General features: G+C 45.1%; 5 protein-coding genes and 1 pseudogene across 10 annotated transcripts; 3 read left to right on the forward strand and 3 right to left on the reverse strand.

Moving 5' to 3' along the window:
- Positions 1 to 5,105: 5,105 nt before the first annotated feature.
- Positions 5,106 to 7,412, forward strand: LOC133912318 (protein HOTHEAD-like). The gene is made up of 5 exons (XM_062354988.1): positions 5,106 to 5,193; positions 5,334 to 5,981; positions 6,094 to 6,512; positions 6,594 to 7,171; positions 7,273 to 7,412. The coding sequence occupies exons 1-5, from the start codon at positions 5,106 to 5,108 to the stop codon at positions 7,337 to 7,339; spliced, it is 1,800 nt and encodes a 599-aa protein (XP_062210972.1). The 3' UTR covers positions 7,340 to 7,412.
- A 1,750-nt stretch (positions 7,413 to 9,162) lies between these two features.
- On the forward strand, positions 9,163 to 13,697 carry LOC133911422 (hydroxymethylglutaryl-CoA synthase-like). Its single transcript, XM_062353654.1, has 13 exons — positions 9,163 to 9,386; positions 9,453 to 9,605; positions 10,550 to 10,656; positions 10,966 to 11,098; positions 11,295 to 11,438; positions 11,588 to 11,746; positions 11,849 to 11,922; positions 12,005 to 12,080; positions 12,252 to 12,307; positions 12,425 to 12,512; positions 12,594 to 12,734; positions 12,841 to 12,990; positions 13,161 to 13,697. The coding sequence occupies exons 2-13, from the start codon at positions 9,534 to 9,536 to the stop codon at positions 13,353 to 13,355; spliced, it is 1,395 nt and encodes a 464-aa protein (XP_062209638.1). The 5' UTR covers positions 9,163 to 9,386; positions 9,453 to 9,533; the 3' UTR covers positions 13,356 to 13,697.
- Positions 13,698 to 14,363: 666 nt separating this feature from the next.
- LOC133911423 (uncharacterized) lies at positions 14,364 to 17,402 on the forward strand. 2 transcript variants are annotated; one of them, XM_062353657.1, is made up of 4 exons: positions 14,364 to 14,975; positions 15,839 to 16,687; positions 17,170 to 17,185; positions 17,219 to 17,402. In XM_062353657.1, exons 1-2 carry the CDS (start codon positions 14,429 to 14,431, stop codon positions 16,684 to 16,686), a joined length of 1,395 nt encoding a protein of 464 aa, XP_062209641.1. In that variant the 5' UTR covers positions 14,364 to 14,428; the 3' UTR covers position 16,687; positions 17,170 to 17,185; positions 17,219 to 17,402. The 2 variants fall into 2 exon arrangements, with proteins under 2 accessions (XP_062209641.1, XP_062209639.1); XM_062353655.1 differs by having other exon boundaries at positions 17,170 to 17,402.
- Positions 17,403 to 18,271: 869 nt separating this feature from the next.
- LOC133911424 (uncharacterized) lies at positions 18,272 to 23,326 on the reverse strand. Of its 5 annotated transcripts, none has more exons than XM_062353659.1 (5): positions 22,398 to 23,325; positions 21,217 to 21,473; positions 20,932 to 21,118; positions 20,376 to 20,464; positions 18,272 to 18,737 (listed from the first exon to the last, which is right to left on the reverse strand). In XM_062353659.1, exons 1-5 carry the CDS (start codon positions 22,587 to 22,589, stop codon positions 18,710 to 18,712), a joined length of 753 nt encoding a protein of 250 aa, XP_062209643.1. In that variant the 5' UTR covers positions 22,590 to 23,325; the 3' UTR covers positions 18,272 to 18,709. The 5 variants fall into 5 exon arrangements, with proteins under 5 accessions (XP_062209643.1, XP_062209645.1, XP_062209642.1 ...); XM_062353661.1 differs by having other exon boundaries at positions 18,273 to 18,704; XM_062353658.1 differs by lacking the exon at positions 18,272 to 18,737 and having other exon boundaries at positions 20,179 to 20,464; positions 22,398 to 23,324.
- A 612-nt stretch (positions 23,327 to 23,938) lies between these two features.
- LOC133912346 (phospholipase D beta 1-like) lies at positions 23,939 to 25,592 on the reverse strand (annotated as a pseudogene).
- A 9,000-nt stretch (positions 25,593 to 34,592) lies between these two features.
- On the reverse strand, positions 34,593 to 37,339 carry LOC133911425 (subtilisin-like protease 4). The gene has a single exon (XM_062353663.1). It carries the CDS (start codon positions 37,062 to 37,064, stop codon positions 34,809 to 34,811), a length of 2,256 nt encoding a protein of 751 aa, XP_062209647.1. The 5' UTR covers positions 37,065 to 37,339; the 3' UTR covers positions 34,593 to 34,808.
- Positions 37,340 to 53,252: the final 15,913 nt, after the last annotated feature.

The following is a 53,252-nucleotide window of genomic DNA, read 5'->3' on the forward strand; positions in this document are numbered from 1 at the left end:
TTGCGTTGCTCGTCTTCTCTCTAGTCACATTGTGGCTCCTTATCAATACGCTCTTATTTTATAGTGAAACACGACAGCGCATGAGTTAAAAAAAATAAAAGCGAAACGACGCGACACAATATGATCCGATCGGGCGCACCAAAATTAGCGACACAATGTGATGTGAGCAGGGTCGGCCTGTATTGTTTTTGGCACCTAAGTTATCGAATACGACGAATAGTACTATATTCAGCAACTCAGATATCGAATACATGAGTTTTCGGTACTTATTCGAATACATGTGTTAGATTTAAAAATACAATAATATATTATTTATTTTAATAAATATGATGACGTCTTTGATCTATTTTTAGATTTTTTTTCTCATAAGATTCTTATCATTTTAGTGGTTAGGCGCCTGGGCGGGCTGGACCGTTGGAGGTCCTGCACATGTTCAGAAAAAACAGGACAGGTCGAGGTCAGCCATCACTTCAACGGAGTAGCCGCACCCATAGGGAAGACGATTAGAGGAGGATTCATCAGGTCATGTGCAACGATGCTGCAGTAAAAGTTGCCTCTAAGGGCATGCACCCCTACCTACTGCACCGTTGGATCTGCGCAGAAACTAGATGTCGATAGTCGACCAGAGGTTGGTAAGTCGAGACCAGCTGTAATCGGATAGGATAACAACGAATATAGTTTATTATATATTTTATTTTAGATTTTTTAAGTTAGAGTTAGATAAGAATAGTATTTGATAATTATTTTTTATTATATATTTTATCATATATATTTATTTCAGAGTTGTAGTCAGAGTGGTAGTGCCGCACGCTTTCGGTTAGTCGGAATGATGAAAATTTATCACTTTATTTACATCTTCGCACAACACATTAATTAATATAGGGATGTAATAAAAATAAGTAAAAAAGAGTTATCATTATATACGTATTCTATATTATTTATCAATAGATATGTTATAATCTACCTATATATTATCATGTTTTAAAGTAAAATCATAATAAAATTTCTCGTAACACTTAACATTTGGATACTTAAATGAATATCAATCATTCTGTATGTATCTTATTTTTTCAGATCCAAAATTAAACATAAATAATATCAGATAATTATTATTATATCTTATATTTATTTTATAAGTCTTTCGCTAGTCGAGCGGGCAGAAAATAACGTCTCATTTTCACCGCCAGTCGAGAGGCACCGGTCATCACCGACTACCGATTGTGAATCCAGTGGTCGTGGAGGTCCGTTGTGTTTTTTCTTTTTTGGGGAGAAAATGAGAAATTACAGGATCCGACCGTTGTTGTTAAGCTTATGGGCTGATGGCATCTTTTTATCCAAGGCCCAACTATGCTATCCAGTCCAGTGTTAGCCCAAATTAACGAGTTTTTTATTTTTATATTTTTTTAAGTTAAAATTTAAATAAATAGATTTTCGGCGAAGATATTTGCAAAACTAGACGCCTGCAGCCCTCTAAGAGGACGGTTACGGGTCCTAACCGCCCCCTGAGAGGGCGGTAGGCCTAACCGCCCGCTCAGAGGGCGGGTGGGGCCTTCCCGCCCGGCCCAGAGGCTTACCGCCCCCTGAGGGGGCGGGTAGAGCTTCTTACCGCCCTCTCCTCCCCGCCCATCGCGCCGCGCCGCGCCGCACCGCCCGCCCGCGTCCTGCTGCTATAAAAAGGCCAAAAATTGGGCAAAAAACCATAAAAATCGAAAAAAGGAAAAGTTGAGAAAAGAGAGGAGAAGAGAGGATAGGAGAGGGGAGGAAGAGAGGTCAGTGAAGCCCTGCTGCATTTGGGCCGCGGATTTGAAGAAAAATTTTGGGTAAATCTTTTTTTCCTTTTTATTGTTGTTAATTAGTGCAGTAGTAGTATATGACATAGGTTTTAGACATTTATGAACTAGGGTTTAGAAAATTGTCAAATTTATTTAGAAAATGGTACGATAGCAGTTCAATATAGAATATTATTTTTAGTATATTATTTTCAGTATGTTATCTGTAGTATATTATTTTTAGTATATTATTTGTACCTGCGGACGTAGGAGGCAACAGTAGATGATAATTTGCGAACCTAGGGTAGCATTTAAAAATTATTTTATCTGATAATCAGAAATATAGTTTGCTGTCTTAACATGGGTTATGTTTGCGGGTGTTTCCAGGGATGGCACATAAATTAATTTTTCAGATATATTATGGTGAGGGTGAAATTAGGTACGGTCCTAACGGTGTAGATCTGTCTGGATTTCGTCATGTCATGAAGGGGCTTAGTAAAGCTAATGAGAGGACTATTGTGGGTGTGTGCAAATGGCTCATGCGGTTTTTTCAACTGGATCTGCAGCAATATGAGCTGAAGTTGAAAGCTGTCCTGAGCCGTGCTAGTCATGGATAATTTGGTGAGCTTGTTCCCATCGAAGCCACATCAACTTGGAGGCAGTATTTAGATATATGCTGTGAACGTGGCCTGCCGCTTGTTTTGTTAGCTGAGGCGTACCTGAAAGATCAAAATGAGGTGAACTCTGCAGAAGCAGTAGCAGGACCAAGTGAGGCAGTGGAAGATGAGTCAGATGCGGCTAATGTAGGGTCCAGGGAGGAGGTTGGTGATGTTCCAGATCTGTAGCCGATGGGTGTAGCCGATGGGTACAATTATACATTTTTTACTACTACTTTCAATACCATATTGTTCGTATCTAACGTGATTATTTGTTCATAGGCCCCTCCAGCCAGTACACATAGACGCCTGCCGAGCCTTCACAGTCCTCCTACCCTAGTCAGGAGGATGAGGCTAGCCCCGACATCGCATACGACATCGTCCGTGACTTCTTCGGGGGCACACCTGACTACGACGTCCTTCAGCGGTCCTAGGTTTCCAGTGCACCGCTTCGAACATAGCCCACGCAGGACGAGCCCTCGACACCGGTGGTCCCTACTAGGCCTACCAGACACGTCGGTCCACCCGACCCCCTCACCTACTCCAGGGGTCACGTGAGGGTTAACCAGCGGCATCGGGACCGCGATGGGGCGCACGGGCGACGGCAACGTGGGAGGCATGAGTAGCATTTTACATTTTATGTAACTAACATATGCATATTCGTTTCGTGATGTACTCCTATGTATTAAGACACGTTTACTTTGTATGGTCAACTTAGCAGTTCGTAAATGCATTTCATATTCAGACACGTTAAATGAAGAAGTGACCTCAGTACTAAACTTTAACCATAACTTGACAACACATGCCTCCTGCCGCAGGCTTTAAACAAGATGTGACAACACTACTCAGCTTTTTCCAATCAGTAAATGACAATACGGGTACCAATAAACGTGAAATCTCTGACTATGGGCAATGACATAACTTTCCTATTCTTCAAGATGGAATCCGATGCTCCTCCCACCAGCTACGCCCATGCCCTCACTCCTTTCTTCAAGAGCGAATCCAATACTCCTGCCTCCCCCAACTATTAATAGCCGAACCTCCTTACGGTGAAGCATCGCTCATTTCTCATATCTCTCAAGTGCAATGTCTTCCTCAGCTCCATCGAGCCCACCAAAGAAACATTGGGGGACTACCATACCTGAAGGTCTCGAACCACCAATGTGCTTCTGTGGTGACCTTTGTAAGCTCCGCGAGTCGCAGGACATCTCATACACCTATGTGCTGCGCTTCTTTATGTGTGCCAACTACGAGTATGACAAGCCTCGCCATGCAACAACTGGTTATCGACCGGTACGGTAACAGATATCCGCCTCATCTCTTCCGATTACGCACCCTCTTTTACTAACCGCTCATCTGGTTCCATTTGTTCAGTCCCCTCCACCGCTCTGTGATTTTATTCAGTGGCTCGACAATGAGCAAAATGACTCACATAAGCTGTGGGTCGACATGAACATGAGGTGGAGAAGTGAAGCGTACGCACGTCGGGAGTACGAGCAACAGCAAGAGGAACTTCGCCTCAAGCGGGAGGAAGAAGAGCGCATGAGAAAGGCGGCGCACAACCGTACTGTGGCTCAGGCTCGAGAGGCTGAGAGGGAAAGGAAGTGGGAGAGAGCCCGCCGTGCTAAAGCGGCAGGTCCCGATGCTCTCCGAAAGGAAAAGTATCCTAGATGCACGCAGTAGAGAGTACCTAATATAACCCGACATACTTTCCCTCCCTAAGGCATGTTATGATTAGGATCGGCGCACTAATAAGTAGATCTTAGTGCAAACCGTACATGTCACCTTTGTTTTCTCATCGTGTCGTCGCGGTTACAGTGTATTGTAATGTTTTCACCCTGTGTTTAATACTATGTTTGTTCTCGTTCGCATCCCATACCCACGTAAAATGCTGCAACTACTAATTACTGATTTTTTTCTCCCGTTATTACACAACCTACTCCAAATTTAATTTCTTAATTTCGTTACACCCCTTCCTTTTTATTTCTTTAATTACAAAAATAATACATTTTTAGAGGATAAAAAGGAAAAAATATATTTTTAGAGAAAAAAATGCCCCTAACCGCCCCCTGAGAGGATGGCTAGGGGCTAACCGCACTCTCAGGGCTGAGAGGGCGGTTAGCCCCTCTTGCCGCCCTCTGAGGGGGCGGTTAGGAACTGTAACCGCTCTCTCAGAGGGCTGCAGACGTCTAGTTTTGCAATTATCTTCACCGGGAATGTATTTATTTAAATTTTAACTAAAAAATATAAAAATAAAAAAACTCGTGGCTCCTTTCTTCCAATCAGTCAAGAACTGAGATTAAAGCCATAGCCCAGTTAGTAAAGCACTCTGAATGAAAGTTGAGATTGGAAAGTGATTTGGGCTCTTTCTTCTACTAGCAGGCAGCTCTCTCTCTCGTTTCTTGATTCTCTTCTGCATCGATCGCATTGATATGGTTCGCACCATTGATGCAAAGGCCCGGTACTTTACCATACATGCAAAGGCTCTGATGGCGCCCGCCCTCGTCTTTCTGTCACCACTGGCCGGATCACTCGGAGACCATCTTTGCACTACGAAACATTTGTACCATGCGATGACCTAATCGATATCTACTCATCATCTAATCGAATCACAGCATCTTGCATATAAACAGAGTCGGCACGTTTCATCATGAGCAAGGCTGAAGATTAGTCCGTGACCATGTCGGCTGGCTACATGCGCTCAGCGGCCTTGGTCCTTGCCACTGTTCTGGTCTCCTTTTGCCTCAGCGTCACCGCCTCACAGGATGGTACGTACAACCAAGCCACCCATTCCATTGTTTCAAGTTTAACTATGAATGCAGGTGATGAGCTTGATTTGTTGCAAGGTGGTTGCTGTTTCGTAGCCACTTTTAATTTGTGACGATGCTTTTGTTGTATGCTGTTGCAGCACAAAGGTACAAGTTCCGGTTCGTGAGGCACGCACGGGACGCGCCCCTGGTCTCCTACTACAACTACATCATCGTCGGAGGCGGCACGGCGGGGTGCCCTCTGGCCGCCACGCTCTCGGAGCACTCGCGCGTGCTCCTCCTGGAGCGCGGCGGCCTGCCCTACGGCAACCGCAACGTGTCCAGCGAGTACCACTTCGCGGACGCGCTGGCCGACACGTCCCCGCTGTCCCCGGCGCAGCGGTTCGTCTCCGAGGACGGCGTCGTGAACGCCCGCGCCCGCGTGCTCGGTGGCGGGAGCTGCCTCAACGCCGGCTTCTACACCCGGGCAAGCAACGCGTACGTGCGCGCCTCGGGCTGGGACACCCGCCTCGTCAACGCGTCCTACCGGTGGGTGGAGCGCGCTCTGGTGTTTCGTCCGGGCGTGCCGCAGTGGCAGTGTGCGCTGCGCGAGGGCCTCCTCGAGGCTGGCATCACGCCGGACAACGGTTACACGCTCGACCACGTCCCCGGAACCAAGATCGGCGGCACCATATTCGACAGGAGAGGGCGCCGCCACACCGCCGCCGACTTCCTCCGCAAAGCCCACCCGCGGCGCCTCGCCGTGTTCCTGCACGCCACAGTCTCACGAATCCTCTTCCGGCGTAGCGGTACGAGCACGCTAAACACTATCAGTATTCATCCATATTCTTCGTGCACAGTTAACAGTTTGCTTGATCATGAAACGGGAGTTACGAGGTGGCATGCATTGCTGATCTGCAGAGGGGTCCGCAAAGCCTGCCGCGTACGGGGTGGTGTTCACGGACCCGCTGGGAGTGCAGCACCATGTGTACCTGCGGCGAGGAGGCGCGAAGAACGAGGTGATCCTGGCGGCGGGGACCCTGGGGAGCCCGCAGCTGCTGATGCTGAGCGGCATCGGCCCGCGCGCGCACCTGGAGAAGCACGGAATCCACACCATCCATGACCAGCCCGTGGTCGGGCAGGGCGTGGCCGACAACCCCATGAACTCGGTGTTCGTCCCGTCCCCAATCCCGGTCGCGCTCTCCCTCGTGCAGGTCGTCGGCGTCACACGCTTTGGCAGCTTCATCGAGGGCGTCAGCGGCTCGCAGTTCGGCATCCCACTCCACGAGCGCGGCGCCGGTCGCCACACCGCCCGCAACTTCGGAATGTTTTCACCCATGGTACGCACGTACGACTAGTTATCCTTCAAAGTTCAAAGCAAGATTTGCCGCGCGTTTACCGTACGTGTCGCTCGGGAACAGACGGGGCAGCTGGGGACGGTGCCGCCAAAGGAGCGGACGCCGGAGGCGATGCGGCGTGCGGCGGAGGTGATGCGGCGGCTGGACAGGCGCGCGTTCCGGGGCGGCTTCATCCTGGAGAAGATCCTGGGGCCGCTGTCCACAGGGCACATCGAGCTGCGTTCCACGGACGCGCACGCGAACCCGGCCGTGACGTTCAACTACTTCCGGGATCCGAGGGACGTGGAGCGGTGCGTGGGGGGCATCGAGGCCATCGAGCGAGTGGTGCGGTCGAGGACGTTCTCGCGGTTCACCTACGCCAACCACACCGCCATGGAAGCCGTCTTCCGCCGCGCCGCCGGGATGGCCTACTTCCCGGTGAACCTGCTGCCGCGGCACCCCAGGGACACGCGGCCGCTGCAGCAGTACTGCAGGGAGACGGTCATGACCATCTGGCACTACCACGGCGGCTGCCACGTCGGGGGCGTCGTCGACGAGGACTACCGGGTGATCGGCGTCCAGGGGCTCCGCGTCATCGACAGCTCCACGTTCAAGTACTCGCCCGGCACCAACCCGCAGGCCACTGTCATGATGCTTGGCAGGTAACAAAAAGCTTGCGACTCTCTACAATTTTCTCTTCTCTGCCAAAGTTCACAAATGCGAAGAAATTGCTAGTTTTTTTCTCTGAAATTCAATTGAACAGGTATATGGGGCTGAGAATTCTGAAGGAGAGGTGGATCAGGAAGCAGGGAACTGATGACAAGCATTAGATCATTCACTCAGGATAGGCTCGGGGCTCTTTTTTCTTTCTAGAGTTTGTTTTGTGCAGCATTGTAGGTTATACACGGGGCATTTGGTCATATAATGCATGACGAGATGAAAGCATTTTGCCTCGATGACTGTTTTCTCGCAAATTATAAGATTCATTCATTAGGCTGCAAAAGGTGGGAACAGAGCAAAAATTTTGGGAGAGGAGGAGGCGGCCAGACAGATTTACCCCAGAATACAACTTTGACATTGTTTATGGATCATCCATTTTTTTCTTTTTTAAAAAAGATAGCTCACCGATCATTACTACTAACTCCTTTCTAAAACATATGTCGTCCTATAATGTATGTAGTTAAATTTTAGAAACCTTATTAGGATTTATCACGTAAAAATGATAGTAATAAATTTATTATAAAAAATACTTTAATATTATCTAATTTTTATCAACTTTTATTAAGATGTAATTATCAATAATAATAATAAAACAAATTTATTAGAGATCGTATTAATATCCTAAATAATAAGTTAAAGAGAATAAAGGTAGTACCCCGGTACCATGGCCAACTCCTTTCGGGGTACAGCACCAACGGCCCATGGGCTTCAGTGCTTAAGGCCCTAAGCATATAAAGTATCATCACAAGAAAAAAAATCCCGTGCAAACGTAAGAAGCAAGGATCCCGTTTGGCTGGTGATGAAAGTTGGAGGGGCACAAGGTTGATCGATGCACAGATTCACCGTGGGGGCGGAGGAGGCTCAAGCTCCTGAGAGCCTAGGGAAAAGGAGGAGGGGAAGGAAGAGTCTTAAAATTTTGTAACAGAAACGTTACAAGTCTATCAGAATTGAATCGTGATTTGGCATGTCATCGTTTGTAAAAAAAAAAAACATTTAGTACATGTTCCTTTTCCCTCCAGAGCCTGACCGCGATCAAGGCCGAATCGACCTCAGCGACGATCCGTGGCCTGCTGGCTGGCTGGCTGGCGGACAAGCGGAATTGATGTGAATTGGGGGGCTCCACGAGAGAGAGCTTGACCCCCTCTGCTATCCTCTCCCCCACCACCAACATCGCGCGACCGAATTAAAATCCCAGCCAGCCAGCCAGCCAGCGCGCGCCTCGTCGGCAGGCATTCAACTTGCAGTCCAACGGCCAACCGACCCTTGTTCTGGCTCTTCGCGTCCACGCCGTCTCCATGCGCGGAGATGCATGTACGGGATCCCGTCGCACCTCCCATTATAAATACATGTTATTTTAAAATAATTTATAATTTTTTTTACTAACAATAGTTTTCAATATCCAGTACTAGTATTGTTGAAATTCTAACGATACGTGCCTGCATGTAGGATCCGATCTGCAAAAGCCCCTGAGGAATCCGGCTCCCATGAGGACTGTTTGGTTAGAGGCTAAAGTGAGCTAAGTTAAATTTTGGTCATATTTTGAAAATTTAGCGTTCGTTTAATCTGAGATCAAACTTTAATCATGTCTTGAAAAATTTGACCAATCAAATTTTTTCTATAACGTTTCTATCACATCTTAATCTCAGATGATTAAATCGTTCAATAAATTTTTTCACCAATTAAATTTTAGTTTAATCTCATACTAAACAATATTTTAATAACCAAAATTTAGTTAAAGATAAAATCAGGACAGTGCTAGATGCAGATGCTCTGCTCGAGTCTGCCCATGTGCTTGGACCCCGAGGCCACAGGCGATACTACCGAGGGGGGAGGGGTGCAACAGTTGCCACCTACCACGCCAGCCATCGCTGGACCTCCACAGCTGCTGTAAAATACACAAAGGAAGGGGCAAGTCCTTGCAAAGAATAAAAAAAGCGATTTTTTCTTGCAAAAAGCGGCGTTGGCGAGTATACACAAACGAGAGAAAAGGGAAAGCGAAAAAAAAAAACGAATTTTCCTTGCAAAAAGCGGCGTTGGCGAGTATATATACGGCGCCGAGGAGACCTCGCCCATCCCGCATCTCTGCGTGCCTGCCTGCCTGCCTGCCTGCGATCCGCTCCTGTAGGCTCCCCTCCACCGCCTCGTCTCCCACCGGCGGTACTGTTCTTTCTCTCTCCCAATCTGTTGTATTCGTCGGTTGGGTTGAGTTGCGTTGCGTTGCAGGAGAGGAGATTGCCAGTTTGCAAATTGCGAGGCCTCGTTATCTTCTTAGATTAGACGGTTTCGGCGGCGGCGGCGAGAGATATGGCGTCGGAGGCGAAGGACGTGGGCATCCTCGCCATGGACATCTACTTCCCGCCCACCTGCGTTCTCCAGGTACCAACGCAATCTTTCTTGCGTGCCAGATTCGCATTCTCGTTCGCGTCTCCTAATACTGCTAGTAATATCAAAACAGAGGCGTGATCCAATCGAACGCGCCTCAGTTTGGATTTCTTTTTCGCTTTGCTCGTTTGTTCCAGGCCGCGTAGAAACCACACACTTTGCGTGGCTCCTTAGTCCTCTGGGCGTGTGTGGTTTTTACGGTTGGTGCGGGTTTTAGTGGTTGTTGGTTCCGCCAAGAGTTTGGGCGCCATTCTTTGCGCGGGGCGCGGGAGAACGTCTGCGACTGCGAGCGAGGGGTCCCTCAGGAGTCGGGGACGCGCCTTTGCGACTTGGCGTAGGCTGCCTGCGTCCTGTGCAGAGCGGAGCAGAGCACGCGGGGTGCCCTGTTCAGAGTGCAGAACAGCTGCGTTGGTTTTTGAGACTGATTGAGACATGAGACTGGTTAATTGTTGGCTGTTTGTGTCCGTATCCATTGCCGGTGTCATCAAGATACCGCGTTCGTTGTGGTGCAACAATGTCTGTCCTGTCCCGGCGACGAAGCAAATAGTGCTTATCTCCATCACTGACTGTACCAATTAAATACTGAGAGATTTACTGATTCCTAACTGAAACCACTAGCTGTAGACTGTAGAGGTTCATCTCCATCACTGTCTGTACCAATTAAATAAAGAGTGAAGGGATTAAGGAAAGCTGTAGCTGTAGTTTATGTGCTTGAATAGGAGAAGAAAATTTAGACTGTAAATCAAATGAGGACTTGAGACATTAAATAGCATCATCCCATTCGAAATGACTGGTTTTTTAGGATACGTTCAGTTTTCCTTTGTAAGATCATTGAATCACTCCTAACGCCTTTTATTTTTTCTTCATCTTCTTAGCATTCTTTCGTTTGTTTGGTATTTGCTATAGTGTGTTGCAAGTTTAACTGATATTGGCTACAGGAAGAACTGGAAACTCATGATGGCGTCAGCAAAGGGAAGTACACCATTGGACTGGGGCAGGATAGCATGGCATTTTGCACCGAAGTTGAGGATGTTATTTCAATGAGGTATATTTGTTTTCTGAGTACCTAGTGCTCCTATTATCATTGTTTTTTCTTCTTTGCTTGTTTTCAAGCTGTTTGTTTCTACCTTTAATGTCAGAACATGTGCAACAACTCCTATTTTTGTGGAAATAACCGTGTCCTTGAGGTCCTTATCTTTGTCCTGTCACCTGTGAAAGTGTGTACAGATGGTTATGGCTGTTTAGATAATACAATTGGAAAGCTTATATTTCATTTTTTTATGCCCATACTGTATCTTGTTTTCCATTTAATCCTTTTTTTTATTCAATCTAACTGATTGATATTTTGGCTCAGCTTGACAGTGGTGAAGTCCCTCCTGAAAAACTATAACATTGACCCAAAATGCATTGGACGTTTGGAAGTTGGCAGTGAAACAGTAATAGACAAGAGCAAGTCTATAAAGACATGGCTGATGCAAATATTTGAGGTTTGTTCCTTTCAGTAAAATTAAGTTTTCAAATTTTTTTCCTTAGATGGTCAAAGCTTTCAGGCATGATCCAACGACCCCTGTGGATAAACTAAAAACGGAAATAAATTGCTTTTATTTTTAGAAGTATTATCTTGAAATTTTTTAATTGAGCTTGCTTTGGTTACACAGTTTCTAACAGCTTAATTGAATTCAGGAACGTGGCAATACAGATATTGAAGGAGTTGACTCCTCAAATGCATGCTATGGTGGAACAGCTGCTTTGTTTAACTGTGTTAACTGGGTTGAAAGCAACTCATGGGACGGGCGTTATGGACTTGTTGTTTGCACAGACAGTGCGGTATGCAACACGCTGTTACTCTTCAGTTCGTAATTGGAGTAATTCTAATGTTTGGCTAACAGCATTGTTAATTTGTTATTACTTGACCTTTTGATGTGCTTGATATTTCTCGTGCCGACATTTTAGATCCACGTTGATACTTTTTTCAGGTTTATGCTGAAGGTCCGGCTCGTCCTACTGGTGGTGCAGCTGCTATTGCAATGTTGATTGGACCAAATGCTCCTATTTCTTTTGAAAGCAAATATAGGGGATCTCATATGGCCCATGCATATGACTTTTACAAACCTGATCTTGCAAGCGAATATCCGGTTTGCCTCCAATCTGCATGAGTCTTGCACCACAAAATATGTTTAGATGCAATAACTTGAAATACAATGGAAACAAATTTACATTCTATTCAATGCGTGCAGGTGGTTGATGGGAAGCTATCACAGACATGCTATCTCATGGCATTGGATTCCTGCTACAATGTATTTTGCAAAAAGTAAGTTATACCCCTCTATTTTACAACATTAATCAAGTTGAGCTAGCTGATCAAATCAGAACCCACTATTTCCTTGTTTCAGGTACGGAAAGCATGAGGGAAAGCAATTTTCAATCTCTGATGCAGATTATGTTGTATTCCATTCTCCATACAACAAGGTATCAGAAAACCAATATTACATGCTTTTGATATCTCAGTGGCATAGTACACATGACTAGTGGCGTTAAAGCGACAGTTTTACAAATGCAGCTTAACATTTGCTGCTCTCTGTAAAGTGTTTTTTTTTTGTATTATCTGTCTCCCTTATTATAAGGTTTTGCTTTGTGCAGCTTGTACAGAAAAGTTTTGCTCGTTTATACTACAATGATTTCTTGAGAAACTGCAGGTTGGTCATTTACGTACTAAATTAGAATCTTTGCGTGTGCCAAACAGTTAACTATTTTTATTTACTTGTCAAAATTGGACTGGCCCAACTAAATGATTTCTCGCCCATGTCAATTAGCACGGTTGATGAAAACTCAAAGGAAAAGTTGGCGCCCTATGCAGACTTGTCATCTGAAGAAAGCTACCAGAGTCGAGACCTTGAAAAGGTATAAATAATGTTTTATTACTAGAAATATCTCTGCATGGTCAAGTTATCTGGTGCTGATCAGTTGAGCCGTGTTACACAGGCCTCTCAGCAAGTTGCGAAGAAGCTCTACGAGTCCAAGATTCAACCGACGACATTGATCCCAAAACAAGTTGGGAATATGTATACAGCATCACTCTATGCTGCTTTAGCATCAGTTGTCCACAATAGACATGAAACTCTGGTATAATTCAGTTTGTAGGGTTTCCTTCTGCCTTCAAAGATTGAGTGATCAGTGTTAAAGTAAGCTGGCCTTTTCATTTTTTTCGTTCTTCTTTTGACGTGTCCAGGCTGGCCAGAGGATCCTTATGTTTTCATATGGAAGCGGGTTGACATCAACAATGTTCTCCTTCAAGATTAATGAAGGTCAGCATCCATTCAGTCTGCTAAACATTGCAAACATACTGGATGTTTCCAAGAAATTGGAGGCAAGACATGTGGTAAGTACAGCAATCTTCTATCGTAAATTTCTCCAACGAAGTTCATTGTGTTTAACATAAACTGAATCGTGGTTAAATTGCTTGGGTTGCTATACTAATTATTTTGCGGCATTGGTCTTATCTCCGTGAACTTCAAGCTTGACATGAGATCACTGATATCTTCCGTGCAGGTTCCACCAAATAAATTTGTCGAGGCACTGAAGCTGATGGAACACCGCTATGGGGCGAAAGATTTCGTGACCAGTCAGGACACAAGTTTGCTAGCTGCAGGCACATATTATCTCACCCACGTCGACTCCATGTACCGAAGGTTCTACGCCGTGAAAGGCGATGGTGCCACAAATGCAGTGTCCAATGGCCACTGATTTGTGTTCAGCCTGAAGCTGCAACAAGTCAGTAACAAAGGCAGGTGTATTAAGCATGCGAGTGTTCTTAGATTATCTGTTTGGAGGGGAAGCTGGAGCTTAGATTATTATAAACCCACTTCTAAGGTTGTAAAGTTAGTTAGAGCTGTGCAGCTGTTGTAACGTTTCTTAGTGAAAATTCTGGTGCTGAACTCTTCAGTTCTTTAGCGGGACAAGCAGTGCTTGCGAAATTAAAATCAAGCACACTGCTGGGTTGTAAGAATTCTGAATAATCTGCCGAGTTACTCACTAGATTTACGTTATGCTGGTGAAATGATTGATGGCGTGTTTTCATAGAGTTCACGCGTTGAACATTAATATTTTTTTTTAACCAAGCGGCAAGAGAGCTATATATTATATTAATAAGAAGAGCCCGACATGAACCGAAGGGCTAGATTGCTTAATTTGGACCTAGTAATTTCGTTTTTTTTTAAACGAGAGCTACTAATTTCGTGGAGCATCTTGTATTTTTGAATTGCTTAGATTCCATTGTCTGTATAAGCTCACTGAAGGGGGCTGAATGGCGTGGTGCTTTTTTCTGCTGTAAACTGTTTCTTCACATGAGAGTAAGGCAAAAGGATAAGAAAATGGTTTACATTTTGTTATTCAACTAACAATTTCTCTTGTATTTGTATTCGTGCCTGAATCCCCACAAAAATACGAATCTGAGTAAGGGATGGTATGTTGGCATCAGAATTATCTGTATTCATGTTGGTATATATATGTCCTGCAACAGAATATAAAAATTTCAATAGGACATGTGAATGTATGATGTATTGGGACTGTTTATTTATGTGAGTTTCGTAATAAAAGGGTTAAGAATTTTTCATTTAGGTTAAGATTTATATAAAAATATAAGTGAAAAAAAATTAAAGATAGACGAACGCAGGGTAAGTAGGGTTGCATTTGCCCCCAGAATAAAACGACCGGTAGGCGCACGGCAAATAAAACGACCAAGATTTTACGTTAATGTTTATTTCCAATCCAACTGCTCGCAACCAGACTGAAGTCACGCGGTACCTTTACTCCGTGACATGCCTTGGGCCGACGAGATGGGTGACTGCGAAGAGACTCTCGCCGCGCTTCTAGAAGTTTCCAGAACCACCGAGGGCCGAGCTGCTCTCTCCGGCGCGCTCGCTGACACGATCTACCTCCTCCCGTCCTCCCCGTCCCACCTCTTGCTGCTCCGCCTCCGCCTCCTCCGCAACCTCCTCGCCGGCGACGTGCACAACCAGTACGCGTTCGTTGACCTCGGCGGCCCCGCCGTCGTCGCCTCCTCCGTGCTCTCCTTCCTGTCCTTCCCCTCGGTCGCCCCCGGTGTGGCCCGTGCAGCGCTGCAGGCGCTCGGCAACGCCGCGCTCGCCGGGGATTTCCACCGCGCCGCCGTCTGGGACGCGCTCTTACCCGGGCCGCTGCGGGAGTTCGCGGGGGTGAAGGACCCTGGGGTCCTGGACCCCCTGTGCATGGTGATCGACACGTGCTGCGCGGGGGAAGGCGGCCGCGAGAGGCTCGTGGAGGTGCTGTGCCGTGAGGAGATTGGGCTGCCCATTCTCGTCGAGGTCGTCACAACTGCATCTCAAGGTGAGCTCGACGCATTTTTTTTATATGTTCTCTAAAGGCCAAATAAAAAAGAGCTATGCATATCTGCAATTTAATTTCAGACACTAAATTAAGCTTGTCAGTAATATGGGAGTTATTGTATCACAAAGGTCTGAGCTTACTTGACACCGTGGACTGCAAATTTTGCTTACCTCTGATATATGAATTGTTATAATTATCCTGTTTGGTTTACTTTAGATGCAATGTAGCAGCGTAAGGAATTTTTTAGGCTGCTGAAGGATTCACATTTGATCTTTAGGTTGTTTTGTGTGTACAAGTACAATTGTACGTGACCCTGACCTAAATTACAAAATGCAGTATTGCAGTTGTATATTCACCGTTAACATGCATTGGATCAGATAGTTGCATCACCGAGGTTTGAGCTTGCCTGCCTTGGTTGGAATGCAGATTTTGGCTTATCTCTGATATATGAAATGTTACGGTTATCCTGTTTGCTCTACCCTTGATGCGATGTAGAGTAGCCTTCAGCGTAAAGAATTTTTGGGCTGTTGTAGAAGTTCACAATTGATCTCTGGGCTGTTCTCTTTATAGAAGTTCAGTTGTATGTTACCCTAACCTAAATTACAAAAGGCAGTAATATATTTACTGTTACGATGCACTTTACCAGATAGTTGTATCACTTAGGTCTGAGGTTTCCTGTCATAGTTGGGATGCAGATTTTGCTTACCTCTGGTGCATGAAATGTTCCGGTTATCCTGTTTGGTCAGAGTGCCTCCAGCCTAAGGATTTCTTAGGTTGTTGTTGAAGATACATTTGTTCTGCTCATTATTTTATTGTAGAAATTTACTTTAGTATGTGACCCTAACCTAAATTACTAAATGCAGTGGAGCACAAAGAAGAATGGATAGAATGGCTTCTGCTCAAAGTCTGTGTTGAGGCACAACAGTCTGAGTCCTTGTTTAGAGCCTTATGTTCAACTAATGATGAGTGCAGTGACAGTGGCGAATATAATGCTAAGCATGCATTTGTTTTTGGTATGCTGTCAAAGTGTTTGACCAACCATCCAAAAGAAGTTACTGTCACTGACAGTTTTGCACTTGATGTTTTTGATGTACACAAGCATGCTGCTGAGACCGTGGATTTTACTCACCGAGGTAGCTCTCCTCTTCCAACTGGATGCCCTGCAATCGATGTCCTTGGATACTCGCTACAGCTCCTGAGGGACATATGTGCTTGGGTATCTCCATCATCAGATACTCCAGTTCCTGTTGACTCACTATTGCAGACTGGCCTTGTAAAGCGCCTTTTGAAATACCTAGGAGACCTTGAGCCCCCAAGTACAATCAGAAAATCAATGGCAAGAGGACAAGGAGATAACCGACCAGCTCTTGAAAATGCAAAAGTCTGCCCATACATTGGTTACAGGAGAGATTTAGTTTCCGTCATTGCTAATTGCTTGCATGGAAGGAAGCGGGTGCAGGATGAGGTTAGGCAGCTAAATGGGATTATGTTACTACTGCAGCAGTGTGTCGTTGATGAAGAAAACCCATATTTGAGGGAGTGGGGCCTGCTAGCTGTGAAAAATTTGCTTGAAGGAAATGAGGTAAATCAAAAGGAGGTATCTGAACTTGAGATGCAAGAACCTGTCATTACTCCAGAGATTGCTAACATAGGCCTAAAGGTCGAGATAGACAACGAAACAGGACGTCCAAAATTGGTCAATACTCCCTGATGTAAGTATATCTGAGACCAAAGAGTTCTGGATTGGATGTTTAATGGTAATTGCATCTGCATGTGCCCACATTTTGTTCTCCTAAATACTTTTTAAACTAAATATTATATTTGAAATCTGGCAGATACTGCTGTTGTGTAAATTTGTGTTTATCTTATTTGTGCATGTCTTTTGTAATTGGCAATTTCTGTGCCACTATCTAGATGTATGCTTGCTCGATTTTGCACATTAAGAAGGTACTATTCAGTGCTGTAGTTGAGCCTTCATCCTTCCGCCTTCGACATCCTTCATATGAGTTGACAATTTGACACAAGCATACCAATGCCTGTGGTTGCATAACTGTTTTAGTTTATCTCGAATGTTTGTAATTTTGAGTATAGACTGCTGGCATTTTATCATTTGAATTTTGAACTGATTATATGCAAGTTCTAACTGTTGCAACGTGTCGACAGCAGTGTTTCTCACAGCATACTCATTTTGCAGACCTGAACTCTTACTGGTCATGGATCCTATAGACACTGAAAGGAGCGCAGTTATATTGATGCTGTGCTGGGGAATACCGAATGTTACCTTTTAGTTGAGAAGTCTGCGATGTTGAGGCTGAGAATTTGTTCCAGCATATAGCAATGTTTTGTGTATAAGACAAATGCTAATATTTGTCCACGGTATCCCCCTGTAGATCAATTGATCATAATGGAGAAAACAGATTTTTGCTACGAGTGATGTGGGATTTGGGAAAAATATTTGTTAAGCAAAGCAGTGGTGTCAAAAGATGTGGTTTGTGGTGTCATTTCTAAAATCTGTATGCAGCAACCTTTGCTACGTGCTAAACGAGTAGTAATCCTTCCTGTCTGTACCTATCAATCAGTGTGGGTCTAGCATGGGTGTCGTCCATTGTCACTACGCCGCTGCGTTTCTGAAACTCTCCTACTTGCTTACTAGAGATCACATGCCAAAGAGAAAAAAAATAATAATTTGCTTGGATTGTGCGAACACTACCAAAATTAGAAGCCACCTGTTTGGCTTGGGGTCTTCCACAGCTAACACGAGGAGGGCCCTTAACTGGCTATTTTTTAATATTAATTTTTTGTACGGCAATTTCAGAAATAGTAAAAAAAATCACAAAAATTCAAAAATATTACTCCTATCGTGCGGCCGTTGAGCGAAAATAATAAAAGTCGCACGACTGTTCTGCGAAAATAGAAATTTTCACGCTACAACAATGAAAATATTTTCACGATCTCGAAAATGAAAAAATCGAATTTTCGCTGAACTGAAGTTTGCAAATAGGTATTTACGATCTGGTTCCACGAAAATATTGCATCGCTTTTCCATTTAGCAAAAATATCTTGTAAACAAAAATTTATTTTTTGGTTTGATGTAAAATTGTCCAAGTATTTGTGCGGTTGCCAAGAACATTTTTTAAAAAAAAATTGTTCGATGTAATTTTGCGTAAGTACTTGTCCAATTACTAACACTTCTTTTTTTTATTTGATGTGATTAATTTTTTGAGCAGTTATGAAGCATAATTATCATAAAACCCGGTACGGATGTGTATATATGCTGATAAATATTGCATGGGACGTAGAGTTTTTTATCATAGCGTGAATAGACCCTAACTGTACAGAGATGACGATAACAAATATTGACATATACAGTATGTCTAAAGACTAACCTAATAGCATATTGATATTAAACATAATATGTCTTAGTGAATAAAAATAGCTCATGTTAAAATATATGCTCACTACTGAGTGCATCTAGAATATTTACGCTTCCTCAGGATATCGCCCCCCACCTTTGCGTGACAGGCTCTCTCCCGCTTCCTTTTCCTCTCTGCTTCACGTGCTTGAGCTAGTGCGCTTCTCCACGGTCTTCCTCATGCGCTCTTTCTCTTGCTGCTCCATCCGTAGTTCCTCTTACTATTGCTCGTACTCATGACGTTCGTAAGTTTTCCTCCTCCACTATATGTTCATGTCGATCCACCTCTTTTGATGCTCATTTTGCTCTATGTTCAACTGTATCATGAAGTCACAAAGAGATGAAGGAGACTGGATAGAAAACAAGATGAAAGATTAGTAAGAAAAAAATTACATGAAATCGTATGTGAAGTGTCATAGGATTGATCTATGTCGCTATATCAATGGGTACTCATACAATCCATATCGAGGTAAATCGTACTATTAGTTGACACACATGAAAAAACGTCTAACATATATATAAGAGATGTCCTAGGAGTCGTGAAGCCTACAAGGGTGGCCATAAAAGCACATTGACCGTTCGACCCCCTAGGGGTTGGAGGTCCTTCAATGTTTCTTACGTGGGCTTTGTGGAGCTGAGAGAAACATTGCAGTTAAGATAGCCGAGGAACAAGTGATCTATCCATAGTTTAGGGTGAGGTTATTTATGGTGACTGAGGGCTGGTACATGGACTGATCGCATGCCATTAAAGCCATGATTAGAGCGCTCGAGCATCTTCTTTGACAAGACCACTGATGATCGGCAACATGGATTGGTTCTTTTTCATGGTGCGCTACTATAGCAGAAGGGATAATGTCGCGGGCGATTGTTTCCTCATTATTTTACTATGTGGAGCGATGATATGTTCAAGCTATAAGTGTAGGCCGGTTGTAGTGACTAGTGCTATAGATGTGATGAATCACACACTCTAGCATCTGGAGCCTGAACAAAATACATTGACTAAGCATACAAGTAAAACAGACTACGCGATGACCCCTACCTAGGGCCCTACCTCTTTTGCACGATTTGCCTATGTGTTGACGCTTGAACGTCTGCCTCCTTCCGAGGATGGTCGTATGCAGAAGGTGTGTACCAATTAAATTCGCGACGCTTGCGTCTATGCAGCTGAAGACCGTAGGTGCCTTCCACCTCCTGTTGTGTAGCCTGAGTGGGCGAAACCTCTTTCTTTCTCCTCTTCTTTTTCCCTCTTCTTTCTCTTCTCTAACCAGCCTCGTCTGCCGAATGCGCCTCCCACCCCCGTCAACAGAGAGAGAGAGGAAGAGGCGCAGCACGGGAGAACAATGATATTTTCGCTAGACAGTTGTGTGAAACCTCTATTTTCGTGTTTCAATCTAGCGAAAACTAATTTTCACTGGACAATTATGTGAAACCTCTATTTTCGTGTTCCGATCTAGCAAAAACTAATTTTCGCACGATGGTCCAGCGGAAATATATTTTCACACAACCATCTAGCAAAATTTTAAAATATTTCCGCTATATCAAAATGCAATTTTTTTTATTTTCATTGAACCAACCTGCAAAATAAGTTTTTCACTGTTTGATAGTGTGAAATTATGTTTTCGCACTTTCGTTCAGCGACAGGGTAATATTTGTGAATTTTTGTGATTTTTCGTATTATTTCTGAAATCGCCGTACAAAGAATAATATAAAAAAAAATCCCCTAAACGGCAGCAACCAGGTAACGAGAGAAGAGAATGGCGCTTCTTTTGCACTTTCAAACAAGCGAAAACAGAAAACGAAATGCGATTCTGATGTCAAACATCACTTCCAACATCGCAACAGTTACAGGGCCCTTATAAAACAATTTATAAGATGGGAAAATCGACCCTTGATCCCAGATCACTGTGCCCTAGACGGCTGTTTGATCTGAAACTAGCTTGAAGTGCTTCTTCAGCTAAGAAAATACAACATCTGAACGGAGTACATACTTGGCATTCTTTTTCACAACGCGGGCTTCATGCAGCATACATTTGGCGCCGTGTAGGTGGAGTAGAGCCATTCCTTGCAATGGAGCGACCTATCATGAACAAGCCTCAGATTAGGATCGGTTTGACAGCGGCAGTATATCAAAGGAGCTCATGGGATAGGGTCATGCAATTTTTTGGCCCTCGGGTACCTTTCCAAAATTTACCTGGGAAATCAGATGATTATGCATGATTTTTGCCACTTCTCCATAATCTATATGGAGTTAAGAACTGCAAGAAAGACTCATATAACTGCCGTGCATTATATACTCCTCTGTATAATTCTTCCCATTTAGGTGGCCCACTAATTTGGATGGCAGTGAATACATATTAATCCAAGCCTCCAAGGCTTGACCTCCGGACGAATTAACTCTAGTGTCTGACAAACCAAACACATGATAAAATGCATTTCCTTATCACCAGAACAAGTTTTCCATAAAAGATTTTTTTTGGATGAAACAATCAGACAAACTTGATGCGATCTTATCAAAGAGACGAAGATTCTGGAACCAGGAAATACCTCTGCAACAACTCCCCCTCGTTGGTCATAAAAGACAGTCTCCCCTCCAACAAGAGCTTGTCCTGATGAATCCTTTGCACTTCCTTTGCCAGAAAGGTATATTAACAGGGTATAATACGTTCTAGAACCATCCCCAAGGTCGACACTTTCATCGATATGCCTACCAAAACGCTGACCTTCAGTGTACCTGTAAGCAACAAAAGTCAGCATTAGATACCATTAGCAACTCAAGCTTTCCAACAGCGTGGCATTAGCCCAACAACAGGTCCTTGCTCAACTCCTTACAGTATATACCTGTAGAACCTGATATTTGGATTCAAACCCGTTGCTACTTTGCCAGAGACATTGATGTCCGTAAATATTCTGTTTATCCCTGATTCCCAGATAATTTGAGCGAGCAATGGATCCGTCACAGAGATCCGGTCATTGTCTCTATAAGCTTCCCCCTTCAGTGGCCCCAAACTGCCCTGGTGTGTGAAGCCCATAGACTCAGCGATGTCGATGAAAGCCTTCGCCTCCGTGGAAGTGAAGAAGTCTGGAACCTATTTCAAGTGCAAAAATCGCTCAGAAGAGACACAATCAGGTGAACATAGACCTGATATGTTGTGCAAATTTAGCAACTCTCTGGCAGTTGTTCCTTTGTCATCAAACATCATGCCATCAGAGATGCTGCTCCTTTCAGAGGCTTTTTTTTTTACGAGAAACGGCAGGAGCGCTGCATTTGCATTTAAGAGAATAAAGAAAACAGCGTTCGTGGCCGATAACAGGCAGCCCCGGTTATCACCAGGGCTTAGCTTAGAAGAAATTATACAAAAAAGAGATTACACAACACAGGAGTCTGCAACTGGCGTGCTTCCTGTCCTTTTGAAGACGAAAACAACGCACGGCAACTATCAAACGCGCAGAACTTCCTGGACTTCTGCATGTCTTCATCAGTTGGCGTCATGGAAGCCCACCTGCTGTTCAACAGTGGCTTCCTTGAAAGTAAAGCGCCTCAGCGTGATGTCTTCCTTTGCCTTGTACGCAACCTGCAGCGCATTGAGTTCCTTGGCTTCGAAAATTCTTCTATTCCTCTCCTTCAAACATTCCACCACAGGTATATGAGGATCCAAGCCACCTGCTTTCTCTGATCTTTGGCCACTGTGTTGGTGCATTCCTCGAAGCATTCAGGTAGGTTGGATGGAATGTTAGCTGATCCCGCTTTCACAGACATTTTAGCAGGAGGCAAATCATGGTCTACTAGGATTTGCATCTCCTTACAAATAACAACTTTGCAAAGATGCAGGCGTTACACAACCTAGTTGCTTCCAACGCTAAAATCAAGGTTGACCCGCCTAATCATGTCTGCTTCTTCGCAGCACCGAATTCTAATCGCTAATTATCCTCTTCACAACCGCAGTTCGCGCTACAGGGCGTTGGAATCGGATGCAAGTATGGGTGGATAGGGGTACGCTGGGTCAGCTTACGGTGAGGAGGTGGGCGCCCTTGAGGCGATTGATCTGGAGATCCTTCTTGGGCTTCACCGCCGGCCATCTACCGCCGCCGCCGCCGCCCTTCTTGCCCTTCTTTGCCGTCGAAGCTTTGTTCTGGCGCAGCTGACCGGCGCCTCCTGCCGCGGGTTCCATGGCTGGTGCTCGCCTCTTGCGGTTCGGTGGCATCAGGATTCGGGGAGAAGGTTGCAGGCTACGACGGCGGCCTGCTGGAAGGGAGGTCGCGGACCGTGTCTCGCCTGGGCCATATCTCAATTCGGGCCGTTCCTTTTCGATCCAACGGCAGAAAGCTGCCCGCCAGTGGGCCCACTGGGGTCAAATGCAGATTAGACCCCCGTTTGCTACCCGCCTCGCTTTCTCCCTCTCCCCCCCTGGGCCTCCTTCCTGTCCGGCGACGGCCGCCTTGTCGTCGTGAGTGGACTTCTGCTCCTCCTCCGGCTCTCACCTCCCCCCTTTCCAGCCGGGTATTACCTCCCGCACCCTCTACTAGCCCGACTTCCCGCCGCCGCCGTGCCCTCCTATCCCGGCTTACTCTCACTCGGTGCGCCTACGCGGCGGCATCGTTCTCCAATCTCAAGGTACTAGTGCATACCTCATGGTGACGAAGCGGTGGTCGGGGTTGGGTGCGCGGCGTTGCTCTGAGGCGGACGACTGAAGCAGAGGGAGGCCGGCGCTTATTCCCGCTTTCCGGTAGTGGCGAACTCGGAGGTGCGTTCGGTGAGCGCGGCCGGAGATGGTCGATCGCAGTGGGAGTGGATTGACGGCGGCGACATCGACGGCTCGAAGAGAAACTCGACACCTGGAGCGGCAGTGGCGATACGACGCGACCGCGTGGGGACGGGGGCCTCGAGAACTGCCCGTTGCTTCGGTAACAACTAACAACACAGGTGATTATATATCGCTCTCCCGCTTCCCCCTCATGCGAATTCCAGTTGTTGCTACTGCTGTGGTGCTTGAGAAATTCAGCTGATGGGTGATTCAATTTCAATCTATTTTTTTCATCCTGTTCTATGCGGTGCTTTCTGTAGCATTCCCTTTTAATTATAAGCACCAATGGCATTGCAGTCTTGCATCCATCTGGCATTGCACCAATGACATTACTGTAGCAGAATTGACTGCAAATTTATGCCGGTTTCCTAGTTTTTTGTTATTTTAGTTTCCCCTTTTGGCATGCTGGGCTTGGCGATGTTTGATTAATTATCTCTGAATAATTTTCCGCTGTCAGGAACATAGATTTGAGAGCTAAATTACTGGGAAATGTACATAGCCAAATCCACTGATGCGTCCATGTTACAATTTATGGAACTGAGCTGACGAACCATTTGGTGACAATGCTGTTGATTACTAAGTATTAAACTATTAATCTGTAGCAGTAACCTTCCTACAAAGCTAGGTGATTTTTCTCCTGGCGCCATGGTATGAACATGGAATTTTCTTTTCTCCTGAGTCCTAACACATGTAAAGGAATGCCATCAACGGGGCCTGCACTGACTTGCACAACCTATATATGCTCTTGTTCATATCGTGAGGTTTTCTTGGATGTGCAGGAACGAGCCGCAGATGTTCGCGGCGCACCCAGGCAGAGGCTTCACCTTGCCCTGGGGGTCGACGCTGACGGGGTACTTGAGCAGGTGGCCTCGCATCTCGGTCACCTCGCTGGAGACGAACTGCTCCCAGTTCCGCTCCCCGATGCCTCGGACCTGCCTCACGCACTCCGGACTCTCCGGCCTGGTGATGCTCTCCTCGACGGCTCCGATGTGCTCGGCCCACATTGACATCCTGTAGCCGAATATCTACATGAAAAAAAAAATCAGCACATCAGATTAGTACCATCCAGAACAGTAATGTGTCATCATCCGCTGGTTTTCAGAGCTGAGGCGCATTACCTGTCCACGAGGAGCAGAAAGCGTATTTGCCCATGTGTGCTGGGGTTGGTACGCACCCATTGCAGTCTCCGTATCTCTAGTTCCTTCCATGGACCTCTGGTTGATATTAGCGGATCCAATGATCACATACTCATCGTCCACGATCATGCCTTTCGAGTGCACGTACACCATGAATCTCCTGATTTTCCTAGCTTGATCCTGATTGCACAAGTTACAGAAAAAGAGAAGTGTGAGTTCAGAACAAGTGTAATCTTTTCAGGAACTAATGCAGCCTAAAGGTTTGGCCACTTCTAAAGTTTGCATCAAGACAGAGAAAAACTGATGTCTGTATTCTCACTCTCACCTGAGGGTTGCTCGCTGAGAATGATCCACTCGAAGTGCTAGGAGTGTCCTCTGGTTCACGATTACCAACTCAGAAGAAGTTCAGGTAATCCTGCGGCTCATATGTACTAGCTAGTCCTACTTCTTTCAATGCCTTATAAATTATCTCATACATCATTTGCATTGTCTTTTTCTACAACGAAAAAAAGAAAGGAAAATGAACTGCACGAGATATGTTGCTGTACTGTTTCAATAGGTAACTATACCGTAGAGTAGAATATATTGAAGCAGATTCATGACAATAGACAGGCTGCAAAATCTAACCTGCCAGTAAAGAGTTCTCAGTGTAGGGGCACCCGTGGGATTACCTTAAGGCCACATTGGAATTACTATGTACGCTGAAAACCTCTCATTTGCATAGATCTTGCTTGCAATTTCAAGGGCTATCTCAATCGGTATTAAATTATTGGCACCTGCGATATAGTAAATTTCAGAATCCTGTTGGGAAGAGTTTCATATTTCTTGCTGGCAATGTGAGAAACTAGGGGTTCGAGAAAGTTTGGACTATGCTCTAATTCATAAAGCAGGAAAATTATTATTAAAGAACACAAAAAGGAACATGCCTTACTAGAGAAAAGAATACAAGTACATGCTCAAAACTTCAGATGAATTAAAGTATCTGAAGCGAAGAGTATTTTTCTATGCTCACCGACATCTTTATGTGAATCCCAATTAAATGAAGAACCAAGGAAATACTGGTTCTCAATGTAGATGAAGTGCTGCGCAGCTCGGATGGCATTCACATAAGCTGTATGCACGCTCATATCGATCAGTACATTTTTCCAACAAACTACCTTTAGTGGTTGGTAAAAGTACATGGTAAGTAAATACTTTCTCCGATTGTAAATGTAGGTCGTTTTAGATTTATGCACCAGGATTAAGAAAGTAGATCGAATGACCTTGTTGCCCCTTATTTATTCTATATCGAAAAAGATAACTCATTCATCTGTGAGAGTGATAGCATTTATTAAACAAAGATAAGAAGGGAATAAAAGAGAAAAAATTGTATAGAAGTTTGAGAATAACTTATATTTAGAGAATAGTTGAGTAGGCTAAAACAACCTACATTTACAATCAGATGGAGTAATAGTTTAGGGATAAAATTGCTTGGTTAAGTAAGCTTTCTAGTCTTGTAAATAGAGGGATATGACATGTGAAAATGCGAGAGCCTTTGAGAATTTTGAGAGTTTTTCACTCATGTTGTGTAGAAAGGGAGATAAGAGTATTTTGTCTATGTTTAGATGAGAGCTTTTATGTGAAAAACACTTTGTAATTTATCAGAATGAATTCCTCTAAATTGAATGAAGAGAGTGTTTTTGCATATGTTTAAGTTCATCTTCTTCACTCTGTAGTTTTTGGTTCTCATGTTTTTAATTTTCGTTTTTTTAGAGCAGCTTGTTGTGCGTCATGTAAGAGGTGTTTTTTTTTTAATTACTAGAAGGTAAATCATCGCATATGAGTTGATCTTAAATCATCTTAACCTGTTAGATTCATCAACTCGAAGAATTCTTTTTTTCGATTGCTAGTTATCTTGTATTTAAGAGTTTTTTTTATTAATTTGTTTGATTATTTATACTATGACTTCTAATATGATCTTAACCGGAATATAGTGTTCATATTCATTTAAGAGAAGTGCTGGTTTTGGAACTTTTGCAAAAAAAAATTATCTCTTACTTTCGCACGTGGTTTTAACGTGTGTTAAGTTTAAGAATAGAAAAAGATCATTGATTTAAAAAAAGATCATTTAGACGTCTATTCATCTACTTAGTAATCAATCTCAGTACTATATTTTTGTATGGGACTGAAGCGCAAAATCGCTTCGCAAGTTACTTTTGATATTTCCATCAGGAGTTTTTTAGATATATTTCCATCAGGATTCATGTTCATGTAGTATTGTAGATGTAGGCACACTGTGTATACGCACGTTTGGTGTCCAGGCGTTCTAGGGACATCACGAAAGACGCACGGTATGCGTGCGCTGGCCTACCCGACGCGAGATGCCCTTACGTGTGCATTCGATTTGGTTCCTTATCCTTCCTGACGCCATGAAACCTTTTTGCAGGCTCATCCGCTCCGGTACGGTCATCGCTGTTCCTAAAGCTCCCGTGGTCCATGCCGCTGCAGTTACACGAGGGTTTGTTTGTTTACTCGCATAAGGAGCATTTTGGTTGTGTCCGTGCATATATGTTTTGATATGAAATGTCGTTTGGTTTTCTGTTTTTATTATTTTTTATTGTATTTATAGATGTAATTATGTGACTAGAGCCTGGTTTAGTGGACATGTCCAAACAAGCTTCTATGGAGAGACTGACACGGTAAATGTATTGTATTTACTATAGTGGTGTAATAGTCATATTCATTAGTATTGAGTGTAGAGTTACTGTATCCATCTATATAAATAATCAAACAACTTTATATAATCATTATATCTACATATGAAAGATCATTACATCAATCCATACAAACAACTAAATACTCTTCCTTTTAAATTTAAAATATCTACTTAACCTACTTATATTCATCTATACACCCTACAGCTCGCCTCATCCTTGGGAGCGCAGCTCATGCCTCATGCGTGTGGAGACCGAGATTCTGCTGCAACACGCACCCACAAAGGAGAGCGTGCACAGTGTACGCGCCACTTATTACACGCGGCCCTTAGCTCGACGCTTCGCTGTAGTGTCTCGTGTTCGGTCGATCCTGTGCAAGGCCTCTTGCCCTCTAAGCTCTCGAGGTTGTTCACTCCTCTGACGATGTGCATCTCGTGATCTGATGCGCCGAGTGTCTTTCATGCGTTCACTCGTTGACTAGGCCAGCCAAGCAAGTCCAGCAACTTCTGGCACGTCCTGAACATCGCTTCGTCGATCGATCAGGGGTTCAAAAGCGACTGAACACAAGAAAGTGGCGCTCATGTCCTACTCTCTATCTAGTGCAGTGCTGAGATTTTAATAGTAGAAGTCCGACATGAACGTGTGAGCTCAAGCTAGATGTCCGAACACAAAACGGCAGACTACGCAATCAAAAACCAGCAACGTGGCTCCACCGCCCGATTATGCGCGGTAACCTATGGCAGATGCCGCCAGCAAAAGATTAGGGATGTAACATTTCCCTGAGAAAAAAAAATGGAACGCTTTTCGCAGATCCAGTGCTTTTGTATACGAGTCATCATCAGATCGATCAGATCAGCTTCAGGACAGCGAGCAAACAGCAAAGGGACTTGCATGTACCTGATCAGGTTTTCTTTTCTTTTCTCATGGCCTATTGTTATCTCTTTGGCAGGTGGAAGAGTCATGTAGTGCGCAGTGACGTTACTCTGACGTCCACGCCAGATGCTTGAGTAAAATCCAGGTCTTTTTAGGGTAAGGACTGTTGCTCAGTGGCTTGGCCCTTTCTCATCCTACATTACAAGGAGCTTCCTTCGCTTGCTGCCAAGGGCATGGACTAGTTTCCGAGCGAACGGCGGCGGAGATTTTGCTACGTGATTTCATCATCTCGTTCTTGCCTTCTAGCTGAAGACTGTTATTTGCTGGTACCAAAAGCCTAACCCTCAGAAGAGTGGCCGGTTCCTTGAAACTTCTGATCAGTGCGAGGATCCTTCACTTTGCTGAGACTTCAGTCTTCTGAAGTTATTGCTGCAAGACTGAAACTGTCCAGGTCGGGCTGATGTGCAGTGCTTGTTAACCAACTTTGCGGTTAAGCCGGTGACGAAGGAAAAGCTAGATCTTTTCTTACCCACCGAAGTGCCCCTACGTAGTTTGCTGTTGCTGCCCACTTGATAGTTGATACAGTGTCACAAGGTAGGCTAGAGGGATATTTTTAGCAGCAGCACTAAAAATGGACAGCGCAGATGTGTGCCTGCCCGTGTACATATTAGGGTAATATCTTTGGCTAAGAGGACACAATTCTCAATTTTATGATTAGTACGATTTCTCATACTTTATTGAGAAGAAATTAACAAATATTATCTTTTGAAGAGGAGAGATGAAAAGATAGTACTTGTAAGTCACTTAATATTTTTTTCTGTATGAATTATGTGAATTGTACACAACGGGACCTATATAAATTTTGAGAAATATATTTTCTCAGTTAAGAGATAGTAGATCTATAATTATTAAAGATGTCCGAATTAAATATTGTTGTCATCATGCTTGTTAGTATTGCGATTAAAAGGACGTTCACCCGTAACTGCTCTGCTCTTTTTGAGCTGTAACTTTGCATGGCCGCTGCAAGTATGTTATAGCTTCAAAAATTCAACATTGGCGTGAGCTGCTCAGTTGGTTAGGTACTTATGGTGGAACATGTTTACTTAGTTTTGAGTTCTAGACTTGTATGGGTGCTCATATTTTATCTAGATTAAATTATGAGAGAAATAGTATATGTACTTGTATGTTAAATGGTCAAAGCATATGTACATATTATATGAGATTATATCTCTAATCTTGTTTAGACGTATGCTAGAACATGTGGGTATGCTAGGGCACTAATGATGGTTAAGATTCTTGTGGTGAAACTTGTTCGTGTATAAAAAACTAAGTTGAAATGTGCATTGGTTCATATGTGATGATTGATTGATAAAGTTATCGATTTGGTTCGTTGAGTTTTGGATTGCTTGAGCTTGGTTTAAGTATTTTGATTATAGACTAATTAGAGTTGAAGTTTGAGAAATATGTTTGCTAGTTTTATGGTGTATAGGTGACGGATGCAACTTGGCAGTCGTCAGCGAGTGATCGTGACTAAGAAGGTATTTGGTGCTGGATGATCTAAGAGGTCGAATGGAGTCAAAAGTGGTCATAACTATACACGAGGTCAAGCAAAGCATAAAACAAAGGATAAAGACGACGTGTTGACAAAGTCAAGTGAAATGGATACTTGTGCAAGTGACAAGACAGCCAAAAGGATCGGGAGTGGAAGAGACTTGCCTGCTGTCGGTGTATCAAGAACCGGGGGTCCCTGAATCCCGAGGCCCAGCCAGCCATCCGTCACATGGCGCCATTCCACGAAGTCCCTCCCAAAGTATGAGATAAGCTCAAGCCCCGGGAGAAGGTGCTCGGGGTCCTAGTCAGTGGTTCCCGAGCACCTCAGTTCCCCGATGATCCACAGAGCCTAAAGTACCGGGAAGAAAGTGCTCGGGGAGGTGCCCGGTCACCCCCGAGCACCCTAGTCCCCCGATGATCAGAAGAGCTAAGTTCCGGGAGAGAGTGCTCGGGGCTGCGTGCGGCAGCTCCCGAGCGCTCGGTTCCCCGAGGATCCATACAAGAGTGCTCAGGAGAGAGTGCTCGGGGCTACACGTGGCAGTCCCCGAGCACTCGGTTCCCCGAAGGATCGTGCAAGAGTGCTCGGGAGGGAGTGCTCGGGGAGGTGAACAGTACCCCCGAGCACCCGGTACCCTGAGGACAAGGATAGGCATTCTCGGGAGAGAGTGCTCGGGGAGGTGAACAGTACTCCCGAGCACTCGGTGCCCCGACGACCCAGAAAGGCCCCCGAGGGGCCCGCCGACGAGGTGTCCACCAGTCAGAGGTCCGATACCGCATTTAATGAGCATGCGTGGCCTGACACATCCAACTGCTCCCGCCGCAGCGTCAGTTCCTGCTATGTTTTGGCAGAGAGGCGCGGGGCTATTAATTGCACGGGTCCCGTCCCGTATCATCCGGCTTGTCTCGGGATAACATCGCGAGGATCAAGGCGTTCCGTCTGCCGCCCTGCTGTGGCAGAGGAACAAGACAGGGCGAGCACGCCAGACTGCTCTACGGCTGCCCGGTGGGCCCTCTCCACGGCGCCCGTTGCCAGGGCGTTTATGGTGACAGGTGACTGGGCGTGCGGCGTTTTTTCCACCCCCGGTCACTTCACCCAGAAGAAATGATGACGCCTTTCCCAGTCATTGCGTCTTGGAACTTATGCCCCCCTCCTTCCCGTTCGGGGCATGTCGCAGCCGGCGAGTACTTAAAAGAGCCGGCAACACAGAAGAGAAAGACGGACAATCCAACAATAACCGATCCAACAAGAGACCGTAAGCACCCAAGCATCAAGAACCGAACCATAGACGAACACAAGGCACAAGGGACAGTCCATGCCGAAGAACAAGAGCCTCAAGCTCTTAGTTAGGCCAACATTCTTGTAACCAGCAACCTCCTTGAGGGATTTCCTCAGGACAGCTATTACATCCATACAGGAGTAGGGTATTACGCCCCCGTGCGGCCCGAACCTGTCTAAATTCCGGTGTATTTACTTCTTTTCGCACTAGCTCATCCTCCCCACCACCGGCCGTTGCATTTACTCTCATTCATTTCTCCGACGAACTTATTCAGGATCATCCCCCCGGTCAAATCTCTAAAAAGGGGTCTCTCGGAATCCCTGTGATAGGAGTTAATCCTCTGACACTTGTGGTCAGGAAGACTAATCAGAGAATGCCACGTGGCGCCTTCCCTCAGGGACTATTTTCCCGATGTCCGAGAAGTACAAGTTCCGAGAGAGGGCGCTCGGGGCCACGAACAGTGGTCCCCGAGTTTCCCGAGGGCCCGAGAAGTACAAGTTCTGGGAGAGGGCGCTCGGGGCCATGAACAGTGGTCCCCGAGTTCCCCGAGGACTCGAGAAGACCCAGTTCTGGGAGAGGACGCTCTGGACCATGAACAGTGGTCCCCGAGTACCCGAGTTCCCCGAAGATCGAGAAAAGGCATATCCGGGAGAGAGCGCTCAGGGCTATGAACAGTAATCTTCAAGCACCTAGAGTTCCCTGAGGACCTAAGAAGCCCCTCGCCGGTGGACCCCACAAGGGCTCAGCGGTGAGGTGTCAATTGGTGAGAGGTCCGATGCTGTATTTAAGAGGGAACGTAGCCTGTCACTTCCAAACACTCCGCCCACGCCTGTTGTCAGTCCCTACCACTGCCTGGCAGGAAAGCGTGGGGGCATTTAATGCAGCAAGTCCCATCGTGCGTCATCCGGCGCGCCTTGGGATATCGTCGCTGGGCTCGAGGCATATCGTCTGCCACCCTGCTGTGTCAAGCCTGCTCTGACCGGGCGGGCACGCGGGGTTGCTCGGTGGCTGCCCGATGGGCCCTCCCTGCTGCACCCTCTAAAAAGCGGGATGATAACGACAGGATCGGACAGGGGCACATTTTGAACCCCCTCGTAACGTCAAGCTGCAGCCCATGATGGTTGCTTTCCATTTATGACGCTTTGGGACTCGCACCCTTCTTTCTAGGCACGCCAGGCCGCCCCAACGGGATATAAGAAAGGGTGGGCACCCCGGAGAAGAACAGGTCTTACAGGCTTAAAAGGTTCAAGGGAAGTGATAGAAGACAAGTTCAAGAAGTTCAACAGACGCAGGCAAGCTAACGAAGACAGGACACACGAAGCTATAGACTTAGACAAAAATTCTTGTAACGCAAGAGATCCACAGAGAGGTATTTCCAGAGCATTTATAGCATACGCACAGGAGTAGGGTATTACGTTCTGTGCGGCCCGAACCTGTCTAAAAATCCCTCGAGCATTTACCCCACTAGCATCCGATCTTCCATCCCACCTGCATCTCATTTACTCCCATTTAATTTACGTACGAGGTAAATTCATAATCATCCCCCCGGCCGAATTTCAAAGGGGTTCCCTCCGGATCCCCGCTTGAGGAGTTTATCCTCCGGCAGAAATGGATACTGGTGCAAGTGACAAGACGGCCAAAAGGATCGGGAGTGGGAGAGACTTGCCTGCGGTCAGGATCGCAGGACGGAGTACTCGTATCGATATTAGAACGTTTGCTTAAGTTGTAAGCAAGTTACGAGTCACGCTTTGAGAAGCATGCAGAGGGTTTCACGTTTAGGCCTCAAAATCATGAGAGGATTGGAGGAGTATGTGGCACTATCGTGAAATTTGCGTCGATGTGAAGCTAAGTCATGAAGGCGTCGCAGCCGTTCGATGGATAGAGCAAGAAATAAAACAAAAATACCATCGGTGGTATATAGGAATGTACTATAGAAATGAGTATTTTGGTAACAAACTAGAAAATTAATTCCTAAGTTTTCTAGACTTATAAATAGAGGGGTAGCTATTTGAGAGTCTAGTGCTATGATTTTAGAGGAGAAGAAGGATGAATGCGTAGCCTAAGTAATATGGGTGAGTTTTGAGAGAAAAATCTTTATAATTTGCCTAAAATAGAGCTGTCCTTTTTAAGTAATGAAGTCTATATTTTTTCATATACTTGAATTCCCCTTCTTCTAGTTTTCCTCTAATAGCTCCATTGTTTTTTTTCTTGCAAGTTTTCGATCTCGGTTGTGATTTTCGTTTTCGTGTTTGAGCTGAATTTTTCCATATTATTCGAGTTAATCTTCTCGTTGTTAGAGGCATAAAATTCACGTACAAAAGTACATAATTCGGTAATTAATTCATTTGCCTCTAATCCACTAACTTGGAGATTTTCTTCACCCGATGATCATATCCTTTGATTTTTTGATGTTTCTCCTAAATTTCCAATTATTATGTGGGGTTGAGTCATAGATTGGTTTGCTGTGGAACCTATGGTTTGATTCTAACCATAAGACCTACCTTTTGTTAAATTTTCAAATTTGATTTTTAAATCGAAACTTTTGGGTTGAGTCTGAATTTCTGTTGCATTGCTCTTTGTGGTGATTTTTTTCTTGAGTGCATTTGGTGAAGAAACAGTAGGTCATATATTTCGCAAAAAAATTGTGAGGCGCCTATTTATCTTCTCTAATCGGCCATCTTAATCCTACAATCTAATTTTGAGTTGGGTGCTCATATTTTTTTGAGACAATTGTAAATTTGCACTGTTTTGAACCGTTATTGTAAATTTATCATTAAAAAATTACAAAAAATATCACCAGAACTGCATTCGAGTGGTATTCTTGCAAAAAATAAAAAATCAGTGGCAAATTTGCAAAAACCCCTATTTTCTTAGATTAAAGACGGAGAATAACTATAACCCCACCTTTAAAATTTGTTTACAGCATAGCTTAGCCCATATGTGAAGTAGGCTTATATAGACATAGCAGTCTCTTATATTTTTATCATCAATAGTGTAAAGAGATTAATTTATAAGTATTATGTTTGAAGTTTGAAGACTTATAAATAGGTCCTAATCTATCTAAACCACTAAAATAATACTAAATTCACCGTACCAGAATTCTTATCTCATTGGGCCTGAAACGAAAACACTAATAGCTCGGGATATTCGGAGTTTTGAGTCTAGACTTACACGAGTATTCGTAAGAAATTTTCTTGTGGTTAAATCTAAAAAATACTACATTTATGGTTGCATTAAATGATTAAAGCTATGCTCAGGCTACGTGCTAGCATGCAATTCATTGTTTTGCGGCTCAGCCCAGCTTAGGGCCTGTTTGTTTCAGCTAGAGATTCTGAAAAGCAGCTTATAAAAGCTGGATTGTTAAAAGCTGGATTGTGAAAAGCTGGATTGTGAAAAGCTTTTAGACTGTAGATTCTAAAAAAAATTAATGGACAGTTTAGTAAAATGGACTTTCACAATCTATCAAAAGCTGAGGAAAACCAGCTTCTCAGATTCTCACAATCTAATCAGCAGATTTTAAAAAGCTATAACCAAAAGCTGCATGTTTGTTTCAGCTTCGGATTATAAAAGCTGAAAGCCAGAATCCGAAGCTGAAACAAACAGGACCTTACATGTACGGTAGTGCAGGAGAGAAAATGAATTTGACAGCCTGGAAAGTAGCCTTGTCGTCTTAAAGTGAATGAAGCAGGAACGCCTTAACTGGAGCGTCTCGACTCGACTCTCGGGTAAATAATGACGCAAGCTAAGCCAGCCCTGCGTCGCTGGCTCTCCCTCTGTCGCTTTTACTCCTGTGACGTTTCCTGGTTGGCATTTACGGACCCAGCAACGCTCTATGGCCATGCTCGACCGTCTGTCATCACCAAGAGAATCGCCAAGCGCAAGTGTAACAGAGACATTTTGAAGCCATTATTTCCGTTATTTACACGAGCACCATTGCAGCTGAGCTTGCTGCGTTACAGATCGAGGTGCTAAACGATGATCGGTAGCCTATACAGCAATCGCCTACTTCTTCACGGTACGTACACGGGCCAGTGATGAGTTCCTACTTACTACTAATAGCATCCGACACGATCAAATTAAGCAGACAAGCTACGCGACGGCCATCGCCGGTGGTATCACGATTGGGCTCCTCACGACGTGCTCGTTGGAGACCCACTTCAGGTTCCCCTCGGCGCCGGCGACGGCCGGCTGGCCGTTCCATCGCACCGTCACAGTGAAGCTCTGCATCTCGTTGACCTTGGAGAAGTGCAGCATCGGCGGCCGCACGATGACTGACACCTCCTTATTGGGCATTTCCACCACGGCCGTGTACACCGAGTTCGCCGTCCCGACGTTGGTCACGGTGCGGTGAACGGTGATTGGCTGGGACAGCAGCTTGACCACGAGTGACGGATAGTTGAGCTCTGCTTCCGTGATGCGCTTGAGCTTGGCGCAGGAGACGTTGCGATGGACTATCTCCGTCACGCCGTCGTCCCCGATCCCCAGCCCGCAGAGGTAGGCGATGTAGTCGTTGGTGTTGAGGTCGTAGACCAGCCCTGGGTCCACGGCGCGGGAGGGGTTCACGTAGCCGGCTCCCATGGCGTAGAAGCTCGCCCGGCGGTACTGCTCGTCCTTGATCGGCACGCCGGCGTGGTCCGCGGTGTTCGCCGACGTCATGATCGCCGACTTGATCGCCGCGGGGGACCAGGTTGGGTGGAGGCTCTTGATGATGGCGGCGATCCCGCTCAGGTGCGGCGTCGACATCGACGTGCCGGACTCCATGAAGAAGGGGAGTCTCACGTCGTCCGCGAACTCGGGATGCAACTCGTTGGGCGCCCACGCGGCGAGAATGTTCATGCCGGGACCGGTGATGTCCGGCTTCAAAATGCCTGGGCTGGCCTTGTTGGGCCCGCGCGACGAGAAGAACGCGACGGACGGCGCCGGGGACGAGCCCATCACCGTCCCCCGGCAGGTGATGGTCGCCGTGGGCTTGGCCGTGGATTTGATGTAGGACGCGATCTTTGACCCCGCAGCGTAGCTCACGTGCGACGCGGGCAGCACGTGCGCGTCGGCGAAAGTGGTGTACCCCTCCGCCGCCTTGTTCATGAGGATCATGCCGGCGCCGCCGTACGCGGACACAGTCTGGCCCTGCTCGACGTGCTCGGTGATCGAGCGGCTCTCGCAGAGCACCACCTTGCCACTCACCTCGGCCTCGACCAGCGAACTGCAGTCGCGGGCATCCGGGTCGCCGTTATGGCCCGGGAATACGAGCGGGAGCTGGCGCCCGGCGGTGTTGTTCCGGGGCTGGTACAGCGACTCGCCGTCGAATTCCTGTCCGTTGCCGAGCCTTACGGTTGTGCGTATCTCGCGGTCCATGGTGCCAGCCGCGACCGTCAGCATCCAGGGCGCGCCGTTGGTGATAGTGCCGGCGGTGGGGCCTCCATTGCCGGCCGCGGCGCTGACGAAGATGCCGTGCTCCATGGCCTTGAAGGTGGCGATGGCGATGAGGTCGTAGTTGAACTGCGCGCCATCGGTCGCGCTGATGGAGAAGGAGAGCACGTCCACGCCGTCCTTGACGGCGGCGTCCAGCCCCGCGACGATGTCCATGATGGAGCACCGGCTTCGGGCGCACACCTTGTATATGGCCAGGTGCGCATGCGGCGCCATCCCGGACGCCGTGCCGTGCGCGTTGCCGCGCACGTCGGCGTTCTCGACGAAGTTGCCCGCCGCCGTGCTTGCCGTGTGGGTGCCGTGCCCCGCGTCATCCACAGGCGGCGCCGTGCTGTTAATCGCCGCGCTCCCGAACGCGCGCGCGCCGATGACCTTGTTGTTGCAACCGCCTCCGGCGATCGCCTTGAACTCGCAGGTCCCCTTCCATTTCTTCGGCGGCGGCGGCAACCCGGCGTCGCCGAAGGACGGGTGACTGGGCATGATGCCGGTGTCCAATAGCCCAATCACCACACCCCGGCCGAACCCGGAACGGCTCCAGAAGCCGTCCTTGCCGAGGTGGAGGCCGAGGAATCCCGGCGAGTGGGTGGTCGCCAGTGGCAAGAACTCCTCGGGGTACAGCCTCAAGCACCCCTCCCGGTTCCTCAGCCTCTCGGCCTCCTCCTCGGTGAGCCGCGCGGCAAACCCCGGCAACACGTGGCTGTACGAGTATATGATTCTTGGGCCGTCGTCGCCCGCCGAGTCCAGCGTGGCCTCCGGCAAGAACGACCGGTGCCACTCCTCTACCGAGTCGGTGCTGCCCTCCTCTCTCGGCACGAGATGCACTACATAGTTCTTGCGCTCCTGCGCATAGGAGACGGCGAGCAATGCAAAGGAAATCAAGAGGAGGAAGGCAAGGAGGCTTCTTTGGGTCCTCATGATGCCAGTTGCTAGGAGGAAGACAAGGGAGGATGCCGGGAGGAGGAAGACAAGGGGCAGTGGTAGCTGCTATTGCTGGATGCTGCCTTGGCCTTACTGCTCACTGGCGCTGAATTGATTTGAAGTGAGGGAGGCAGGGGAGGGGTGTGGCGTGGCGTGGCAAGAACGAGGGGAGTGCCGGGGTTTATGTAGGGTGGCCGGCAGCGGCAGTGGGTGGGAGAGGAGTGACTCATGGGCAGCGCACAGCACTGGCCAGCACTGGCGATGAGCTGGAGAGCAGAATCGAAGCAGGAGGAGCAGGAGAGGAGAGGACTCGATTGGTTTTGAATTCGATGATATCCCCTGGGTTCCGAATGACCACGGTTACCGTTGGATCAGAAAACGACGTGTCAATCGGGGTTGCTCGGCTCTGAGAAGTCCCGGAGCTATACAAATGTATATGTGTGGCCGTATAACTAATCAATCAAAATCTTATATTAAAAGTTGTAAAAAAATTACAAAAATATGATAGCGTAGATAATGCTATCATATGTCATCTTATAAATTTAAGCTCAAACAACAACTTATAAAAGAAGAAATAAAAAAAAGAAATTTTATCTGTGAATGGTACCTCTGTATAAATCACTAAATTTTCTTTTTTCTCTATGTATAATTTGTTGTTTGAGCTAAAATTTTATACGATAATATGTTCCACACTATTATATTTTTATTAAAAAATTATAACTCATGACTTGCAATTTGGTTAGTTGGTTACCGTGACGTAATAAAATTCACCTGGAGCTGGGGCTGGAGTTACTTCCCGGCGAGGTCCACGGGTTTAACTCCACCAGTTAAGGTACGGTTAACTTTTGGGATCCTTGTGAACATAAGTATTGTACACTCCAACCCAGGCTTATCCCGAACAAGTGCTTCTAAATGACGTGCTCAACGAGTTTTGTTCAACTTGAAACGAAGGCACAGCTCCTGTAATTGCTCGGGGGAAAAAAAAAGTACAGCTCCTGCCATGCAGATTGTGAGAAATCATTCAGTCCTTAGGTCGAACGGTTCTGCTAGCCATGGTCCATAGGGTTACGATAGACACAGCACGAGCCACGGCCGCTGAGACATCGCTAGCTGAACGGCGGTATCGGTATGCACTGCAGCAACCATCATTCTAATCCGCGTCGTCCCGTGGACCGCTGACCGCTGCTCGCTGGACGGCCGGATGGTAGGCGACTCGTGTCATCTTTTTAGACATCTCTAATTATATTATATTCATTTCGTTATTTTTCTTATCATCTTTATTATTTTTATTTTCTCTTATTTTTAATAGTTTCTCTTTAAAATAAATCATGAAAGAAAATAAGAGATAATCCTGAGTATAAAAATCGGGAGAAAATCTCTTCGTAAAAAACTATTAAAGCATTGAAAGAAACACAAATAAACATGACTTGCAAAGAAAACCGTTAAAAATAATCTTAGGACCTGCTTTTTACTTACTCGGGCCTGAAATCAAAGACGTCTTTAGAATTTTCAGCCCTGCGCATGCCCCCCCTCTGGCCCTCTCTCTCTCTGCAATTGCATTTCCTCGGTGGGCCTTCCAACTGATGGTGATCGCTGCGACTGCTTTCCGCGCTGTCCCCACCTGTCGGCGACTTGTGGCGCGCCAATCGTTCTTTGACTCCGCGGCGGCTTCTGTTGACAGATGTCTGCATTGGAGGCAGTGTTCGAAAACGTCTAGACGGAATTCGCTTGTCGCTTTGCGCGTGGAGAATGACAGAGAGTTATGGATTATAAAATGAGTGGGGGCTTCTGTGAATAATGATATTTATTGGCAGTCGAGTCCAGCTTTGCTTTGCTACATTGCGATTGTTGGAAAGAGGAGCCTGCCTTAGAGCAACCATAATATGATAAAAAATAGGGTACTAAACAATAAATACTTTCTTACTATTTGGTTATATAGCAATTGTTGATAATAAGTTAATGAAATATATTATTTTTATAGTGCTATTACCGTATACATAAATATCGTAGTACTATTTATCAATTATCATAACTACCACTCCACCTGATACTAGATCCCACATCTAATATCGACTTAGACGAGATACATTGCCCTGGCGGAATATTGAGTGCCGCTCCACCATCTTGAGATGGAAACGAGAATTCCAATGTCCTGCTGCAAGAAAGAAACACTTTGGAGAAGTACGAGCACGTAAGCTATGCTTGTGTACTTGAGATCGTAGTAGTGCCGCGTCCCCAGAAAAGAGGCAGACCGTAGTACTAGTAATACTCCTACGGGCTCCGACTTGATCTCTACACTCAAGCTTCCAGTGTTTCAGCTGTGTGATCTCTGACGATCGAAGTCTCGCAGAAATGATTCTTGGAGAACTTTTGCGAATCCATCAAACTGTTGCATGATTACATGCATAATCTGCCGCTCAGAACTGTATCTACCCCCACATCGAGTGCACCACCTTCATACGCGTACGCGATAATGCCGGCGCACGAACTGCGTGCGGTTCCTTCCTTCCAGAAAGAAATCGCTCGCCGATCTCGCCCTGTTTTCCGGTGGCCGCGCGCAGCGCTAGCCGCCCCACTACCTCGGTTCCCCTGCACACGAACCGCCTCGGCGCGAACAGCAGCGCGCACTCGCTTGGTTCTAGAAGCAAATTTTACTGGATTGAGTACTATAAAAATCTCTTTTTTGATAATATATATTTAAAAATCTCTTTTTTATGATGATATATATTTACTCTTTTCGGTGATGTAAATAAGATAGATGATATAGATAAGATTATGCAGAATCTTTCTGAGCAAATTTTATGAAAATTTGAGAATCTTTCTGAGCAAATTTTATGAAAATTTTATGAAAATTTGCTTCCCTCGGTTCGTTCCTCGGCGCTGCTGGTTGGGCGCAATTCGCAAACAACGTCGCCCCACGCGCTGTCGAGCGTTGTTCTCGGCGCAACGTGCGAGCCAGCCAAAGCACCACGGAAATCACCTGCATGCAATGCAAGCAGAGCGAGCCCCTAGGATAAGAGCAGGCCCGATTAGATTAACCTGACCGTGGCAATGCTTACCGCAATCGATCCATCCAACACGCTGTGCATGGCGCCCCAACACGTGTGTAGATACCGTCGTGGCGAGCTGCCGCCTTCACCAGCTCCGTCCTTATGTCTGCTGGTTGGCAGCGAGCGCGCACACTTGCTGCGGCCATGGCCCCGTATTATACTGCTCGCTTCAATTCCCATGCCTGATGCAGTCGTGCAGACTGCTGCCGCCGCCTGGTCTGACTTCTGAAGCCTGGTCTGACTTTTTTTGAATTTTTGGGTGTTTTTCAACAAAATCAATTCTTTAGGGATTTTATTTTGCAACAAAACAAATTTTGGGAGAAAGTCAAAATCCAAGTGACTTTTAGGGAGGTTTTTATATTTTTCCCATTTCGTTTACTTGACCTTTTGTTTTTTATATAAAAAATTTAGAAGTATACAGTACTAATAAATATATTTCACAACGAATCTAATAAAAATTGTAATATCAAAATTATTATAGTAAAAAACTGATGATAAGTAAATAAAAACATAAGTAGTATTATAATAGTACTACTCTTGAACATTTTGCACGTAGAACGTGCATGTTTTCGCTAGGATTACTTAGCTAATAACATCCTAAGAAATTATATAAAATTGGTTTCCTATATCCCTATCTCTATATAGAGAGATATCCCTAAAATATTGGCTCCTTAAAAAAATTTCTCTCCAACAGATATCCTATTTATGACTTTCTATATTTTAAAATTCATCCACATAGGCAAACTTCTAACTGTCTCTCCCGTCACCCTGTTCTTGCGCTTCTCCCTTCCGCCCCTCCTGTCTCCCTTCCAATGTCAACATCTGTCGTGTGCACGCGTGATCAGGACGTCACGCCTTCGTTCACGTGCGACACACGTAGTAACACCCAGACACACTGTCGACCCGAGCAGGAGCGAGGGAGTCAGACGCGTACGTAGCCTCCCGTCTGTTGCCCCTGGCCTCTCGTCTGCATGCAGCACTGAGGAGAAATTGATTTGTTTTGGGATGAGTGGTTATAGCTCTTTCATGCAACATGTCTTGGATTCATCGTCATCGGGTTGATGAATTCATTATTGATGCGACACACGTAGCACACAACAATATCCGCTTGACAAGGAATCACACCATGGCGAATCTGTCCTTAGGCATCAAGTAGTTCATCGTAACAGAGAAGCAAGGCATTTGAGACCATATCAAGACTATTTCTCGGATTATCCTACGTACGGTCCTACTTTGTTCAGCCATAGGTTTGTAATCAGTACATATTTTTTTATTTATCTTTGTTGTAGATCGTGATATGTATAAATCATTCTTATCATACCCGCGTAGGTTTAGAATAAGACGTTCTCTGTTTGTACACATAATGTGTGCTGTAGAAGAACTTGATGACTACTTTGTGCATAAAAGAATTGCAGTCGGTAAACTTGGGTTAAGTTGTTTGCAAAAGATTACCACATCATTCCATATGCTGACTAATGGAGTAGTAGCGGATGCTATGGATTATTATGTTCGTATCAGAGAAAGTACTGCTATAGATAGTTTGAAACGGCTTGTCAAATCTACCATTGAAGTATTTGAAGACGAGTATTTAAGATCACTAAATGAGAATGATACTGCTAGATCACTTGCACTTTGGGGACACGAGGTTTTCTGAGAATGTTATGATCCATTGATTGTATGCATTGAAAGTAAGCTATGGTGACTAATTTTTTCACATGACTTATAAACCGGTAGTAAAGTACTATCACTATAGGCTCATTAGAAACCGATAGTGATAGAAGGATATATAAGATCAGTTTTATAGTAGTATCCACCGCAAGTTCCTGATTGTAGGATAAACATTAGGGCGGATCATGTAACTGATATGGTAGGTCGATTTGCGAGTAAGGATTTGTTTGGTTCTTAGACAAGTTTCGCCGAGTCTCGTCAGCATGGGCAACAAACAGTCCTTTAATGGTAGCAATGCTTTTCTTACCAACGTAAGCTTCAAGGTGAGCTCGTCGTCTAACCAAACTCCCGTCCACCTTTATATTCTCGCCCTAAGGTTAACATGGTCAAACCGTAAATGTAAACTTGGTTCGGACAGTACGTGCGGACTTGTGTTGCTGGTGTCTATCTATGGCTCCATCCTCCATTCATGGCTCGATATGTGGCCATGAACCATCATCATGCATGGTGGCCGCCCACACGCTCGGACCTGTGTGCAAGCGTCCAAGATATGACCCGTGCAGGTGGAAGACTAGTCCTAGTAGTTGTTAGATTCGATCGGTCAATCTCAGGGTTCAGATGAAACCAGGGCCACCCGTCGGAAGCCATGTCTCTTGAAACAGCTTGCAATTTGCCTGCAATCGCGTTGGGTTTCCATGATTGTGAAACGATTCATGCGTGTCGAGACGGCGACCCAATATCCGTCGCCATTATTCGTCTCAAATCATTGGGCGAGCAAGCCGGAGCATGCGAACAAACCAATCATCACAACGGCCGAACGTACGGCGCGGCGCCGGTGGCAGCGTGACGAGACGCGCGCGGTGATAAAAGTTGGCAAGAAAGACGACACGGCACCGTCACTCCCAGGGGCCACGGCCAGCGGCAGCGCGTGACGAATTCTACGCACGGCACTGGCACTGGTACGGGCAAACATGCGTACGTGACGAGAGGCGAAGCATTGCCTGGGCGGGAAGAAGGGCAGAGGCAGAGCGTCTAGCCGCTGCTGCGTTCCGTGAGCGCGCCCTGCACCGCGCGACCAAAGGCTCCTACGCACGCACGTCCTGAACTCCTGATCCATCGGCGTTATCGCGTCGGGCTGCTGGGTTCAGCCAGGCCTGCCCCGGCACGGGCGGAGCTAGTACTAGGGGCGTGTTTAGATGCAGGCTAAAGTGTGCCAAGTTAATTTTTAATCTTACCCGTTGATTTTGGCTGCCATTCGGTTGGAGACCAAATTTTGGACAGCCCGCGCACAGTAAACAATGAAGCTGGCAAATTTCCGGGCGGCCGATTTGCTCGCCCGCGAATTGGCTTGGCTGGACGGGCAGCTGTGGTGACGTGTTAACTATTGATTGGTACATTGTTTTTGGTTTATCGAGTTTGTAATGACAACATTTGCTAAACTGTACTATAAATCCGTTCAAGTCATTATACTTCTTACAATTAAATCTACAAATCAAAACCCATATTTAATATATTTTGATGCTAAAAAATTTAGTTACATATGAATACACATGTTATATTCACAGCTTTCAGAAATTTTAGCATGATTTCAATCCTAAGGTTTATTTCTAAACTCAAGTTTGACACTGCTCTAATATTAGCTTGGTCACGAACCAAACTTTATATTTTTTACCAAATTTTGGTATTATTCTGATTTTGACCCTGACCAATATTTGATCACATTTTTTTAAGTGTATAACCAAACACGCCATAGTAGACATCATATCATTGCGATGACGCGGACTGGGATTCAATTTGGGACGGATGGACGGACGCTTGCCCCAGCAGCGCTGCTGATTTGGACCCAGAGGGTGGCCATGCCACGTCCTGCTGCTAAGCAGGTGAGAGCGAGCTTATCGCTTGCCCGAGTGCGCATCGGAATAGCCAGCTGCATTGCGAGCCCTGCTCAACTTGCATGCCCACCCTGTCTTTGCATGGAACAGCCGTCAGATGGTGACCCAACGCGATAAAGAACGACCACGAATCAGCCCGGTTCGATCAGGGCAGGGCAGGGCAGGACTCGAATATGGGAATGGAAGGCTGCCAAATGCCAATGCAGCCACCTGCATGCTTGCATCTCCTTTTCTTTGCGTTTGCTCTGGTTTGGATAATCGTGCAATGCAACCGCGCACGCAGAAGGGTATGGCTGGGTACTCGCCTCCTCAGGTCAATTATTGTGCCGAATCTTATGACCGTGCACGGCATGTACTAGCGACTAGGTATGTACCGATGTACGTAGCAGGCGATGGAGTGTTGTCTTAAGCAGAAGCACTGTAGTTCGCAGTAACTTGTGAGCTACAGAGGTAGAAAACTTTGTACCTCTAAGCAGTAAGCTTGTATAAGTTGTAACGTGCCAGTTCGTGGTGAAAATTTAAAGGGGAGGCCGATGACGAGCGACGCGCTTCCATGCGGCTGTCGTAGCTTTCGTCGCCTGAAAAGCTGTGAGAACTTTCCTTTTTCGAGGACCGATAAAGCTCTCTAAATGACTGAAACCATGGTACTTTCTGTCCGGAAGACGCCACTCTCGTCGAGCAAACTGCAGCTCTCTTTTCGAAAATCCTCTTTTGCAGACAAAAATAAAAAAATATGCGATAGACATTACCGTGTTTATTAAAATAAATAATATATTGATGTATTTATAAATTTAGTACCGTATTCGATACTTCAAATATCGAAAAATCAATTCAGGTATCTAAGTACCAAAACTCTGTATTCTGTGCCTGAAGTGCTGATATAATGAACAGTGTCGTATTCGGAATTTCAGTGCCGGATATAGGCCGGCCCTGCTCATGTCGCATCGTGTCGATGCTTTCGGTGCGCCCAACCAAGTCGTATCACGTTGTTTTGCTTTTGTAAGTTTTTGAACCCACGCGCTGACGTGTTTCACTATAATATGTGAATAGGCTAGTAAGAAGCCGCAGTACGACCAGAGAGTAGATAAGCACCGCGAGCAAGGGAGGAGAGTAGAAGCAGGAGCATAGCATATGGAGAGGAGAAGCAGCGCAAGGTGAAGAATAACAGTAGCTCAAGGAGAGAAAAATCGGTCTGAGATGAGGAGGGGCAGTAGCGCGAGTTACAGTAAATACTTAAATTATATATTTAATTAATACTTGTAATAATAATAGTAATTAGAGTAAGTAGATTGTTTACTCCATTCAATTATATTTGTATAATTGTTTGCTTAGTTTGATTATATGAATTTGATTATTTGTCGTTAGTGTAATAGTAATTAGCATTAATTTATATAACAGTAATTAGCGTGAATTTGTATAATAGTAATCATTTGTTTAGTCAAAGTAAGTAGATTATATAATATTAATTAGAGTGAATTTAATTAGTGAATATGATTAGATTATTTAATTAGTTTAATAACATGATGATCTAGTGGTGGTCTAGTGAATACATGCTTACCAAATGTGTAAGAAGGGTGTTGATGCAACGAGAGAAAAGAGATAAAAATAATGAAAAGAAAGGGTAAAAGATAAAAATAAATTTCATAAAGATTAAAAAAAATTGGGTTAGACAAAAAGATAGGATAAAAAATCATAATACACCAAAATTTGTAAAATTGATTTTTTTAATTAATAGTGGTGTGCGCCTGTTCAATTAGTATTTTAATTTAATCTATTAAAATAGTGGTGCGTACAAGAACTCCTACCCTTAGTTAAAGAAAAGAAGTAGCTATGAAGTCAAATAGAGTACATTAGTTTTCACCGTAAAAAAGTGATGATCACCTAGGTTGAGAGCGGCATGCTGATGCTTCTGACATCTGAAAAGTAAATATTGTGTAAATAAATCTAGCAAAACTAGCTTCCAAAGTAGTTTTAAAGTCAACTTATGAGATTAAGTATTTAGTCAATATAACTTTCATGTTAGTTTAATTAATATTTTAGTTCAATATTAATTATTAATTATTTTATTTAGATTTAATGTTGATGATTTAATTAGTATTGTTAATTACTTAAATATTTAGTATTGTGAAGTATAGTACTATTTAATTGGCATTGTTAGTGGGCATATTTAGTTGTATACCGTATATATAACTAAGTAGTTATTTTATTAGATGTAACTTTATTTAGCAGATATGGTATGACTTTCTATATTTATTATGGAGAATGTCCCATATTTTTGCACGGGAAGCTCAAACAATTCAGAACTGACAGCACATAGAGAGTTTGGTTAAGGTCTATAATGACATAGATGGCTTGAAATCATATGTTATGAGTTTTTTGTGTGAACTAGCAATCTCGTATTATTGTCCTAAGGGTGTGCGGCCACGACTTGTTCCAAACTGCTCAGTTATTGTTCATACGTTGTTCAAGATGAGAAGGAACAACATATGTGTTTTGTACTCATGCAAGGTATTAGAGGAGAACTTTAATATGAGGTTACCTATAGTGACATGACTGGTGCAAGGTGATACAGTGACTATCGTGAAAGAATTAGACCAGCACGTGATGCATGAAGATGATGAAGGGCATGTCGGGGAGGGTATTTCCGGTAGAGAGGGTCTAGAGTGGACCCTTCTGAGGATGCATGGAGATGATTCAGAATGCATGAATGATGAAGCAGGTGGTAGCGGGGATGAAGAAGTTGTTGACAACGTTGATCCGGTGCCTGCGATCCAGTACTTTCGTGGTTTAGATTGTGCCGTCATTGAGTATAACACCCTATCTAACTAGATATACCAGAATAGTGACATCTAGGTTGGACAGTAGTTTCGTAACATGAGGAGGTTATCCACTTTATTAGCAATTATGCTGTAATGAAAAAATAAATCACAAGTGCGTCTAGTCTAACCCTACGGAGTATGAGGTTATATGTATCAAGTACCTGAATTGTCCTTTTCTAACTTCGATATATTTGACACAGCGGCGAGTCCGAAGCATATGCGACATTGCGGTCAATCAGGCGTGGGCAGGTCCTCTGCTCCACCACCATCGGGCCCCCGACGTCCCCGGACGTACACACTCCATCAGTCATTAGTGCTGAGATGCGGTCCTCATCGCAGGAGAGGTAGAGAGAAACTGGACTGGCTCAACTCGACCGACTTTTCAGGGGGTGACCTGTGAGAACTATTATGTATATATATGTGTTTATCGATGCATGACTTTGTAATGTGTGTTCATTACTATGTATTGATGAAGGTGCTTTTATTATTGATACAATAAACATATGTATTATTGTATGCATGTATTGAGAGAGAGACGGAAACATCGAGGAGAGACAACGTACAGAGAGGACAGAGAGAGGGAGGACCAAGAGGGAGTAGAGGGAAAACACTGCCGACTAAAACCTTCAGCCGACAGTGATTCCAGCGAATCACTACTGGCCAAAGGCTTTAGCTGGCAGTGATAACTCTCTTCACTGCCGATCCACCGAGCCGGCAGTGATAGTCGAGGACTATCATTGCTGGTTTCCCACTATTGACTCCAAAATCGGCATTGAAGGGGTTTTTAAGTCGGTAGTGAATGGGATTTCTGCAGTAGTGCTGCCACTTTCAGAGGATTGTATGATGCAAGCTAGTGATCAAAGAAGATGAGATCAATTACATGTTGCCTACATCTCTTACAACTATAGAGCTGGGAGTATCTCCCAGTTTGTCAACCTTGGGTGCTCAAGAGCTATTATCTAGTCGCCATCTTCGATGGCGTTGCAAATAATATGAGGCCTAAGATAGGGTATCGGTGGATGCATGCTAGGCTGAGATGGATTCAGTAGCAAGACCATGGTAGCTACTCTCGGGTGATCAGTGATTTGAACATCCTTAGCGTCAATCTCGTGAAGCGGGATCCATGGTGTATGGCACGAGTGGCCAAAATTGCGAGTGGAGGGCTCATCGTATCATATTATTAGCGTGACTCAAACTTATGGAGGGCCAAATGCTTTTTGTTATAAATGAACAGCGTGAAAGCATATTCTCCTAAGCGTGTACAGAGATAGTTTAGGTACCGACAGGTGGTGCTAGTACCTCCCTCATGAGACTCCGATCGGGCGCACGAGTAAGTGGGTTATTGTAGGTAGCATTAGTATCTTTGGTGATCCATGTTAATAAATTATAACTGTTTCTATCACGTATATGAGGAGAGCACAGTGGGGCGAAGGCATGCAGGACTTGGCATCCCTAAATCCCTGACAGCGTCAACTGCGGTGGATGTTGTCGTTCCTATTGTACAATACGACGATGCCACGTACTAGGAGCACTTTTCGTGGTACCGTCCTTCATGCATGCCACCTTACTCAGCGAACTTGTAGAGTCAGGTCCCAGACCCTTCCTTGAGGATCGTGCCCGCCATCTTCATATTGTGATAATTGATGCGGTATTTATAACAATTTTTATTGGCTAAGCCTCTGTATTACTGATATGACCCTTATTTTATATAGACCAAATAGACGTACGACATACATACATAGGCAAAGCAACCTTGTGGGAAAGCAAGCGGGTCATCAATGCGGAGGGATCGGAACTATCTTCGGGACTAGGGATGAAAACGGACGGGATAAATCCCGTTCCGTTCCGATCCGTTTTCTATATTTCCTTGTCCGTTTTTGATTTCGTTTTCGAAAGAAAATGTGAAAATGAAAACGGTTATGGGGTTTTTCCGACCGTTTTTGGATTTTCCGTTTTTAATCTAGAATTTCCCGTTTTTCTAATTGAGATCAAACTTCACAAATCACAATGTAGCCCACATACCAAGCCTGGTCGGCCAGTCCAAACATAACCTCTATCCCAAAGTTCAACCAGATCCCAGTGGTCCAGTCTCAGTCGGCTGCTGACCTACCGATGTTGTTCAAGCTCTTGCACCACCTACAATCCTAGTCTTTGTATGATTGTATGTTATGCCGAGTACTCGAGTTACGACATAATAGTTGTTTTTCAGTTGATACTTATGTCATTATGTGGTTTATCTGTGTATAATATAAATTACTTTTGTTGGTGTGAATTAATTATGTGTCGCGCCGATGCTTGAAATCATTATTCTACGGATCAGTGTTCTCATTTTAAATTATCGGTTCCTGACTGATACCCGTATATTTATGTTCGGATTGGTTCGTTTTTGATATCCCGACATTCCCAAGTTCGTACCCGTTTCCGGCTTTCCCGTTTTCGATTCCGTTTTCGAGAAAAAATGTGAAAATGAAAACGGTTAGGGGGTTTTCCCGACCGTTCCCGTTCGTTTTCATCCCTATTCGGGACTACATGAGGAAGAGAGGGTCCTGCTTTCGATCTGCTATATGTGGTTTAGGTGGTTGTGCCCCGCGTTGTAGAGGGTTTGACTTACTAGCTGTGGACTTGTCCCATGGCTCCCACCGCAGGCGCTCGTCTAGTGCCCGTGACGAACCCGTTTTGCACGGTCGCAAGAGACACCTTCTGCTTTGGAGCATCACGAGGAGTGAACGTAGGCTCTTGCGCCTGAGTAGTGTACACTGGGTTCACATGCCCTGTAGTGGCCACAACCTCCTCAAGCTACGCTGACACATCCGCCTACAACATCGACTCAAAACGAGGACATCATTGATAGTAAGTAGCAGACGCTTGACTGTAGCGTCACGCATGTTTTTAACTGGGATGTTGTAATGAAGGCTGCCAGCTTCATCGAGCTCCTCAGCCCATATAACCCCTAATATCCTAATGCACCATGGGGTTCATAGTGGTACCAGTAGGGCGAGCCTTTGGCACACCAGACTCCATCAGAGCATGTTCTAGGGGTGTCCATACTACCGCATGAGGATCCTTTTTTATGGTACATGTAGGGCAAAGTTAGCAGGGCCGGATACAAGTTCGGTGGGGGTCCCACAGGATAGGATGATGATGATGACGAGCAATGGAACACGAGTCAGGGGCCAACGCAGACAACTGAGATGAGGGCCAGACACCCACTAGACGTATAGATTCTTGGGGATTATGTGCGGCGTTATCATCATTGAGTCGCGAGTGCAGTTGTTCGGTGCACTTGTACATGTTAATGATACATGTATTATTGACTTTATTGTCATAGTCATTCCTACTATGTGTTATTCACTGTATTGTTAATTTAATTATTTTTAATTTATGTAATATTTTTCAAATAATTCTGGCACATAATTTATTTGAAATAATTCTGGCACATAACTCTTTTGACCGCCTTGTACTGCCTTTTAGATTAATACGCGACAGATCCTTTAAAGATATGTGCTAGGATTTGGTCGGCTTCGTGGAATTCGAGCTTATCACCGTTAACATTTGGCTTAGCCTGTTTGTTGTTATGCTCAGCAACAGTAGCCTTGAGCTTTTCATCGACCTTATTTTTGATGACATGACATTCATCGAAGTTGTATTGTCTGGTCTGATGAACGGGATATCACTTCCCACCACATCGACTCAGGCCTTTGTTATCTTCAATATTGCGCGACTTGCTCCTATCGACCATGGCTATGGTCGTATCTGAACCCCTACGTTCTTCTTTCCCCTGTTCTTCGATGACTCAGACTTGTCCTTGCTAGATTGAGGATTTTTGGTGCGTACTTGGGGTTCCGCGCACTTTGCACACTTGTTGGCGAACTCGAAGAGCTCTTTGACCGTGTGATTCTCCTAGTACCCATCTTTTCGAGCAGATCTGTGACCCGAACGCCTCACTTGAAGTCGATGATGACTGACTCATCAGAGATGTCTAGCATCATGTTACACCTGTCGCTGAACCAACGAATGAAATGTCGGAGGGTCTTGTCCTCACTTTGGTTCAGCCGATGGAGATTGTTCTCTATTCCTGGGCACTCGAATGTGTCTTATAAGTTGGCTATGAATCAAGTTAGGAGGAAGGTATGACATCTAGGATCTGGCAGGTCCATCGAGCGCGGTCAACAGATAATTGATCATAACCTTGTTGTCACCGTCCGCAACTTAAATAACCATGGTATAGATTTGTAATCACTTGTTGCTGTTGATTTTCTCATCATACTTCTGGATTGGACCCGCCTTGAACTTCTCGGGCCACTGTATCGACCGAAGCTCGTGTACAAAAGCTTCACAACCTCCATCGAATTCTTCAGGAGGAGGTGGGGGAGGACTATCATGCCTGTTCCTTCGAGCAGGGGGTCACATCGACCATCTCGTTCTAGAGATCTGTGATCGTAATGACAGTGGTCGTCCTTGCGGTGTTCCTCACGACAGTTGTCTATCACTGTATGTAGATCATGTTGATTACAAGGGATGCGATTCCTCGGGTCTTTCTAGTCCTGTGTCTATGGATAGGATAGTTACAGTTTGGCCTGCAAAAGTGGTACTCAGTCTCAATCACCTGAGCTTTTCGTCTGGGATCCCTCGACTCGTGGATACTCGAGTCTATGGCTCCTCGAGCCAGCGCCTTGCTGACTAGGACGCCTAGAGTTACTAGGATTGTTCGCTCTAGCGGCTTGGATTTGTGCCGCATTGAGTAAAGCTATGACTTGGTTAACCATAGTGGTTAAAGGATTCGTCGGAACCAACTCCGGAAGAGATCTCAGAATCAGATGGGCTCCCTAAATATTAGCATCCGGAGTGCTGAAAACATCACTACCTAGACTTAGCTGTGGTCGAGACGATGCTGCTCCACGGTTGCTGTTCAAATGGAGCTCATCCCTCAATGTTTGAGCCGCTTGCGGTGGAGGTGTGCCCACCGAAAGTCGTCATTGAAGACCAAGAGATATCTGACCTCCCGCGACCCGTTGATGGAGAGTTGTGTCAATGACACGTAAGGCTATAATTGCAGATATCTCTGGTAGCATATCATCAGCAACGCTGGTGCCATGAGAGACGACTACCGCTGCTGGATCCTCGGTAATCTACGTGCCATTGTTCTCCATGGCATTTGGATCTACCACTATTTGATCAACAGGTGTGGTATCAACTCATCTAGCTATGAACACGAATCCATTTGTTCAGTTGCTCTGGCTAGAGGTGGAGTTGTTGTTGCTACCCTCGTCGTTGTCGTACTTTAGAGAACATTGGGCTATTTTGGATCCCACTTAAGATGTCTCACCTTGCGGTATGCGTTTAGTAGTCTGGACTTGATAATACTAGTGTGGATCAGTTTACCTTGATGGTCCCAGCGGAAAATCATAGTTTCGAGCGTAATCTCCGACCTAGTTAGGGGCGATTTGAGATCCCTGCCTTATATAGGAGTGATATACCACCTCCTATCAATCTGTAGTCAATAGGAAGTCCTTCTTATCGCTCAAGTAGGTAAATCTGTTATGTATACTAGTCTTTTTGAGTTGGGTAAATATTTGAGGCCTTCCTAATATACACATTAGGTTTTAGGAGTATCAAGTATTGCAGATTTATCTACTTAAGCAACCCGCCTCGTTACAGGTTATAATTAGAATAATTTATCCTGTTTTGTCATTCACTCTCTCCCTCCAACATTTCCATTTCGTTACCAGCTACTGCTATATGACCCGTTTTTACTAATAAAAACAAATAAAAAACAAAAGGGAAATTGGTAGATAATCTCCTCATCTTTTTTAGATATCATCTAAAATTAAATTATATCATCGCTCATAACGTATTCGTTAGGTAGTGTTTCTATAGCTCATTCACATCTATATACTTAAATTTATGTTTAATATTATTTTATCATATGTTTATATTTTTATTACAACGCAGTACATTTAGCCATCCACCATGCTTTCACGAATCAATAATTCAAAGTTCAGCTAGGACTTGCCCATGCTTAACTGGGCCAATTTTTGTTTTACCCCTATTTGGGCCCTGGCTTTGTTCTATTCAGTAGCTCACCCAACTAATTCTAAATTTAGGTTAAACGATGATGGGCTCAATCTCCGGAGTCAAAAGTAGTCGGGCCTGAAATACAGGCCCATCACTTCCAGGCATCCGGCCTAGAACTCACTCAAGTCTGCTCCCATCGTCTTTTTTTTTCCGCGTTCGCACGGCGATTGCTCGCTCAAACCCGGGTTCCCGTCACTTCGTGGCGTCGCCCATCGCCGTCGCGTGCTAGGTACACAATACTCACGAGCGCACCACGTGTCACGCACGTCTTCGATTCCGGCCTGACCAAAACGGAAGAGGTCGAACCTTGCGTGATACGCCTCAGACAGGTGGCCAATCGGAACGAAGCAATTACACACCATCCCTCCGTTCCTGACTCCTAAAAGCCAAGAAGCTCAGGCTGTTTGGTTCATGACTTAAAAGAAGCCGAGCCAAAATTTACCCATGCGAAAATCGGTTTGTTTTTACTGTGTATCGTCACCATCGGTACTCCGTGAAGAAGCATCATTGTATTAGATTATGGATTATGGTTTATGTATTGTGAGAATTAGTTTTAAATTGTGATGGTTTATTTTTGTTTTTCTTTTAGGGCTAGAATATATAATCAACATAAAAACAAACATAGTTTAAAATTAGTATTATACCAAAATGGGAAAAAATAGTATTTGATTTAAAGCCGAG

The sequence above is a fragment of the Phragmites australis genome, chromosome 3, assembly GCF_958298935.1.
Source record: "Phragmites australis chromosome 3, lpPhrAust1.1, whole genome shotgun sequence".
NCBI classification, from domain to species: Eukaryota; Viridiplantae; Streptophyta; class Magnoliopsida; order Poales; family Poaceae; genus Phragmites; species Phragmites australis.

What these genes read in the sequence shown, in the direction of transcription:
- LOC133911424 (XM_062353658.1), bottom strand. Translation starts at nt 22,589, where the DNA reads ATGCCACCGAACCGCAAGAGGCGAGCACCAGCCATGGAACCCGCGGCA. An exon ending in AGGTTCTACAGGTATATACT is followed by an intron (nt 21,119 to 21,216) that starts GTAAGGAGTTGA and finishes TGTTGCTTACAG; the next exon opens with GTACACTGAAGGTCAGCGTT. An exon ending in GAGGGGGAGTTGTTGCAGAG is followed by an intron (nt 20,465 to 20,931) that starts GTATTTCCTGGT and finishes TGTTCATGATAG; the next exon opens with GTCGCTCCATTGCAAGGAAT.
- LOC133911425 (XM_062353663.1), bottom strand. Translation starts at nt 37,064, where the DNA reads ATGAGGACCCAAAGAAGCCTCCTTGCCTTCCTCCTCTTGATTTCCTTT.
- LOC133912318 (XM_062354988.1), top strand. Translation starts at nt 5,106, where the DNA reads ATGTCGGCTGGCTACATGCGCTCAGCGGCCTTGGTCCTTGCCACTGTT. An exon ending in TCGGAATGTTTTCACCCATG is followed by an intron (nt 6,513 to 6,593) that starts GTACGCACGTAC and finishes GCTCGGGAACAG; the next exon opens with ACGGGGCAGCTGGGGACGGT. An exon ending in ACTGTCATGATGCTTGGCAG is followed by an intron (nt 7,172 to 7,272) that starts GTAACAAAAAGC and finishes TCAATTGAACAG; the next exon opens with GTATATGGGGCTGAGAATTC.
- LOC133911422 (XM_062353654.1), top strand. Translation starts at nt 9,534, where the DNA reads ATGGCGTCGGAGGCGAAGGACGTGGGCATCCTCGCCATGGACATCTAC. An exon ending in GGCTGATGCAAATATTTGAG is followed by an intron (nt 11,099 to 11,294) that starts GTTTGTTCCTTT and finishes AATTGAATTCAG; the next exon opens with GAACGTGGCAATACAGATAT. An exon ending in ATCTTGCAAGCGAATATCCG is followed by an intron (nt 11,747 to 11,848) that starts GTTTGCCTCCAA and finishes CAATGCGTGCAG; the next exon opens with GTGGTTGATGGGAAGCTATC.
- LOC133911423 (XM_062353655.1), top strand. Translation starts at nt 14,429, where the DNA reads ATGCCTTGGGCCGACGAGATGGGTGACTGCGAAGAGACTCTCGCCGCG. An exon ending in CGTCACAACTGCATCTCAAG is followed by an intron (nt 14,976 to 15,838) that starts GTGAGCTCGACG and finishes TACTAAATGCAG; the next exon opens with TGGAGCACAAAGAAGAATGG.